Below are 66,123 nucleotides of genomic sequence, written 5' to 3' on the forward strand. Positions count from 1 at the left end.
TTCTGATACATCGTATCTGGCACGAAAGCGTCAAAATGATGCATCCATTTTTTTTTCACCACGATCCTGATTCTGTTTATGTATATATATATATATATATATATATATATATATATATATATATATAATGCCAAGCGCTATCAGAAAGACTATGCATGACGCCACTGGTGACGACGAAATTGATACACTTGTAGTTATAATTCATAGTGATAATAATGATGATTGTAGTTGACGACAATTTGGGTTTGACTTTGACCTTGACCATGAACTCTTAAACAATAGTTGAAATTATATAGCTAAGAAGTGAAAGAATAAATAAAGCTTTGATTGACTATTAACTAGCTTGGATTTATCATATTGATGATAGAATGCACGTTATACCCCAAAATATCATAAATATTTTATATCATTTACGCGTTTCATGCCGTGTAATTTATTGTGATGTTGTTTGGGGTTTTACTTCTTAGAAAAATTGAATATAGAGCGTGTTAACGAATTGCAAAAGCAGGCTATTCGCATAACTCACTTCTCATGGTCTTCTCCAGCACACTTCTATTGTCCCAAAAAAAAATGCTCATTAATGAATTTATATCTTTGGAAATTGCAAATTTCATGTTCAAATTTCGCATTTTTTTTTAAACCTAGAGTATTTAATGAGTATTTCATTTTGAATTGTTCAGTTCATAATTACAATACTAGAAACGCCCGAAATATTCATCCTGCATTTTAATCGTACTTCACTGTCACAATCTTCAATATTTGATAATGGTTCAACCTTTTGGAATAATTTGTCAAATTAATTTAAGTGTAGTATGTCTTTTTCAAATTAAGAAACTTCATCAAAAAACAATTTGGTTAATACACTCGAAGACTGAATGTAATTTTTAAGACTTGAAGAAGGTATTTCATTTTTCCTGCACCCATTTTATTTTGTATGTTTTACACGTTATTGTTTGTTTGTTTGTTTGTTTGTTTGTTTGTTCATTTCCATCTGAGAAGATGGCTGGATAGCCAATATTCAGCTATGTTAAGCTTGTCTTCCATGGGGTCCAGTTGAATGTGAGGTGGGAACACTTCACCGGGTTAAACACTTTGCTCTTTGCGATGAATGAATGAAGCGGGATCTTTTACGTGCATGAGTTGTTACTCTCTCATACTTCGACTGATGATGTTTCTTTGTAAATCAAATCCGTGTTATTCATATACAAGGGATCACTATGAGCAAACCTCTATTGTGTGCATTTTGTGATTCCTCCACTATCACCTATGTTGTTCGTTGTGTATATGACCATTTTTATGCCTAATGTGGAAATGAATTCAACTTGAACTATCTAACAATATCAATGAAAAAATGTTAGTAACACAAACACAACCAAAATGGATAAATGGGAGAAAATGCACAAATGCTTATTGAATCTGCACATGGCACCGTTACCGATCTAAATAGCTTCATTCGTTAATACACCTTTAAATCACAACAAATTAAACCTAGTCCAAATGGCATACAAAAATGGTTAATCATAAAATTATGAAGACGATGGCGGGAGTAATAACAATACTAATAGCAATAGTAATGATGATAATGGTGATAAAAATAATAATAATAATAATGATAATGATAATAATAATAATAATAATGATAATAATTATAATATTGCTGTTATTATATCATTGCTATCATTATAACAATAATCACAAGAAAATGAAGACTCATCACAGCATATTCACGACTACGAAAAGTAATCGCACGATTCAGGTAATAACAACACAATGATAACGACAAAAAAAAAATGTGCAAGTCTAGTGTAATTTTAGTGACTGTATAACTCCTGAAAGTGAAAGGGACTCGTGTTATACTCTTATGTCAGAGCTAAAAGATGCCAAGAAGGTGCGACATTTTTTAGACTTGTTGTGAAGGGAGTTTGAAAGCAGTGTTCCTTTATAACATTTACGTGTCGGGAATCCACTTCATTATCTAGAATGGGGCCTGGATCTCCGGCTCAGCCCAGGGCCTATTGTGTAAGGTGGTAGAATCGCTGGGGGCTAGCTTTAAAAGCGTGACTGAGGGGCTTCGCATGCACACACACACACAAACACACACATATATACACGCACACAAACATATACATGTACATACACGTACACACCCCATCAACTTATTTCACACGCGTAGTCTCTCTCTCTCTCTCTCTCTCTCCCTCTCTCTGTCCGATATGGGGACGGGCTGTCTCTCTTTTCAATCCTCTTCTTTTCACCGTCGTCTCATCTCAGGACTTGTCCCTCTTCGTGTGTTCCTTTTTTTTACCCCCCCCCCCATTACCCCATCTCCTCCTTTCACTTTCCCCCTCTCTTTATTCCGTCCAATCCACTTAAACCCTTTTGCGCAGAAAGAAGAGTTTTTAAATCTGGCTCTTGACTCGCCATGCTATTTAAGCCCAGACCAAACACGGCACGAACGGCATTCACCAAAGATTGAGGCCTTTTGAAGGTTACGGGCGGACGCGCCTTTTCGCAGCCAGACACATTTATGTCAGAGGAAGAAAGAATGCGTGGACTCGATCCATGCATAATCCTCACCAAAGACACCAGAGCTCCGTGTTATGAAGAGTTGAAATAGATTATAAAGTTGATTTCAACTTAAGTCTACGGCAGACTGTGTAGTAAGGAAATCTAAAATCGATTTCATCTTCTGATAAAACGGGGCCCTGGTGTGAATGAAGCATTGTTATTTTAAGTGATGACTGCCTTCTGCGAGGCGCGATTGCATTGGGGGGGGGGGGGGGGGGCTTAACAGATAGAACCACATTTAGACGGGTAGATGGACAGATATATCGGTCTACAATGGATTTGTATGTGAAATACATTTATATGTACTTATATTGCCTTGTGGGAGGTGTAATATACAACTTAACATCCCTGCGGGAAATATTCCCGAAGCGCACAGAAAAGGGAAAATATTGTGTGGAGGAAAAAACGAAACTCCCGAGGAACTGACTGTTTACGTGTTACACTCCAACAATAAAACAAAACAATACACAATGTACGTTATGGCATACATAAATACACAGCTATAATATCCAAAATTTGATACTTTCTATTCTGACTCAGAACGACATCTTGGGATCACATTAGTGGCAACTTCACTAGGGTTTCCAAACGAGTTAGAGGGAGTTCCCATCTTTTAAAGGACAAGTTCACCTTCATAAACATAAGGATTGAGAGAATGTAGCAATACTAGTAGAACACATCATTGAAAGTTTGAGGAAAATCAGACAATCCGTTCAAAAGTTATGAATTTTTGAAGTTTTTGTGCAGTAACCGCTGGATGAGAAGACTACTGTAGTGTATGAATAACTGAGATGTCACATGCGTACAACAATATAAGGAAAATATAAAGAGAATTTCACAAAATTCCATCTTTTGAAAAAAGTACACATTTCCCTAACTCGTTACCGACAAATGTTATGGGTAATATTATTCCCCCTGCCTGTAGAAAGAGACAAGTCAAGTGCTCCTTTATTACGCGAAAAAAGTGAAAATATGTTGAATTTTCTTTTACAGTTTCTTAATACTGTTGTACGCATATGACTTACAAGCTGTAGTAGTCTCCTCATCCAGCGGTTCCAACACAAAATTTTTAAAAATTCATAACTTTTGCATCGATTGTCCAATTTTCCTCAAACTTTCACTGATGTGTTCTACTAATATTGTTGCATTCTCTTAATCCTTATGTTTATGAAGGTGAACTTGTCCTTTAAATCCCACGGAAATTTTGGGAATTCTACACAAAAAATACACTTGTGGTATGAAAACGGTCCCCCCCCCCCCCCCCCCCCCCCCCAAATATTGGGCATTATGGACAGGCTGGCAGCTACAAACTTTTATTTACCAAATCACACAGCTCTATCTATGATGAACGTAGCAAGCATAATGCATACGAACAAATCTTTAGGACAATAGGTTTTAACAGACGTGTAGGACTTGTATCTCTTGCAGAGATAAATATGTGTACACACACACACACACACACACACACACACACACACACACACACACACACACACACACACACACACATTCATTCTTACCTCCAAAAATTCTTACCTATTCAGTTAAAAGGTGAAACTTATATAACTCTGGTGGAAAGATGATTAATGTGTGCAGTGAGATGGGAAACCATGGGGGTCCTATTTCCTAAAAGATGTTAGGATGGCAACTCCTGCTGGAATGGCAACTTCTCATAGCAACAGCCAATCAGGAAGCTGAAATTCTTGTTGTTACCATGACAATTGCCATTCCAGCAAGAGTTGCTATTGTATCAATTTTTTATGAAAGCACAGACACTCTGATTCTTGTTTTATCTTATCACAGTCATACTTTATTTTTTGACAGATTCATATAGAGCTCTACCAGTGTGGCTGGCACTAGGTAAATTACTGACATTGTACGTCCAATGTCATATTTCACTTCAAAAAATGGGGCATACCAGTTTAAAATACCTGTATGCTCCACCAACAATGCGGTATGCTCATATTGGTTTTGTCTCTGTACAGTATTTGCTACATGTCCTTTCTTCACCATCCCTGTGATAAATTACACGGCCCACTCCATGACAAACTTTCAATCCAACTGGAACTGCACTGTCCAATGAATTACAAATTGTGGCACGTTATATTCGACAGGCCTGCCCTGAGTTTCAAAATTGTACAAATCCTCTTTGATTTTTTTAAATGTTTTTACATGGTAGCATGGGGAAAGGACAAGAAATATTTTGTTCCATTATTGCAAACTTATTTTTTCATTTTTTTCCCCAGGTCATGAATGTAACAAAGTTATCCATTGTTTGCAACAAGGGTTAACTTCCCGTAAGCCCATTTAAAATAAATGCTACAATGTAGTTGGTACAGCCTGCAAGCACTACAAATAATCATTAGGCCTTAGATCATGCAAATGTGAACTTCATGTTAAGTTCCCCCAAATGCAAACACGGTACGACATTCTTGGACCTGCCCACAGATACGAATTAACAGATACTTCCCTTCGGGAAACATGCAGCACTTGAGGCAGAGGACATTACAAGTGGCTGTAGCATGCTCTTATTCTTAACAGATGAGAAAAACACAGAATAAAAATGCAGGCCATGATTGTTCTACAGAAAGGGCAAATTTGATGTCAGATCCTACATGGATGCACCAATGAACTTAAAATGACGACAGCATGAAAGCTTGCAATAATGTTGACCGAGAGATCGGTCTGTATCTGGTCGTCGGAGATATGTTCCACGGAGACTGTGTCTGGCTTCATGGATTCCCTCATACATGAGGAGAGTGATAACGTCAACAAAATAAAAGACTCCTCCAGACAGACGGAGCTTTCTGTCTAGCAATAATGGGAAAGCTGATGAAAGTGTAAAGGGCTTGAAATGCAACCCTGGCAACATCAAATGGCATGTGCTAAGGCTACTAAATGATAGGATTATGGAACAGGGGCATAAAGAGGAAGAAAAATGGGCAGTTCAAGGGAACCTCATTCAAAAAGGACCTCATCAAACCATGACAACTGCCTTGTTGTACAGTGGACTCCCGTTAGAACCAAGACCTCGGGGCGGCAGTTTTCTTTCGTTATATCGAAATTTTTTTATAACCGAACAAATAAACGTTAACAAAGCACAGAGTTGAAAACATTGCGGCCCAAATTTTTACCTCGTTGTAACTGGAATTTCATTATAACTGCGATCGTTGTAACGGGAGTCCACCGTATAAGGTTTCTCACTATATCGGGATATAAAAACAAAGAAATATAAACGAGTTGAGACCTGCAAAATCTCCTTGTTATAAGACTTAGAGGGTTTCTGTTATTTCTGACTTCTTTATAACAGGGTTTCTACTGTAGCAGCAAGACCAAAACAATGAAATTGCACTCAGTCAAAAGGTTGTTTAATGGGGTTGTCTGCCCATACAACTATATTCAAGCTTCAGCATCGCACTTGGCCATGTTCTTTCTTAAAACTTACTGTAACATTGTTCCCTGTGAGACTCAAGATTTCCCATAAACAAAGCAAAACACCAAGTTATCAAACTCAAAGGGTTGAAATATTTATTAATATTGAGAGTTGCACCTCGAAACGAAATTTTATCTGTTTCCTGTTATGATGCACTCATTATTGCAGACAATTTTCTGCTCAAGACGGAGACACATAAGAACAGTCATTCCCAAAAAAAAACAAAAACAAACAAAACAAAAATTCCTGACTGAAACTGTCACTGACTTAAACCATCTGCCAGTGAAGTTTCAAAATGTAACTGTGAGTGTGCACACACATGATGGTCATAACATTTGATATCATAGCCATGGACATCTTCATTTGATGGTCACTATGGCAAAGTCAATCAGATTTCATTGATGATGTCAACGAAGTACAAGCGAACACAACAGAGGGCCCTCAAAAAAGACCGTCAAAAAAAAAAGAGTTAAATTAAATCATTACTTCATTGTGTGCTTCCAACTGAAGAAATAAATAAAAGCAGATGACACAACACATACATGTGTGTTTAATTTCTAGGATATGCAATTCACAGTTCATTTTTTTCTCCTCACACCTAATTCACACTGGATTCCTGGTAGTCGCTAGTCCCTTAATCTCGCTCAAACTCTATTACCAGCGCAAATTTGGCTGTGACACATAAAGAATCCAGCCCATGACTTAACAAGTGCCACAAAATAATGAGGCCTTAACTGTGGATGAGCACGAAACACTATAATATCTCTTCTTGGACCCACAGTCTTTTGACACCTTGACACCTGGTTAATTGTGAATAACGTCGACCTTTAGCGATGGATCAAAAGTCACGAGAGGCGAAGCATAAAAGCCCCCATCTGAATAAACTTTGTTCAGTGCATACAGCCATCTGGTTTTCAAATGAAGTTAAACTTGATCACCCAACTAGGGGTGGTAAGTTGGTCCTGTTATGGACAGAACCTCAGATTTCGCATCTGAGCATTACTAATGTTTCACTCATCTCCACACAGTTCTTTTTTCCTCCTTCGAATCCACTCTCCAGGCACTGTTCCTTCTCAAACGAGTGCATACCACGGAATACAACAGTCACTCCACTTCCGATCCTCCTCTAACAGAGCTGGGGTTCCCCCAAGCACCCCTCTGCTATGCCACACCCAGATTCTTGTCCTCCTTGAGCCCATCTTTGTCCTTCCTGTCCCTGTCCTCGTTCCATCCCTCTAGCCCCGGTGGGAGGGAGGTGTCCTCCTCCAGGCTGCCAGTCCCCTCGACAAACTCCTCGTAAGTGGTCTTCTCCAAGAACGGTCGCTTGCCGAGAAGCTCCACCATGTCATCCTTGTTTAGAACCTCTCTCTCCAGGAGTCGCAGGGCAACCTGTCCAGCAAATAGGGAGGCAAGATGTGTTCCTCTTAATGATAATGTTGCATATCTCACAGGGTTTTAATTTTCACTAAATTTCGCGAGTTGGGTGCCATTCGTGAATTTAACAACACGCAAACATATTAACTCTGATTCCAGCATGAATGCAACATGTACACATACACTCTCTGTTCATTACTGTATTCCACAATCACAAATTTAAACACTCATAATATTGTCAAAAGTCCATATTTGCGTAAAAGTAGACTCGCTATCAAAATATAAGCTGTATACATTATTTGCTCTCTTCTGGTAACCTTTCAGGTAAAGTTTCTCACGCCAACTTAGTTGTTCAAACTTACGAGACGATTACTACTTTGTATCCCTTATGTGTATAGCAACCTGCGTATTGTGACAATATGTCACAAACATTTAGTTGTGGAAGTTCACCAATAAAAGTATGTTTAATCTGGTATTACAAGTTTTGACTTGAATATCACTCAAACACACCATAAAGATTCAATCAGTAGTCCTTAAATTGTATCTGAATTTTTAAAAAAAAACAAAAAAACTTTGACCTTAAGCCCGATCAGATGCATTAACTGTTTCATGAAAAACAAGTGAAAAGTAAGTTTAGAATTACATGTATTGAAGTTTTTTCTCATCACGCCAGGAGGCACTTGGAATTGAAATGATAAGAACATTACCACTCTGATAATAATTCTATGGACCTTCAGAGGACTCGCCAAAAGAGGGAAGTTACCAACTTTTATTTCGGGAGATGGAGATAGAGATGAAATGAACAGCTGAATCCTGCCACTCACCTTTTCTACGCTCTCTTTCTTGTCGGCAAGAAGGGCCATGGTCCTGTCGTAGGCTGTCCGGATGATGGCGCGCACCTCCTCGTCAATCATCTGGGCCGTCTGCTCACTGTACGGCTTCTCCAGCACCATCTCCCCCTGCTGCGGCATGTCAAACGAGACGTTGCCGACCTTATCACTCATGCCGAACTGGACCACCTGTAAGAAAAAAAATTTAAAACAAGACACATTTGTAAAGCTATTAATGTCAGTCTTGGAGAAGCTTTGTAAAGGTGGAAGAGGGGTTGCACAAGGTTCTTTTGGAAACCCTTAACAAACCTTTGGTTATCTTAGTTTATATAGACAGGTCATCTCTGAGAGTGGAAGCAAATTGTACATTTAAAGGTCATCATAAACATCCTGTAATTTCACTTGCTCAATAATACCTGGTAAATGATGAAAACTACTGTCTCTGTAAACTCGCATTACTGCACTATCACTCACTTACAATGAAATGGTACAGGGTTTTTTTTTTTTGTGTGTGTGTGTGTGTCACTTTCCTTTGAGTTTTCATAGACCTGGACATGATTAAGATTTGTGGGCACTCGTTTTAGAGTACCCAAAGTGATGATGTCAGTCTTTTGTCATAACTTGGGTTGGAACCACGAGTGCACATAAACAGTTTGGCCAGGTGAAGTTGTTTAGAACCAGATGAATGATTATGACATCCAACTTTGGTACTCTATACCAAGTACAGAATATTCTGCATGACCACTGACCTGTGCATATGCCATCTGGGTGACCTTCTTGAGGTCGTCCTGGGCCCCCGTCGTGATCTTGCCGAAGAAGATCTGCTCGGAGACACGGCCCCCGAGCGTCATGCACATCCGGTCCAGCATCTGTTCCTTGGTGAACAGGAAGTGTTCCTTCGGGAGGTACTGGGCGTAGCCCAAACCCTTGCCTCTCGGAATGATGGACACCTACAGCAAATATGACATGGGTCTTGCTATTACCAATTCTCATTAACCAAGTTTGTATTCTTCAGAAAAAAAAAAAATGTATGCCCACACACTTAAACATATCCATTAAAATGAGGGAGCATACACTACAATGATAAATGTAAAAACTACAAGATGTGACATACAGTTGTTATTAACACATACCTCTAAAATACATTTTGAAAATTATAAAAGAACTAAGAATACAAGATTAGATATTTACATCACATCAAGTGAATACATACAACAGTTTCTCATACGGAGTCAAACTGCAAGTTAAGTGCTTGACTACACTATGGCTCCATCTAATACAGATTTACTACAATAACAACTTCTGCTGCAATGGAGTGTCATGATGATGCAAGAAGCCAGCTTCCTGATTGGCTTTTAGTACAGAAAATGACAATCCAGCAAGAGTTGCCTTCCTAGCCTCTTTAATGAAATGGGCCACTGTGAGATATGAATGAATGCTTGCATGATTTCTTGGGTACCAACTGATACAGATGTGCCAAAATCTCTAAAGATGTGGCCACTAAGAGTGACTTGTGACTGAACATTTACACATTCTCATCTTATTTATGATAAGCAGCAGCCAAGTGCTCCTAGAAAAAACAAGGCAAGTGCCAAATTGTGTCTTGCCCATTCGCGTACAAGAAATTGATATTTTTCTAACTCCCAGAAGTTCATTGACCCGCCTATGACCTTTGACCTTGTGGTGACCTTCAACTCCCCAAGGGACATTTACCATCCAAGTTTGGTCACAAACAGACAAAGGGATCAAAACTTATGAGCCATAATCAAAACGCGCCAGAAAAACTTAATGGGCCCTAAAAATTTGTTGACCCTTTCTGTGACCTTTGACCTTGTGATGACCTTTAATTCCCCAAGGGACATCTACCGTCCAAGTTTGGTCACAAACGGACATAGGGAGCAAAAGTTCTGAACCACAATCGAAACGCGCCCTTAAAAACTTAACATTGGGCCCTAAAAGTTCGTTGACCACTGTATGTGACCTTTGACCTTGTGATGACCTTCATCTCCCCAAGGGACATCTACCATCCAAGTTTGGTCACAAACAGACAAAGGGATCAAAAGTTATGAGCCATAATCAAAACGCGCCATAAAAACTTAACATTGGGCCCTAAAAGTTCGTTGACCCCTGTCTGTGACATTCTTGCAAGTAAACTGTAACGTATGACCTGAAATGACCTTTGACCTTATCATGTGACCTCTTACTGCACCATAACATGAAGGTACCCCCAGTGCATCCATCACCCAAGTTTGATTGCCATTGAAGCAACATGTGTCGAGTTACGTGTGATAAGAGTCTTGCAAGTAAACTTTAACGTATGACGTCAAATTACCTTTGACCTTATCCTGTGACCTCCAACGGCAACATAACATGAAGGTACCCCCAGTGCATCTATGACCCAAGTTAGGTTGTAATCCAAGCAACTTATGTGAAGTTATTTGTCAAAAGAGAGTCTTGCAGGTAAACTTTAACATAGAAAAGAGAGTCTTGCACATACTCTTTAACATATGACCTCAAATGACCTTTGACATCATCACATGACCTCCGACAACACCATAACATGAAGATACCCCTAGTGCTTCTATCACCCAAGTGTGGCTGCCATTGCTGTAACAGTTGCCAAGTTATGCATCATAAGAGAGTCTTGCAGGTAAACTTTAACATTTGTGACGGACGACGGACGGACGCCATTTGGATCCCTTAGTCTCGCCTTCACCTCCGGTGGGCGAGACAAAAAATCACATTACCCTCTCAGCACAGAATCACAACCTGAGCATGAATAATTCTCATCGGAGTATTGCAGTCATGAATGCTGCCATCTTTGGTTCTTGTATCAGCTCTTTGTGCGCACAAATACAAATCTTATGAAGCTAAATGGCAATCAGAGTTATCACTTTGAACGTGGTAATAAGCAGTCACGATTTTCAACGACTGTATTTAGCTGGTCTATTTTGTAGTACATTTATGAGGTAACGGATATATAGACATAAATTCGCAGGTCCACATGATTTTGTTTATATGGGGTTCCCCCATACTGTTTTCACTGATCTCACCTTGAGGAGGGGATCAGCGTGTTCCAGGAACCAGCCGGACACGGCATGGCCCGCTTCGTGGTAAGCCACCGTCTTCTTCTCCTCAGGCTGCAGCACTTGGGTCTTTTTCTCCAGACCTGCATCATAGCAGAACAGAGAGTTCAAACACTGTTTGATCAGACCCTGGATTTGCCGTACAGTCAGTATGAATGATGGCATTTACTTCTTGGAAACATTCACTTTATGGAAGATTATCTCACCAACAAATTTATTCAAATGCGCGTTGGTGAAGTGGAGACATTATTTACCTTGGTGATCCTCACACATAACACCCCCATTAAACTGACATAAACGGCAAGAGAACACAAATTGGTGATGAAGGCATCACACAAAAATTTAACTTTGTCCATCCCTCTTGCTAGTCTATGGTTGGAAGGCACTCCTAATTAACTCGTGTTGTTCATGAGATGTCATGAATAGTGATTAATGATTCAAGTACATATTCACAACCTTCATGACAGCCTCACAGCAGTTTAAATAAGTACCATGATTCACTGTAATCCAATCGTTATACATATCAATGCAATACTACATTCGAAGTCTCAGAAATTAAGTAGTCCAAGGTAAATGAGGTAATTCAATGAAACATATGAATTTACAGTTCTGTGGATTTTCAATCAAGGGGGAAAAAATGCAAAGCCGAACATTTTCCTTTCTGTTAGTGAATAAGCAGGCCTTCATTCTGAAATCACACATCAACATTTCATTTGCATCAACCCAGGTGGCAAATGAAAACTTACCTGCTACTACTCTCTCTATGGCAGCCTCGAAGTGCGATGACTCAATCTTGTCGAAGCCATGCCTAGCAGCTATCAGTGCAGCCTCATTGCACACGTTGGCGATATCAGCGCCTGTCAAAGCACAGACATGGTATCTCTTTTATAGCAGGCATGTACCCAAAAGACAATAAATCTGATGACAATCTCAACTGAAATCGATACTTCATACAAGGACTCTTATACGAGGACTCTTATAATCTGACTGGACTCAGCATTCCAACAATGAAAAAGCAATAGCAAGACATTGAAACAAACAAAAACTGACCTATTCATAAAATTCTTGTATCGAGTTATTTTTATTGCAACTGATTGACAAATTGCTCTACATCAACTGAAACCAGCACTAAATTGATCAGTGTTTCAATAGTAGCCATGACACAAGAAATCATGGGCAAACATATCCCACCAGAATGTGGGGCAATTTGTCAATCAGTAGCAATGAAAACTGACCTCTAACAAATGAATTCCCTAAACTGATCATGGAACTACAGCCATAGCAGTTTTGATAGTTATAATGATGACATATCAACGAAAATTCAAAATCAACTTCAATAAAGAGCAAAAGGAAGCACAACAATAGAGATACAGGGCTGCATACTAACCCATTTTTTCCATTGGTGCGACTTGTCTGTCTGACCAGTAGGTACCCAGTTTTTCCATTTTTTACTGGTCCATTTCAGAAAAGGACAGTGATTTTTACTGGTCAGGGACCGTCGGACCACTGCCAGCGTGCAGCATTCAGATGTTAATAGATGCACATCAACAGAAATATATAGCGAGAGTGAGAGACAGAGATGTGTTCACAGTATTTTCTTCCTACCAGTAAAGCCTGGGGTGAGAGCAGCCAACTTCCTTGACATCTGTTCCATGTTAATCTCTGTCTTCAGTGGCTTCAGATGTACCTTGAAGATGGACGCCCTGAAGGGTGCACACAGACATGGCATATACTTCAAATTAATCCTTGACTGACATGTAGGCAGGTATACAGAAAGATCTGCCATCCACAAAATACCATCCAGCAAGAAACCTTTGCTCTCAGTCAAAATCTCTTTTAGCCATCCCCACAATCTCAACAATTCTTTTTTTATTTTATTTTTTTTTTAATGGAGCAAGATATTTCTAATGGCAGCCACAGACCTATGGAACAAATTACCAATGCATCTCAAGCAGGTTGAAACAGTAGATGATTTTAAGAGTCTATTGAAAATGTATTTTTAACTTGACAGTGGATTCTGAAGGTTTTGTGCTGTATGTCAACGTTTTGTCTCCTTCTCTCTTACATGTATGTCTATTTTCCTCAATTTCTAAATTTTCCTTCCTTCAAAGTGCACAGAGATATTAATTTTCTCTCTTTTTTCAATGATATGTGCTTTGTAATTACGATATATTATTTTATTACTATTATCAAAGTGACTTATAAAATACACTGCATGTTACAGTAATGTTTATATCACTCTGGTGACAGGAGACACCTAAAGTATCAATGAGATGATGGCCTTACCTGCCCTTGATGTCCGGTGCCCCTATATAGATTTGTCTGTCAAACCGCCCTGGTCTTAGCAGGGCAGGGTCTAGGATGTCTGGACGGTTTGTACCGGCAAGAACGACGACATTGGTGGTTGTGTTGAAGCCTATAGAAGTGGACATGAAAGAAGAAGAAAACCAAGTGGTGTTGAATGTAGAGGAAATTTTCTTTTTCACAGAGTGTTGTCAGTATTGATATGCTTTGTAGGATGTTTGTGGTAGTTGTCTGCCAACAGATCTGTTTTATGAAGAGTTTGGGCAATGCACTTTCGGGTGAGTTCATTGCTCCCTAAAGACATGATAAGTAGTAATGCAGCACGTTCAATTCATGACATAAGCCAAGCCCAATACAACTGCACAAGAGGAGCTCTGAAACAAGTACTCTTAACCCATTGAAGACAAGTTCCCAGTATACTTGGGAAGGTGTCTATGGGAAATGTGTGTTTGAGCAATATCAGCCCGTCCTCAGTGGGTTAAGTAATCTGCCCCAGTCCATGATGATAACACGGCATAGCAGGAAGATGGTTACGTGTAGCTGGTTAGACTACTTTTGCAAATTCAAAGTAGCTGTGCCTAACTGTGTTCGCAACCATGGTATCCATACAAAGAGTTTGGCCAACTCGGTTTCAGCTGGTCTCGACGTGACGTACATTCCTTTGTTAGATGCTTCCCTCACACAGCTTCATGCTGCCATAAAGTGCAACCCACTGAAGCAGAGCTTCAGTGGGTTGCACACATTTTCGTTAGCGGGTTGCACACATTTTCGTTTAGCTGGTAATACAACTCTGAGTAATTTCATGAGTATCCTAAAATTTTGCCCTTATGTTATATGGTTTCGATTTCAGTCGGTATTGTGTATGGACATTTATGCATGTAAAGTGCTTGGAGAACCTATTTTTTAGTTGAATTGCACTACACAAAAATGCTATATTATCATCATTATGTCCTCGCTTCAACACTCACCATCCATCTCCACCAGGAGCTGATTGAGTGTGTTCTCCTGTTCGCTCTGTCCCCCAAAGTTGCTTCGTCCCCTCTTCCGCCCCACTGCATCGATCTCATCCACAAACAGGATGCATGGAGCATTCTTCCTTGCCATGGAAAACATGTCTCTCACCTATGATTGCAAAAGAAATTGAATTTACATTAAATATATCAAGAGTCGTAGAAATGTTAGAATGTGCAGGCAACATTTTCCCCTTTCAATAGGCAATAACTGAGTAAACTAGAAATGTCGCTACAGCGACTGGTTATACCCCCGCCAAACAACATTTCATAAGCTTTGGTCAAAACAACATTTCATAAGCTTTGGTCAAAAAACTGAGGAAGTAGTTAAATCCGCAAGATCTTTCCTTGATCATCTGCCATTAATATGCCGTTACCATGGCAACGTACTTTCGGGTACTGTCGAAAAATGCGTCTTGCACATCTACAACCAAAGGCACACATCTGTACCAAGTTTCATGGAAATTGGGCAAAAACTGAGGAAGTAGTTTGCAACACAAAATTTTCCATCATTTTGGCTCATAATATGTGAGCTGTTACCATGGCAACATACTTTTGTCACTGTCAAGAAATGTGTCATGCTGACCTATATCCTAAGACAAACATTCAATATGAATTCCATGAGAATTGGAAGAACACTGATGAAGCAGTTTTGCCATGAAGCATTTTGCCCTATATTTTACCAATAACATGCCGTTACCATGGCAACGCACTTTTTGCCACTGCGGAAATATGTGTCTTGCACATTAACATATTCAGATGAACATCTGTACCTAATTTCTTAAAATTGATTAAAAACTGTGGGAGGAGTTCGCGACGCAAGATTTGTACCCATTTTTGCCCATAATATGCCGTTACTATGGCAACGTACTTTTGGGTACTGTCAAAAAATACGTCTTGCACATCTACAACCCAAGGCACACATCTGTGCCATGTTTTATGGGAATCGGTTGAAAACTGAGGAAGTAGTTCGCGATGCAAGATTTGCAACGGACCGACCGCCCGACCGCCCGACCGTCCGCTGATTCCTATATACCCCCTTCAAACTTCGTTTGGCGGGGGTATAATTATTGGCAGAATGTATAAATGATAAAGATATATTACTTTTAGATATTGCATCCTGTAAAAAAAAAAAAAAAAATTGTTCTTAAACAAAACATTTGTCAAATTTTCATTTTAATAACATGATAGGCTTCCTGATGTCATATTGTGACAATGAAAATCTAATTCTTGATGAATTGACTAGCACAATATCAAGGAAAATGATAACACAGAAAGGATAAAGACAATGAAATGATTTCAACAGGGATGAACAAAAAAGTTGATAGCAAAATGATTAAAAACTTCCTAATTATATAAGGAGAAATCACACATGGCAAAATCAAATTAGCTGAAGCTGCCATTCCAATGCAGACAAGAGCACGAATGCTGATACTGACGATGAGTAAATATCTTCCCCACTAGCATGTGACTTGTGCATTAATTATTGGCACCACAGTAAACTGAGTATTTATTTGAACTCTATCATGGCACAAATACATTTGTTCACTTTGAACACACGAGTGCATAAGGACTGTTTTTCTTACATTTCCTGGATGTTACAGAATCATGATTTTCACTTAATAATAATGTGTTGGCACATCACAATACCAGGTACCTGAATATGCCTGGCAAATTTCTTGTGTTTTACTTGTTTGGCATAGCCATGTGACAGCATTGGTTTTTACATCATCGCATCATGTAATTTGGGGGAAATTTGCTACCCACACAATTGGAAAAACATCCCGCAATGCCTGCAGTACTGGTGTACACAAGAGAACATGAATTGCATATCTACTTTATAAAACATTGTCTGCCTACCAAGTATAGCCACAGCTGGGTAGTACGACTGCATTGCATGACGACAAGTTTTTCTTACCCTCGATGGGCCCACGCCAACAAACATCTCCAAGAACTCTGAGCCATTGACGGTGATGAATGGGACGTTGGCTTCTCCCGCCGTGGCTTTGGCGAGTAATGTCTTTCCTGTGCCTGGTGGGCCTGACAAGATGGCTCCCTATTCCAAAACAAAAATGATGAAATGTTTGTGATGATGGCAGTATCATTTAGCAAACATCCTCACTTTGCAGATCAATGGTACCACACTTTCCGAAGACAGCATTGCTCTTAAAAGTTACATGAACTTTCCATAAGACTTGACTTACCGGGGGCAATCATGGCTACATGGACCTGATACGTGTGTTACGGTGATGTGCACATGACCAAGACCAACATATGTAAGTCATGTCGAAAAATAAGGCAGCTAATTAGATGGTCTGCTTAAAGTCAGAACAAAGCTGCAGTAAAACATGGAATTTTTCAAAAGAGGAAATAAAAATAATGACTGTCATCCTGCAGTGCAGTGCAGTCATTGGAAACAAACACAATATCATAGACCCTCACCAAGGTCTTATATAATAGATGAGATATCTATTCTACTTTCTAACTGGAAGTCTCATCAAAACTAATAAACCACTTGAAAGATCACAACTGCTAGCTAAATTTGTTGTTGCCAGACTGAGGATTAACATACGCACATGGTACTTAAAACATTTGCTCATTGAACTACAGTTGTATACACCAAGTTTCACTTCCCAAACTCTAACATATATCTACAACAGACACCCAGCTCAAATGGCACTCAACACTGTAAGAGTAAGGCAGGCAAAGTTTACAGTGAAATGGTCTGATGTATCGAAGGTGGTTTTGTATCCATGACTCAGTACAACGGCATACAACTTCTTCATCAATGTAGAATATTAAACGACAATAACCATATGATTGTCTGTGACACTGTTACTGATATTTGAATAAATCTCATACACTGAGCTCACAAATATAACTAGCCTTTTACACATAACCTACCACATACAACGAAGGTCACAATGCAGCTACCAGCTTACCTTGGGAATCTTGGCTCCCAAATCTGCATACTTCTGTGGGTTCTTGAGGAAGTTGACAAACTCCATGATTTCCAGTTTGGCTTCTTCGCAACCAGCCACGTCTCTGTGGTGAGAACATGACAGAAGTTTACCAATAAACCTCATACTCATATTTTTGTATGCGCTGGGAAATCAGGGTCTCCTCTGATGGGTGATAAAATTCTACTTTACATAGTATCTCTCTCCTCGGCCTCCTTATGATTATAAACCAGTTCACAGTTGCAATCTGACCATGTGCAAATAACAGTCATTGCAGACCTTCTCTTGATATTGTCTAGTAACTGAGGTGATTGAAAAATTGGATAGGTCTTTATGAAAATCATGTTATAAATATAGTGTTTGATCTAGGTGCATATTGAAATGTACAAGTGAATGTGTACTCTTTTCAACCAAATGAAAAAAAAAAAATTCTGTTCATGCCATTCCTACATGTAAGTTACTACTTTCCGCTTGGCTGTTTTTGACTGGTCCTATAACTAAAAGATTACCATACTCTATGTTTAGATTAGTCTGTAGGGGTCATTGCAGATCATTGCTAACTGAAAACTGGTACAATATCATCCTGCAGATAATTGCCTTCCACTGTCAATGATTTCATGTAACACCACATCATGTCTCAAGCTGCCATACAGACAAAAAGTGGACAGTACAAACTTGCAGATCAAACTTTATAAAATTACAGCAACAAGAAACGGACATATTATCAGAATTTATTTAAGCGTCCATTTCTTTACATCTTACATGCCTCTCATGAGTGAGGGCAAAAAAGAGTATTCACCTTCACAGTGGGCTTTTGAAAAGAATATTACAACATGTCTTGGAACATGAAGCTGTCATCAATCAGCTTCAATAAACCCTTCTCTGCTTGGAACCCTGCAATGACAGGCAAATGAGAGCTGCTACCCCTAACAGATTGTACATGTTGTAGACTAGTCACGAGTATACTTGGGCAGGTGTCTGTGGAAAATGCCTGTTATAGCAAAATCAGCTTGTCCTCAGTGGGTTCAAAGAGAGGATGCAGATCTTACGAAAAGGAATGACGTTCTCTCTGTAAGTAATTTCCCCCTTCAAAACAAGCCAATGTGACTGACCTGAATCTCACACCGACGTCCTCCTTCAAGATCTTGGCCGTGGACTCGCCGAAACCAAAGATGCCGCCCTTGCCCCGCCCGGCCCGCCCACCGGTGGCAGGGTTGTTGCGGAAGAGGTATAGGAAGAAGCCAATCATGAGTGCTGTGGGAATGAGACTCATCAGGAATGACCTGCAAAGGGGGGGGGGGGGGATGAAGAACAAGTTTAAAGTACTAGCAACTTGTGCCTTTTTTGTGTCTTGGTTATCTTCAATGCACTTTGCACATTACCTGAGAACCCTCCATCCCTTTTGAAAGCATTAACTCAACTCATAAGTGCCAGTCATAAGTTTTTAAATTGGCAGCCAGTCAACAACCATCAAGAATCTTGGTTGCTGCTACAGTAATTGTAATTAGTAAAAATGTAGACTTTAAATGCTATTGGCCATGCAAGACAGAGTCATGCCCCTATTGCATAAAGTTATCAAACATGCAGTTGATATCAAGCATAAACCTATATATCGACTTTCCTTTCATCCACTCAAGGTGTAGGATTCCCAATTCTTCTTTTCACACTTTTACTCTACTGCAGAGTCAAATCCAATCAGTGGTTAAGTAGGTCCATGACTGTGTGTACAAAGTGACAGCATTTCTCTTTATCAGCCACTTCATTATGCAACTTAATTTCAAACTGACAGATCAACATGAAACAGTTACCAAATGGGTAAAAGTAAAACAGATTAAGTGAGATCAGGTAAGGTGCAATTTCTTCATATAACAAGTCATTTTTCAGTAGAATCCAAGACTTTCATTTTACATGTATATTAAAAGTATATCAAAAGAGAGTAACAAGTAGAAAGAAACACTGACCAAATTTTTAACTCAGTACAATACTCATATTATGGTAAGCATTTATCCTTTCTTTTCAGTGCTGTTCATCACTATACACTAAGCCCAGTACAGCTACTCACCCATCGCTCTCCGAGCTGTATACTACGGACAAGTAGTTCGGTGGTTCAATGCCCAGGTTAGCCTGCGCTCCCTCCAGGTTCCTCTCGAAGGTGTCTACACTTCCAATGTTAAACCACACGTAGCGCTGTGAGCCATGAACATTTTGAAAGAGTTATTAAAGTCAAAGGCAGCCATCAAATGACAGAGTATGACGCAAGGTGGCTGGGGTGTTGACATACAAGTTGGGAATAGGCATGTTGTGGCACTGATGATGACTCATCCAAATAATACGTCCTTACACAAAAGGTCATAGCATGTTTTTAATACTCGCATCCTTTACTGCATTGCAAGTGAGTAAGAGATACTATGAGCACTCTTACAATGTGGAAGGGAATTCAAGTAGACTTCTATGCAGCTAACTGCAAGATGAAGATGAAGGCTTCCTTTTGATGTTTCTTGTTTTTTATGTGATCATATGCTATTACCTAATTTTAGTGCAATTATTATCTATGGCAATCAATAACAGAAGACAAGAAAAGCTGCTTAAAGACAACTTGCACAAAAGCCATATAGCCCTTTTCATCACACAGTATAATAACCTCTCTTTGGAAAAGAGGTCTGTTTCTTTATATCATGGTATATAGAGTAAAAACATCACCGATCATAAGATTATTGTAAAGTTTCATTTTTCATCCACTGTGAAAAAAAAGAAGGTAAACATATGCAAATGGATTGTTTTGGTTTTTTTTACTTTTATTACACTGAATTATGGTACATCCTAATTGATCACTGTGACCCATCTTAGAATTCATATGGAAAAGATGGTCGACAAAAGACATGAATGCTTGGTGCAAAGAGTGACAGAGGCATACAGCATGGAATATCTTACCCCTTTAGAGTGACCGGTCTTCAGCCAAACTCTCACAAACTTCTTGTTCACAACTTCCACTCTTTCAACCTGCACAGAGCAAATGTGAAAGCAAAGTGTAACGATGATAAATATAATAAAAAAATGCTCACATTTCTTGAATACACTGCATAATAAGGATCAGCAAATCATATCTACATAGCACATATCACAAAATATAATTCACGTCTCTATGCATGTGCGTAATCTATGCATAATCACAATAACACACTTCAGCATTGGACAATCATTAAAGTATATTTTCACTGACGGTTTGAAAATATCACATGGTCAATAAATTTTGTTATTTAGGAAAGAGGCCCTCAACAGTCTCTTCATAACAGCCCTACTAAACAGAATAAATAGAATCACTATCATTCAAGAAGTGGTTGAGAAGAAGCATTTTAAGATACAGACACAGTGATGGACACAACACAATGCAAAATAAACTACTATGGCATATGGCCTTTTTTACGATCAGTGGTGTAACTTTTGTACTCAGAGGGTCAAAATTTCAAACAAAATATTTTTTCATTATTCTGTTTGATTCCTGTTGGAAAGTATTCAAATTTTTGAAAAAATAACATTTCAGACCTTAAAGCTGAAGAGTTATTGGTGTAATTTAAGGAAAACCCTGGCACCTGAAGTAAATTTAAGCAAAATTTTGTTTTCATGAACTGCACCATAATGACAAAACTCTGTAGTCAAACTTCACCATGCAAAGTTTATATGGTTAACAACAATATATAGTTTGTGAATCAAAACTATTTGGGGGTTGAATATAAAGTGATTTAAAAAAAAAAATACATGAGATTTATAAATTTTTGGTAAAAATACCAATTGACATGCAATTTTTAAGATTTTAACTATTTATTGGAGGGCAATCCAGGTCAAAATCTATACTATAACAAGTCTTTAAGAAGGGCTACCTTCCTATGTAGGTTAAATGAAATTCCAATCATTTCTTTAAATCTTGGATTTTTCACACATGGATGTTTCGGAGGTGACAGTTAACATAATAGAATGTTTCGGAGGTGACATTGATATTAACACTCAGTTTTTTTGAGAATAAGTGACAATAACACAAAACTTCTTCGTTTTATCAATGTTTTTAATAATTATAACTCGAGAACAAGAAATTAACTCCTGTTTCAAGCAGATAAACCACACAGAACAAGTGTTTTTTTACACTTCATTAATTAGCATGGGTACCGGTAGTTTGCCTTCCATTTGGACGAAGGTTTTAAGCTAAATATTGTAATCTGAAGAAACATGGCATTCCATTTTCTACCTTAAATTGAGATGAGGGTGTGAGATTATTTTAGTAATGTTTCTTTGCTCTCAGAACGTTTTATTCCACAACACCAGGGAAGAATCACTTCGTTTCGGAGGTGACATTCAATGTTAACATTGTGTTGAAATATTCATTTACAGTAAGAATATGACGGACATAAGCTAGATATTGTAACCTGAAGAAACATGGCATTCCATTTTCTACCTTATATTGAAATGAGGGTGTAAGATCATTTTAGTAATGTTTCTTTGCTCTCAGAACATTTTATTCCACAACACCAGGGAAGAATAACTTTGTTTCGGAGGTGACATTCAATGTTAACATCGTGTTCAAGTATTCATATAGTGTATGTCCCCCCCCCCCCCCCCCCCCCAAATTTACAATTAGACTTTGGCATTGATAGCACCCAACATGATTAAATCAGCTAAAATCTCCTTTGGGGTCTTAAATTATAACATCTTAGCTCTATTTTGCAGAAAGCCCCAGTCAATTTGGTTAAGTGGTCTCAAAGAAATGTGGATTGTTATAAAGGATGTCAGGAGTCTGATTCTTCCAAGTTTAGCACTTGGATGCTCTTGGAACTGCATATTAATGTGTAAACACAATATACAGAAGTTGGAGGGAAGGGATTCCTGACATGCTCTACAAAAATTTTCATTTCTCTTTGACCTCTGAAGCAAATTGAATGGGGTTTTCTGTAAGGTGTGGGAAATGAGTTATATTTTCAATCCCTCAAATTGTATTTTAGATTGATTCACTATCTTTAAAGTTATCGTTGCGGAGGGTACCATTGTAATTTTTTGGTGGGGACATAGGTTATGAATGCCAACAGCAAAAATTCTTATTTGACTTGTATTATGTTTTTGTTTGCACATAGTATTATAAATAGATTAATTCAAGGATGTTCATGAATTCTTCATCATTCTTGATAGCCACCATACAAATGTTATAATATTGGTGAAAGGTGTTTGGTTCATCTGGGATAAATTTTCTATAATACCAGATGCATTTAAACTATTGACATTACTAAAATGTATTTTATGTATCTTTCTGAATTGCTTGAAAATTACCAGCAAATCATATATATATTAGTCACTTTTGAGAGTAAAAAGTACAAGATAAGAAAAAATCATTTCATTGTTTTGGAGGTGACACAACACAGAGACAACCCAACATCTCAGGTGCTAACTAATATATTGTGAACATTCATGTCTTTCCTCATGGCTTTAATTTTCAAATATAAGATCTTTCTTACAGTTCTTACTTGTTATTTTGTTTAGTTATGGGCAATTCCATGAGAAATGTTCACTTTGGTGAAAAAATGAAGTTTTGAGTTTCACTTAAGTTCTCAAATATTCTGAGAAAGTAACATATATATTTTCATTTTTCACTAGTCGCATCTTTGTCATTACAAAATTTTGTATTTTTCTCAGTCAATGAAAATACTGTATGATGTGTTGCAATGATGCAAAAATTTGGCTATTTTTAAAGAGTTTAGTGTTCCTGTCTCTAAAGAAGGCCAGATATGTCCTAGAGGCCTTGTTCAGCTTTTAAATTATAGTCCAATGTATATATCAACGGAAAATCACAACCAACTTCCTTAGCATTCATCAGTTTTTGACCCATTGATCCTCAAAGTTGTGTGATTTCTATAACATTTGAAGCGTCATGTCCGTTACGTTTTTTACTACAAGTTTTCATAGCCAAGAGGAAATTAGTGTAAAGTTGCTGCAAATTCATTTTCTATGTTAGGATTGAATCCCCTTGCATGTGTGAAAACCACTTTTCTATACCACTTCTAGTTTTCCTGTAAATGGCGTAACGGACATGACACTTTGCGTAACGGACATGACACCTCATATTAGACAAGTGGCAGAAATAACACTGTGGCCCAGTGAAACAGGGTGGTGATTAGTTTTAATTGCTTGAGCATAGTAGGACATTTTTATACTTGAGTAAATAATTAAGTCTGCACATCACTCAATAAAACAAAAACAAGCAGACTATGCTTTCTGCCACTGGAAGACTGTTGATTTCAGATGATCTTGCTACTGTACCCTGTTACACCGGTTTGATCCATTCCCACCTCTTGTAATCCTGACTGATAAACAGCAGCTGTCATTCCAAGGAGTATTTAGACAATGGAGTTTCCACTGCTGGCCTTCCCTTCAATACTTTAAATGAGCACTTTCTACATATAAGTACATTGTAGACCACATTTAACACATATCCGCCATGGAGTCAACACAACAGCCAGGAACTCCTGCACAAATGGATCCTCGTGCATCCAATGAACATGATCACTGATGACACAACAACAAAGAATCCAGCATCACTGTCTTCAATGATGGTGTTGCCTCATAATTTTTTTTTTTTTAAAGTTTGTGCTACATCTCTCATCTCTATGACTCTATAAATCCACACCTTCAGTGGCACGTTTAATGAGATATCACTTGCCAAGAGGGCTGAGAATGGAATTGTTTGCTTTGTTGTTGACAGTACATGTAGCTCTATCGTCAGAGAAAGTCAGTCTGAATGCTGCCTATCCATTTCATCAATACAACTAAACTAGATGTACCTCTATGCCAAGGGATATACCGGTATATATGACAGTGCACAGAATCGTACAAAAAGCACAATTTTGAGATGCAATGAGAAGATGTTTATCCACTTAAAGGTACACTGTATAATCATAATTCATATACAACCAGTTGGTACGGAAAGCATCCAGTATTTCAAAAAGTCCTACTCACAAGCTTGTGAGAATAATGTAACCAGTACACCACTCTTGCAAGCCTAAGAAGTGCCTAGGCAAGCAATAAGTTGATTATACAATTTGAACAAGCTGAATTTGCCGTGAAGAAAACAAGAAATACTTTGTTGCCCAGGTGACCACTCTACATGGAAATGGATTATATGTCGTGAAAATTCTCAGAAAAAAGAGGGGCTTGATCATTCACTTCTAGCCAAGAAAAGAAAGCATTTGTTGACAATGATAAAGTACTGGTACTAGCAGTGGAAGTTTTTACAATAGTCTATCCAAGATTGGATAACAAAGGATGATTCTACTCCAAGGATGACATTAATGCCAAATGAAAGAACTTTGCAGAAATGAAATTTACATACCTTATTTCTTTCAGATGATAACACTATTTTGATAATGGTACCAAACAGTTTTGTGGTCCTGTTTCATTGCATAAAAGTTGATGCAATCCTGAGTGCATTTTAATGATGTTGTATTCAAACTTTTTATTTCATACAGATCTGGTTCGTTCTGTTTTCTTTGCCTATCCGCAGATATGGAGACATGGTCTTCTGTGTTGTACATGTATGCCATTGTGGTACTCTGGGCATTGTACTCCATGTGCTTTAGAGTAGCTGTTAGATCACTGAAATCTGCAATAAAAGGACTTTTTGATGTTTTGTTCAAGAACATAATGTAGTTAGCAGTGTGCATTTATTTTAATCTTTTTATTTTGAAACAAAGAAGTGAAAATATGGTTCACCTTACAAGGGTGTCATGTCCGTTACGCTAGTGTATAATACTAAGTATCAAATATTAGGCCACTAAGAAAAAAATAACCATAGTATAAGATAGTAATATGTCCTATTTTGCTATGGTGGGTGGTAGTAACTGGAAATTTGTCACTAATTGTAGCTAGCTGGTGCAGGAGCGAATTTGTTTTATATTTCTTTGTTTTGTAAATATATACAAAGACTAACCCCCCTAAAATGATATAAATATAAGAAATATTACATGATTGCCGTTATGATGTGCGTCCCTATGTTCTAACCTTACTATGCCAACAATTGAATATCTGCTATATCTTGTAATAACAAAATTCTCTTAGCTTACAAAAAGTGGACAAAACTGTCATGTCCGTTACACTCGAAGTGTCATGTCCGTTACACAATATTTTAAACTATTAAAAAAGAATGAACAGTAAAACTACTCTAAATTAGGACTTTATGAGTAAAGCATGACCTCAAGGTTTAATCAAGACCAAAACCAGCTGCATCTTATCCAAAAATTCACAGGAATTTTCATAATGGTAAGTAGATCAAAATGCCTTGTCCATTTAGTGTCATGTCCGTTACGCTCGCTAAAAATGCAATTTCTCAACAACCACTTGATAAATTTCCATGAAATTTTCTGTGTACATTACATATACTTAAATGTGTCTGATAAACTCAATTAGAATCTTTTGGAGACTCCCAATTTTACTGTGTGATGGTTTGAATCACAAAAAAGTGGTCTGAATGTCATGTCCGTTACGCTGGAATTGACCTTATTCTCTTTCATGATAGTGGATACCAGCTCATATTTTGTTTTAGATTGTAATTCATACTAATCTTTAGCAAGTTTTTACAGTTTGGTTAAGACAACAGTTTGTGTTTCCCAGATGAAGAGAGCAGCATAATGCTTTTGTGTGAACTTATGGGGAAATTTTTTTTTTTTTTGTTAAGTAATTTTACCCATCAACTTCTCAGAAGGTCCCGGACACAAACTGGTCTCAAATAACCCTATAAGGGACCGAAAAAGGACAAGTTCACCTCAATAGACACGAGGGTTGAGTAAATACAGCAATATTAGTAAAACACATCAGTGAGAGTTTGAGGAAAATAAGGCAATCTGTTCCAGAGTTATGAATTTTTGAAGTTTCTGCTCAGTCAAAGCTGAATGAGAAGACTTCTATAGCTTGTGATGTCACACGTGTACAAGGATATAGAGAAAGTATCAAGAAAATTCAACATATTTTCACTCTTCTTGCATAACAAAAGAACACTTGACTTCTCTCTTTTGGAAGGCAGGGTGAATAATATTGCCCTAACATACATCAGCAGCAAGTTGAAGAAATGTGCACTTTTTTCAAAAAGTAAAGTTTTGTGAAATTCACTTATATTTTCTTTATATCGTTGTATGCATGTGACATCATACACTGTCGTAGTCGTCTCATCCAGCAGTGATTGCATAGATACTTTAAAAAAAACATAACTTTTGAATGGATTGTCCAATTTCCCAAACTTTCAATGATGTGTTCTACTAATGTTGTTGCATTCACTCAATCCACATGTATATGAAGGTGGACTTGTCCTTTAAGAAACCATTTTCTTTTCCTTGAAATTCCAGTACTTAAAGCCAAATTCTAAGATAAAACATATAACAAAACAAGGTAAACACGTCCTCACAATTATATTGAGATAGAACTACAAATCTTTTTTTTTTTTTTTTGATCTTTCCCTTTCCAGTCCTGGGGACTTGTTCCTCTGTTCACTTTAGTTGTCAGATAACTTCAATAATCTTAAAAATACAATGTCATAAACAGTTGGTTCAACTTGGAAAATGTAATAATTATTGTCATATGTAAAAAAAAAAATCACATAATTTTGTTTATGATTACCACGTTGTACATGGAAAAACAACAACTAAGAATTCAAGAACAAGTTGTGCACCAGCTATAGGCATGTGGCCTTTTTGTGGAGTTTGATTATTTTATGATTTTTTTAAGATTGTGGCCTAGGGCATGCATGAACTGCCTCATGTATCACTTTGGTATCAAGGGAATTCTGGTGAGCTAGGTATATCTACAAAAGTCACTTCTATTGTGATGATTTTGTAGATATTAAATGTATATGAAAATGTTAATAGATAGTGAAAAGGAACTGAAGTCTTGCCTTTCACTATCACATAACAATATGGTGTTAACAAACAATGTCACCTCCGAAACACAAGAAAAAGCAACCTACGTGGAAAGCTGTGATTGGTAAATCTTCACAACTAAATTGCTTAAATTGGAAATCAAGCTTCTAAGATGAAAGCATCTATATGTTTACTTAACTAAAGCAGGAGAATTGATCTTGATTACAATATTATATATACAACAGATGGGTGTATTTTGTGCATTCTCTTTGTTAAAAAAGTGAAAAAATGTAGATTTGCCCTAAAACGTACAGTATAGTAATAAAGATAAAAGTGAGAGTGTGTTAGTTGATTTCTCCACTTTGAGACTTATGTTACTAAAATAAATGAAACCATTGGTGTACATGATATGGTTTCTCTTCAATAGAAATGAGCAAAAACTCTTGTTAACAGTGTTTTGTCACCTCCGAAACAGTAATTCTTAGTTTTTATTAGATCTTTTATTAATCTCTAGAAAATTCTCACTTCCTGTTGCCATATTACTATTTTCATCCAAAAGAGATTCCTGTCAATTGGACAGAATCAAACAAAATTGCTTTGTCTTCGAGAAATTATCAAATATAATACGCTTGTTGTTTCGGAGGTGACGATTGTTTCGGAGGTGACAAGTGTTAACGGAAAATTGTAAATTGCTCCGAAATGAAAACAACAGGCTATATTTCTACTACCTTCCTTCAGAGATAATGTGAGGGGATATGTTACATTTTTGTAAATGTAATGTATAACTGATGTCAAGAATAAAAAAATCAAATACATAAATCTGTTGTCTCGGAGGTGACAGAAAAGTTAACGGAAAAGTTGCATAAATTTATAAACACTCACCAAAAAATAATAAGCTATTTGAATCAAATAATCTTTGGATCGAAGTTAAGTCAGATTGATTACTATTCTGTTTTGATGGAAATTAGCAAAGTTGAATTTTATAATTGTGAGCAAGAGCTAACTCAAAAGAGGTGCTAATTGTTAACGGAAAATGTCACCTCCGAAACATAAAGTTTGGACAATTTCAGTCTTTTAAGAAGACAAAGCAGAACCTGGTAGACATAATAGTTCTTAATGTTGGATACCTGTCTATCACCACAACAACAAAAATAATGAAAAGGAATAAACAATTTAATATGCTAGGTCTGACAAAAAAAACCATGTCAGAGTGCATACACCAAAAGTGTTGGATTTCAAGCATGTAAGTGTATGCCACATCTGAAAGAAAAAGAGAGGAAAGTTCATTAAGGTACCCAAGGTAGACACTGTGGGTGGTAAGTTTATGAGAAAAAATAATGCATATCTGTCAGTGTATAAGAAAGTTATACACCAATTAGTGCCAAAACCGTGTTTTACACCACTGATTGTAAAAATGGCCATATATTAATGGGCTAGTTAGCTTGAAAAGTATTAATCAACTTCACATTATCATGTGATTTAATGAGGACTGACTCAATAATTCTAGCTTTACCTGTCCAGCTGTGAGGTAGTCATTGACAAAGTCCTTCCAAGTGATCTCCACAGCCGAGCCCCCCATCATCAGGTAACCCACGGCGACAGCGCCAGCTATCGTCACGGCCACGCTGAACATGAGCTGCTGCCGATTCTTCTCGTCTATGGGGGGTCTGTTGCCCCCCGCCCCGCCCCCTCCTTTGCTCTGCGACAGGAGGCTCTTCCAGAGGTCCTCACCGAACCCTTTGTTGCCATCCCGACTCCCGCTCTCGGCCTCCTGCTTGCCATTGCTCCTGCTAGGGGGTGGTCTGGAAGACTCCGCTAATCATTTTTAACAATGGGAACAAGGTTTCAATCAATGTTTTGATAAAATCATGATGACAGGTCATGGTAATGTGGATTATGATGCTCTTAACTAGATAATTTCTATATATTGCAATCGAATACCGACAATTGACGGTGAAAATGGGGGGGGGGGGACACTTATATAAGATCCTTTGAAATATCTAGGGGAAGAGTCATGGCAATGGGGGTCTCTATAACTGCAAGTGAGGTATCATTAGGGGTTGATGAAATACCCATAACACTATTGCATCATACAGCCTTATTATATGCATGTAAATGGCAAGGTTTATGATTAGGAATCATATTCAAAGCTGTTCCTCTCTCACCAATGACTTAAGGCCAGAGTATCCTTTTGGAGAAACTAGTAATGTTCATTGCTTGGCAATTCATACATTTATGTGCCCCCCCCCCCACCCTTCTCCCCAAGCAGGAATCACCTCACGAATGTTTAATTTTTTTTTTAAAGAGATGGAATAGCCAGGGCAGTATTCCTCAGTGGTCTTAAAGGAACACTGAGGATGCTGTAACCAAAATGATAGTGGCTGAAAAGTAGCTAAATCTTTCCAAGATATAACACTAAAGCAAAAGTGACCTTTACAGCACACAGCTTTGCTTCAGGAGCCTAGATTGATAAACCAACACACCTCCAAAGAGGATTTGAATGAACTCTATCTTGAAAAAGAAAGAAAGAAAAAGATAAACTGCCATGGTGAGGACTTTTACAACAATTTGGTTGGAGTGACCTTTAACGCTGTATGGGAATTTATGTAATTTGATAAAGCACATGTAATAGATGCTTTGTCATGTAAAAGCTTTCAGTACTATGAACCAAACTCAGCTGTATTTGACTATTGGTAGTAAAGTAAAATTGGATGGATGACAAGTGATGTTTTTTTAAGTGCATCACCTCTTGTAACCTTTTTCTACATTTTTGCACACATTTTTGCAGACAGGTACATTATGAAAGGTTACACATGTGCAACAAACTCAGCACTTAGAACAGAAGCTTATTGCTGTTCTTTCACCACACACACGCACACAGAGACATACAATTGTACATATACACAGGGAAATAAAAATCACTAAACACAAAGTTCTGATGATGATTGATATACAATGTAACTATAATGGCTTGATATTTACATGCTTCTTTGGCTGTCTTGGGCTTCTTGGCTGCCTGCTTGGCATCTGGGAAGAACTTCTCAAAGCCTTTAGGTGGTTTGGCGGCCAACCTCAGCCTGGTTATAAGACTTGATAACTTCCATACACTGCTGTTGACATCTGAGCTGCTGCTTAATAATCTCAGCTGCAAAGAAGAAGCAGTGCATCATACATGTGAAACACACTGTACTGAACAACTGAAAAATGGTCACAAGTTTTCTGGAGTGTTTGCAGCCATCAACTCAGGGTATAACTCACGATCGTTAATAGTCAAGAATATTCTTAGGATGATTTAACAAATGAGAAACTGCAAAAAAGCAAATTGTATAAAAAGCAATTACGAATAGAGGAAAGCCACCTCTAGGAATGAAAGGACTGTACTCATTTGCACATGTTTAGTCAGCTTTTCGAAGACAGTGCAAAATCAACATTGGTTTAATATTAACACTAACAGTGAAATTATTGTCTTAAATATTGCCTGATGTCTACGGAAGTCACATATTATTGATTTGCTACACATTCACACATGACTCCCCATGCCTACATGTGAATGAGCATATGAATAGCATTCACGCATCATCTGCAGAAATTAGCCAACCACGGCCACTCTGATGTATTGCCATGACTGGTATACAGCGTGCCCTCCTGATCTGTGTGTTAGACAAATGCTGTAAATTAAATCCTTGGTGAGTTGTTATTGTTTGTTCTTTCTTCTCTCTCGGTTGGAGCAATAAGAGGGCGAGAGAGAGAGAAAACAAGCTACAAAAAAAAAAATAAATAAATAACTTGCAGATTCTACAGATGTACAACAACTGCTGAGGGGAAATATCAACATTTTTTGTTTCACAACTCAATCAGGCCAGGAGCATCTAGGGTCTAAACATTATAGAAAGTTTTCTGGCTAATTTCAGCAGAACGTGTTTCCACAACAGGCAGGTATGTACCAAGGTATGTAATGTACACGTGCATATGATGAGCTGTGAGGAAATCTCAGACTGGTAAATTTATTCACTCTCTCTGCTTGCACTAGCTCTACAAATTGTTTATTGCAATTATTCATGGGCGTAACTGCATTATAAATTCTTTGTAATGACATTGTCATTGTAGAGAAGCTGAAACAGGCGAGAATATAATTTTGTAACTTAATATATCAAAATTTACATAAAGTTTAAGTTTTAGGTCAAAACTGTGCATGGCTTCTTCCGTTAAATTCGAACTCCTAACTGTTAGACTGCCAAACTTTCTAATGTTATTAATATGAACATAAACATTTTCAATGGCATCCTAATCTCAGTGACAGATTGATGGGTTATCATTTCACAGAAATCATCTCAGCTCATGTAATTAATGTAACAGGCGTCTAACAACTGTTAACACTCATAGGGAATCTACAGTCTTGTACGTGGCCAATGATACATTGTAGAACTATTTCTTACTTGCAACTAAATTTACCTTTTTGTTTTGAGGCAACGCCAACCAGACAAGTACAAAACTACACAGTACAACTACCGTAGAGCTACAACAAGTGCGATTAACTTCACCGGTTACATCATCATGCATGAACATTGAAAGGCGTCGAAACTGTTCCCTAACTTACCTGCTTCACTTTGACACTTTGTCCCAGACTTCTGCTCAAAAGTCGCTCTACTGTGCCATGCAGTCGAATACAATTATGCGCCATTATTAAAGATTTTGCAGCAGCAAACTGCTAGGTATGCATGTATCACAGCACAGCCAGCAACTTCTTCTTATCCAGGTATATACGTGTATAAACGTTCATGCACCTGCAGCGCAGCGTTGTTTCTGTATCTTATGTCATTCAACCCCTCTAGCTCTCGTACGATTGTGTACGTGTGCGCTGCGGCGCTTGTACATAACAGCAGAATCATGATCGTCTAAATTGCGCGATTACGAAATACCCGTACTTCTATGGTGTCTTCAAAGCGGAACTGTGCCAGTCCAAGCGGTCATGGATCAGTCACACTAGCATACAAATTGCGAGTGAGATTGTTTCGCAGAAGTGTCAACTAAGAGGGTTTAATGTCATACCTATGACCAGAAGCGGATCTAGGGGGGTGGGGGGGGGGGGGGGGTTGGTGGGGTTGCAACCCCCCCCCCAAAAAAAAAAAAAAAAAAACTTAATTTTACAAATTTTCATGGGGGGGGGGGTTAATTTGGCAATGACCTCTATACCAAAAATAGTGGTGTTTTAGATGCAAGAAAACGCCATTTTCACACACAGATTTTCAAAAATTCTCCCTACTGTGGGAGGGGGGACACCCCCCTCCCACACCCTCCCCCCCCCCCCTTTATAAAAAGCTAGATCCACCCCTGATGACCTACTCACTTCACCCACGTGTGAGTATGGATGTAAGTCTGAATTAGTGTATGTCTCTCTCTTTTCTCTCTCTCTCTCTTTTATGCATGTTTCGACAGATAAAAGAGAAAGGGGAAGTGGTGGAGGAGATAGATATACACAAGTAGATAGATAGATGGACAGGCAGATAGATGGATTGATGGACTACATAGATGGAGATAGGTCAAGATTGGGATAGATAGATAGATAGATAGATAGATAGATAGATAGATAGATACATACATACATACATACATACATACATACATACATAGGTAGGTAGGTAGATTCTTGATGGAGTACACCCTATAGCAGCTGCAAACACAACTAGACTGGGATGAGTTGGTGCAGTGTGGCAGTATGAGATGGTGCACATGATTACACCAGGATATGTACGATCAAAAACGTGATGCAAGTAAAAGATGCTCTTGAATTACAGCATCCTGTCACCAATGGGAGGCTTCATCCTTCTAATAGCTGGAAGGGCAGCCTCTTGGAAAGCAGCAAGGGTTTGTGCTGTTACTGCTTGAGGCGGTAGACAGTTCCATATACGGATGGATAGATCCTTATAGATGGGTTTTGGGAGGCAGGTAAATGAATTTCCCATGAATATTCCGATCCGTATGGATGGATAGATCTGTACAAATAGATAGATAGATAGATAGATAGACAGACAGACAGATAGAGATATAGATTTAAGACGGATAGATATAAATGAATTATTTGGACAGAGCCTTGACAGCATGACTGAATGAAAGTCTGGCATTATATGAATGTAAATCACAAGGGGCCCCGAGAATAATACAGTGCACTCCCATTATAACAAACGTTTCATTGTAATAATTAAACTCTGGTCACAACGAAGTAAAAATTCATGCCACAACATCATCCGCTCTGTTTTTATTGTCTATTTGTTCGGCTATAACACAATTTCAATTTAAAGAAAGAAAACTGCTGGTCCCAAAGATTTCGTTATTACTGCAGTTCACTGTAATTTGTGAGGAAGTGCTATGTCTGCTGCATAACATTCATGGGAAAATTCTTATACCTGCCTCCCAAAATGTTCTTTAATCTGACACAGTAAAATATTCTGGATAAAATGATTTCCTGCAAGGAGCTCAACTTCATATTTCTTTAGGCCCTTGAATACAGAGCTAAAGTATCATTTGATAATAAAATCAATACCTTAATTGAAAACACACACACAAAAAAAAACACACACACACACACGGACACACACAAACTCAAAATTTTAACAGCGATCATAACACTTCTTTGTTCGAATATAAAAGACTCATACACGTATATCAAAGCAAACAAAACCTAAGACATGACAATTTTCAAATTTCTCAGTTCTTTTTAATACCAATGCTCCATCTCCTGGATTAGCACTGAATAGTATAATTCCCTAGATGTTGTATAATTCCCTTTGTACAATTTCATCATTTTTACATAAATCGCAAGATGGAAAGATGAGTGTTAAAACTACAGCACTGTACTTCAACATCATAATCGCACAGAACTTTCACAGTGGTATGGATGAATCATTACAGCTGTACACAAATCATTTACAGGCACAAATTCATGAACAACTGCAGTAAGTACATGAAGCATGTAACTCTCTGACATGTTGGCTCTCTGTCATTTGGTAACGCATTGTGATCTTCAGTCATAATGGGATGATATGAATAAACCTCTGAGGACAGTAATAGGTTATTTAAGAAGTGATATATTCCCCCCCCCCCCCGACTTGATCTAGTGAATTTAAATAAATTTCAAATAGTGCGTCGCTGAACTACAAATCAGTGTGTCCATTTCCATTAGAATTGTACTGCATAATGATGATAATACTCATGGCAATGGGAATGACAACAATAACAATAATCATAATAACCAACATTATAATTGACAGCAACCCATAGGGTAATGAAAGCATTATAAATGTGAAGAAAGTAGGACAAACAATACTTAAAATAATGTAATGACAACAGACAATCTTTGCGTAGTAAAAATTCCCACATTTTTCTCTACACACCAAAAGCAATGAGAAAAAGTAGACCCATCGGTGAGATGTAAATATTCTTCCAGACACATAAAATACATGTCAACTTGTGCTGCCTAGCACCAGCTATTGTATAATCACATGTTATCCAAACATCAGAGACAAGATAGTCATGGTAGAGAGAATAATTGTACATGTATAATCATTCACACCTGCTATAAAAGTACTGTTGGATACAAAAATTACAATAATGTTGACTTATTCCTGCTGGAAATATTGCAAACATGATCCCAAACATTATTTACTGTATTAAGCACCACCTCTTCTCAGCAATGCAATGAAAGGTATGTGTTTTTGTTGTTGTTGCTGATGTTTGTTTGTTTTCTAGCACAATAAGATACAAATCAAAGCTCTGAGAATATCATACTGTATGCAAGAGGAGGAATCCTAGCAACAGGGCAGATTTCAAACACTAGCACGCACTACACATCCATTCATAACAAACACACACACACACAAATAAAAAAAAAAAAAACACTGAAAAACATTGCCTAAGATGGCTCTGGTTGAGGCTCTGCATATCACTGCCACACACGTACAAGAGAAAAGTTCAAAAATACAAAATACATTATTTCTCGATGGCATTCTTTTGGGATGTACAAACAGACTTTCCTCGAATGTTTTATATTCAAACTATTATATGGGTCTTGTGGTAATAGAAGCCTAGCCTAGGTTTCTGTAACCACAAGACTGATTGTGCCATCAATATTCACTATCATGAGCAAATATATGCAGATTAAAATCAGCACGCAATGACAGGATAGTATGCATTTTGACCCGTTGAGGACAGGCTGATTTTGCTACAACACACATTTCCCATAGACCCCTGCCCAAGTATACTCAGGACTCTCAACCTCAATGGGTTAAAAGAAACAAAAACAAAATTTCTAGAGCGTTTAGAAGTGCAAAAGAACACTTAATATGGCATGTTGTTAAATTTGATCTGCCTCATACAAATAAATGGCCAGAATAGCACTTACAATGATAGCATAAGGAGACAGTATAATTTGAATATATATGACCAGCAAGCCGCAGCTATGGTACTGAAGACGATGCAGATGACACACAACTGATACCTAAGAGAATCATACATTCTTATGGCTGTTTCCTCACATACACTAAGAGAAATGGGAATATATGGCAGTATACATTCTTGTTTGACATCATCAACTGCTATACATGTGAAATAATCATCTATTGCGAAAGTAAAGAATCAGAAACAGATATAATTAGTATCGATAACATGAAATGAGATTAATGATGTCTGATGCACATTTATACTGTTCTCACACCCTGTGTACATAGTTTTGTGAAAATACTGTGTAAAAAATGAACAGCACAAAGCTTTCCTTCTCCTTCTCTGTCTTTTTTTTTTTCAATGAACATTTCTCTTTTCTAGGTTAACATCAAACAATGTGCTGATACAGATATTTTGTTGGGGATGAATTGCATACTTTGTTAATGGTAACATCTCAAAAAGAATACAAAATCAGGACTCAACTTCTAGGAACTTTCACTCACTGATACCTTGAGCACACTGTATATTAAAGTGAGAACATACTCTGGATACTCTACATGAAAACTCTTTCTTAACTTGGGGAAAATTGCAACACTGTCGAAACAATATGACAGTGATAAGAATGGATCATCATTAAGACTGGGGGGAGGAATAAAGAAAAAAATCCTGACACATTCAAAGCAAGCAATCACTGGCTCCTTATCGACTACGATTCAGCAAATTATCAACCCATTCCATACTGAATTCTGAAATCCCTATAGACTTAATACACAGGCCATACGGTACCTGCAGGGAATGGGTTAAATTACTCAGTTATTCATGTGTCAGTGGTACATGATTACTCCAATTCCTATCGGGCAATCAGAACTATTCTGAAGAAAAAAAAGGGAGAAGAAAATAGATGGCTTGAGGTCTTAGAGAGAATACCGACAACTACAAACATTTGACAAGATAGGACTACTATTAACAATGAAGGTGCTCATATATATTACGAATATCTCTTAAATTACACTGAGCAAATATCAGGAGCTTAACACACACAGATTGACTTATCCAAACAGGCTCGTTACTCGTAAGATTTTGGCTCTTGGCCTCTCTCTCTTGCATACACACAAACATACACACAAATTGCTCTCCCTTACACGGCAAGTTGAGGATCAGAACAATTGCTCCATGGAAGATAAAAAGAGGGTTGGCCCGTTGATTACATGTCAAAATGCCTCCAATCACAGCTTACTGGGGATGACATCTGGGGTCGAACCCTTCAGAGTGGGGAATCCCCCTTCGAATGCATTCTGCAATACATCCTCCAGTCTGTTCACCAGGGAGAACTTTAGGTCATTCTGAAGTTTGACCAAGAAAATCAAATCAAAGAAAAAAATGCAACTATTCTCAGAAAACAACATATATAGTACACAACAGTACAGAAAGGAATGGAATTTTATAACTTACAATGAAAGAGCAATACAAGAGAAACATCTTGTTTTATTTAAACAGTTTAATGCAGAATTTCACATGTAGACTGTAAAACATGCACGAGTGAAATAATCAAACACATAAAATTGTACTGCAGAGTAACTCAACTGTAAACTGTTAACATGAACGTGAGTAGGTATGACCAAGCAATACAAATGTGATATGTGTTGTAAATATGAGGCATCAAGATGTAATCTGAATATATACATTATTTTGTGTCTCTATACACATTGTACAACATACAAACTTTGCAACATTTCACATGATTTTTTTATATCATTCTTGAACTTAATAAAGATTCTAGACATGTTCTATTTGAAGTTAATCTTCTAGGTAAGAGAAAAAGAATATTTCATATGTGCATACAAAGTTTTTCAACGTGTGAGAGAACATGAGAGATTGACTTCCTGGAGAAATCCCAGTGTTATCTGTTCCTAAAGGACACTATCTGATGCATGAAGAGCTTACCCTGATGTTCTGTGGTATTTCTTCCAGGTCCTTCTCATTCCTCTTGGGCAGGATGATGTGCCGTATGCCAGCCCTGTGAGCTGCCAGAACCTTGGACTTGATGCCACCGACCTATGTACCAAACGAGACAAGACTTGGCTTGGTCACCACACTGTGCCACAATACTTTCAGGTTCTCAAACTGTTTTTGCATGAACAAAAGGGGATCTGAAACAGAATGCATCCGCAAATAATACTTCACCTTAACAGAATGATATTCGATAGTAAGGGTTTATGGTGGTGAAGTCACGCAACTTAAATTTTTTATGAAGTTCTTAATGTTGAACAAGAATCATGAAATAGTAAATACTTCATTTTCATTCGAAAACACATTTTCATCTTTAAATGAAATAAACAAAGAGATGAACAACATTTCCTCCAGATTTTACTGATTAGAAAAACACACTAAGAAGCAAAACAAAATAGTTTTGAGGGGAAATCAATCAAATGAAATTACTTACCGGAAGGACAAGTCCTCTTAGAGTGATCTCCCCAGTCATGGCTGTGTCCGACCTCACACAACGACCACTAGAAAGCAAGAAGTGATAACAACCACAATGTCAGTCTCTTTCACTTGTTATTCCTTTGCAAAGACACACACATACTGAATAGCTGTTATTTCCAATACAGACATTTTCACGAATGAAGGGATCACAGACATTTTTGCGAGATGTTGTTTTCGCAATCTGACGCTGAGGCTATCGGTTGAAGGGGAGGTCAAGGGTCAATGAACCCCTTCCCCATGGGTTTGGTTTAATTTTTCTATCATTTTTCCATTTATTTTTTTTTTGGTGTGTTTTTTTTTTAAAGGAGCAAGGGGGGGGGGGGGGGGGGGTCTGCAGCATCCCTAGCCTCCTCGGTTCCTTGGCCTACTGGTTATGGCAAGCACTTGGACATTACATCACATGATTTGATGTACACAAACTCCCACATCAAGCTTATGGCTTTGTGAGTTCAATATTTGGCGAGAGCAGTACCTCAAAGAGTGCAGAACAATGGCAACACCAATTCCTCATAAAATCTTACAAAATAGTCTCGAAAGGAATCATTGAGTCAGATATTGTAGCTTCAAGGACCATACGCTTTTTACTTAATGTAGAGCAATGCTCACCTGAAGAGGGACACCAGGACAGAGATGACCGTGACACCAGCCGAGGGTCCGTCCTTGCCCACTGCACCGGCCGGGAAGTGGATGTGGACGTCGGTGCTCTCCATTAGGTCTACTCCAGGCTTGCTGTCAACACCCAGCTGAAGAATCAAAGGGAGATTGTTTAGTTTGACTCTATCACTTCATGGATCGCATGTTACAAAATGAATGAAAATTCACAAACATGGCGAAAACAGAATTCACTTGCTGATTTGTGCAAGGCAATCTGAAAGAGAAAACTACCAATGCACATCAAACTTACCGAATCATAACACTACAAATTGTCCTACAATGGACAATGGACAGTTCAACATTATTCAAGACAATTATACATATAATGATAAAATTGTCTTGGATCTCAAATGCATTGTAGTTTATGTGACACTCAAAACAACAATGGCCTGAATTCACAGAGGTAATATATATCAAATCCATGTTTGAATTTAGTCCATGGACTAAAACAAGCAAAAAATAGGGATACCTTGCATATGCACCTGTCAGGGAACACTCATAATTTGAAGTCTGTTAGTGTATAAATGTCATGCCCATTTATGAAGCCAAAATTGCATAATCCATGAACTTGATTTAAACTACTCTCAAATTCCAGCCAATGTGTCTAAAGCCATATGTATTTTCACATCCAATGATCATTTATATCAGAATGGTGTATTATTTGTATCTCAATATTAGCACATCTTAGAACCACCACAAAAAGTTTGCACAAAAGGGGGGGGGGGGGGGCACTGCCCACATCACAGAGGCTAGACACTCACCCTGGAGGCATGGCTGCGCACCCAGTTGAGGGCGATCTGAGCGGATTCCTTCATGACGTCCCCTAGCTGACCAGTGAGGGTTAGCTCTCCGTCACCGTCCATCTTGGTGGCCTCCACATACATGATCTCACCTCCCATTGCTGTCCAGGCAAGACCTGCAGAGTCCAGGAAAATGACAAGTGAAGAACAGACGAAGCAAAATACAGGTGTAAGAATTCCAAACCCGCATCTTGCTGAAAAATTTCCTCAGCCTCACCTCGAGGGTGTGGGCTTTACCTCCCCTGTTATATACACATAACATATACCTGTATAATTTTGCATTTGCATCAGACTTGAGCGTAGACTAGTCCTCCAAAGTCGGGTATTCTAGGTGTAAATATTCACAACAGGATGATACATACCTTACAAATCAAAGTGACAACAACAACAATGGTATGTCCATCCATTGTAACATGCATATAATGTATGCTGGTGGGACCAAGTCAGAAAAGATGCATCCACTGAGGACACAGTACATACCCGTAGAGACACTATGGCCTGCCTCAGAGACTATGGGATAATGTTACCCCATAACAGATACCAGCATTCTAACTTATACTTATCAGGGAGGGGAGGAATTCACCACCTTCACATAAAATAGCCCAGTATGTTCAAACTAATCATACCAGGCAAGTATAAAGGTGAGATACAAATGCATATCTTACCTACTGCAACTCCAGGCTGAGACAGCCTTTCTGATGTCTCACTTTCAAAAATCGGGGCCTGTAAGAGAGAACATACAAAACAGCTACCTACCAATTTTTTTTTTATGATTGTATACTAACGTTCGGTGGAGAAGTATTGTAAAACTAGAAATATTCACGGCATAAAACTTTTGCGAAATGGAGCCAACAGCCTTTTTCATGGCATGAAATCTTTCACCAATTGTCACTGGCAGTGACTGCATTGTGTAGACCAGGAAGAACTTTCGTAAGCATTCTACTTTTGCGAATCTTGGCTCCTCGCAAAATCTGCAAAAGTTTCATGCACACGAAAATTATCTAGTTTTACAGTAGGCCTATTCAAGTTTCATTATGTATCTTTATCATACCATCAACAATATGTTGAATCTGTATACGCTTATTGTTTACTTGAGACTGTTCAGCTCTTACTTTACTGGATACATCTGATCTCTGTGAAGTGACAACAGCATCAAAAGAAAAAAGTTAATTGCATGTACAAACTGAGATACAGAGGCATACTATTCACGGAGTGGGGCATTACAATGATAGCTGATTATCTTGGGCCAATGGTGATATACAAGACAGAAGAATCATTCCAGACCCATCCATATTGTCTACAGCTACATGTAGTACACTATACGACTTGAGGTAGAACATATCTGTGGCCCGTGGCTCACCCCGAGGATATCTTTGACGGCCATGACGTCGATGACGATCGGCATTTCTGGCGGCTGGGCGATGGCCGCCTCCGTGGTCAGCTCGATGGGCGACTTCTCGCTCGGGGCTGTCTTGGGCTCCCTCTCCTCTGCGAGGTCCACGTTTGTCTCTGCTGCTCCGGCCTTGGTGCTGTCCGACGTTTCGCTCTTGGGCACCTGTGTCTCGGCCACCCGCACGGCCACTGCACGACAGACGGCCCCCAACTTGCGCTCCAGCTGACGGACTCCTGCTTCTCTAGTGTGCTTCGAGACTGCATGAAAATAGTGATAAATCATATCCAAATGATGAGGGAAAACGTTCGAAGTATTCAAAGGCAACACAAATTTAGCAGTCTACATACACACAAAATTAATCAAACACTCTTTCAACACTAAGGAGGTGATCATCTTGGATAGAGAATCCAAATGGTTAAAAAGGACCATTGAAGAAGCCATCTGGGAACAAGTGGAGAGATCGGCACTCAACAAGAAAGGAGGTCTCTGCTTCAAATGACTGATTTCGTAACCAAATAGGCCATGCGACACTTGGTGCCCCATACAAAACTACGGTCTTTGTCAATCGTTTAAACCATGGACAAAGATTGTACCACCTTTGTGAATTCGGGCCTACATCTGTTTGCTTTTCCCTTTTTAAACTGTCATATCAACCAATTAAATGCCAATTGATTTTTCACTTGTGTAATTGGAAGTATTCTACAGTGAAGGGAGTCAAGCATTCTCACTGATGTATTTAATGGCATCCTCAGCAAACTGGAGCTGCTCATGAGTCAGGCCATGCTCCTTGAGTTGTTTGGGCACTAGGTGGCGCTGTGCAATGTGGAACTTCTCTTCCTGGGTGTAGCCAGATACCTGTCAAATCCAAGACGTGAGACAAAATGAGTGGGTGAGTACATCTAAAGCGAATGCACTGAAGGGATTATAGCTTCAGGCAAGTTCAATTTTCGATATGCTACAGTGGACCATCTATTACCCTTAATACAAGTTTAAAAAATTAAAACCTACAAAAACGGAAATAAACATGATAAAGGCCAGAAATTATTTCACAATATATCATATCAAAAACATCAATCTCTGGTGTACAACAGTTTTATCATGCCTTTAGAATTAGGCCCTGAGAGACTAAAGGTTGCATCTCGCATTGTAAACTTACTGCAAAATTTACTTTTGCATGTAGCCTGACCTTAAGAGTATAAATTAACAAGCACACAAAACCATTCAACTTTCCACAAATAATGACAAAAGCATCACTCTGAAAAGACAACAATATATCTAATGGAATATTCCAAGGCCTAAAACCCAGATTATGACGGAGTAAATTGACGATGAGACAGAATTGCATGAGCACTTCATATTTTGATACCAACTGCCAATTTGAATTACAGACATCTGAAAACTAGAAGAGGTTATGAAGAAACATTTATACCTTAAAAACAAAGTAGATTGTTGCGTTTTCTTTTCTAGTGGAAGGCAACGTAACCCCCTCCCCTCCCCCCCCCAAAAAAAAAAAGGTTTGTCAAGCCTGGGCAGATTCTATCAGATACTGAGGGAATTCAGGGACTGTGCAAACAGAGTGGGAGTAGCCAAGCTGTAAAGTCCAAGGGCAGTTTTCCAGGAACACAGACAGTAATATCTCTTCTCCTTTCTCATTGCAAATGAAACAACAAAGGGGTGATAACGGCAAGAATGCCCTTGAAGACAACAGACAAGGATTAAATAGCAAATAATCACAAAAGGCATCTATGACCAGACTGCCCACTAGTACCTACTTTGAGTGTCTGATGTGACAACAGTTGGACTATTGATAAGTTACAGCAAATGTTCATATGTTTACTATCAAGGGGCCACAACATAGCACAGTATGTCAACTAACTTTGCACTGTTTTGTTTCATCACCATCACTAATGAAGCTTATGGGGGAAATGGCACACAAGGTGCACCCTACATGCCACAATGTGCTTCTATGCTTCATTTAAAAGCACATGGAAACACTCGATCCACAGACTAAAAAGAAAACCATCAGCAAAGGGGCAAGATATCTAAAATAACAAACATAATATCATCTGAATGAAGATAGCATATAGTATTCAGCATGGCATTCATCACATTTTAGATTAACATCTATATACCTCAAGATCTTGCGATGTGATATCATAATATTTCTTTTAATTCCAGAGCGCCAATGCTTTAGACCAAACCTAAACAAGAAAGCAGTCTTGATTTCAAAAACAAATGGCATATAAATACCTCAAATAAAAACCTTTAAATGTGTGTCCAGTTAGCGCACAAGGAATCACATAGAGCCTGAAGTACCAGTGTTTAATCACAGATTGCAGAAATGATCAGAAATATGCACAAGATCGAGAATGGGCCTACAGTGGGCCAAAATGAGACAGTGCTCCTAAAATATTACAAACCTGGCTGATATCACTAAGCCAAAGGGACAACCATCCTAACGGCTTGATGGATCCTAATAGAATGGAGGCTACAAGTTTAGTACAGGGATTCTTTTTGTGCTCCCTCCCCTGGGTCTCACCTCGATGACCTCCATTCTGTCCAGGAGTGCTGGTGGGATGGTCTGCACTGAGTTGGCTGTGGCAATGAACAGGATTTGGGAGAGGTCAAAGGGCACGTTCAGGTAGCTTTTTGGCAAAAAAAGGTGAGCAAAGTTAAGGGAAAAGATCCTTCGAAAACACTTTTTTAAGTCTCAAGCATACACGACCTCTATTCCATGAACTTAACATTGGACCTTGCCAGCAGTAAGTTATAAAAGGGGTTTGGCTATCTATACACATTTAAATAATTCACACAACTCACTGACATTATACTGTAATTCAAATGTCACAAGGTAATGGGAAAACACTGTAAGAGGACACTGAGGTCAAAAAGCACATTGAAGTAGATACTAATGCATTGAAAGAAGGGAAATCTGAGATATAGATCAAAGCAGTAATATCATGAGAATGCACAGGAAGTATTGATCAGTGTATACGCTAAATCAGAGACACACAAGTCATAAATCATAGAGCTTTCCAAAGTTTCAACACATTAGCATGCACTCATCAACGAGTAAGAGAGAGAGAGGGAGTTTTGTTGTTCATTGTTGTTGTTGTTGTGGTTGTGGTTGTTGTTGTTGTTGTGGCTGCTGTTGTTGTTGCTGTTTCTGTTGTCGTACTTATTTTTAGGTCAGTCAATGAGCAGATGACACCACCCAACATACCACCATCATATTACAGTTCAGAGAAAAAAAAAAGGAAAAAGAAAAGGATACTGGTCAGTGAAGCTGTTGTTCTGCTCTGGGTCCAGCACCTCCAGCAGAGCAGCAGCTGGGTCTCCCTGTAGACTCTTGGACTGTAATGAGTAACAGAACACATTGTACATGAGACCACAGCTTTTTGCAGACTAGATCATATCAGAATGATTCCCTTGAAAGTCATCTCAGTTTTCTATTCCTGCACAGATTTCTCCCTCAATTTGGGGTTTTTTAAAGTTGCTATAAATGATTGTAGCCTGGCATACAGGTAATTTCCAGTCAACAAGGGTAACATTTCTCACATGAACCATATTACATAACTATCATACTGCTTTTGTTTACTGGTTGTTGTTGTTATTGTTTTTGTTTTTTGTTTTTTTTTAAAATTATCAGAACATCTCCTAACATTTACGGACCAGCTCCATAAGAGGAGTAACAAGACCATCAAATGAACGCACTTTCTAAAGGTCTCGGCTTGGATGGGGGAAGGGGGGGGGGGGGGGGGGGAGGAGGCATTGTGTCTCATAATACATGGAAGGGGAAAGTCATGAAAGAACTACACAGTGTGTTGGGTTGCAACATAGACTCAGACGCCCGAAATTCACGAAGGTGGTTTAAACTTAGACCATGGAACAAATGTACACCATGGTCTAAAACAAGTGTGGAATAGACGTACCTTTGAGATATGTGTATCACATGCATTTGTAACTGGACGTCTATTGGCATATGCAATTTGTCAATCGTATTCATCCAGAAGAAATTTGCATAAACCATGGTTTAAATCTAAACCACCTTTGTGAGTTCGGGCCATATTCTTCCTGGTGGAAGCAGTGTAGTCATGGTGACGGATATATCGTAACAAAGAGGAATTGAGCCCTCACCAGTTTGTCTATCTCATCAAGAAGGAAGACGGGATTATTGACACCGACATTCTTCAGGCCATGGATGATTCTGCCCGGCATGGAACCAATGTAGGTCCGGCGATGGCCCCGGATGTCCGACTGGTCGCAGCATCCGCCCAGTGAAATCCTGGAGCAAAGCAAGCAACACCAAATTGGTAGGTAAAGACTTCTGCAAGACGTGGGGAGGAAAACCCTCCTGACAGGAGGTGTCATTTCAAACACACTATTCAAACAAAGGATGAAATAAACAACAATTGCTTAAAAATTGAGCAATTTGCGACATCTTTATGTTACGATCCCACCATTGAAATGTAAGGGGCTTTATCAAATGTGGCATAATGTGAGAACATAAAAATAGCTGCCACTATCATAAGAGAGAGTGCAGTGACTACTGCATTTGTACATTCCTTTTGCCCCCCCCCCCCAAAAAAAAAAAAAAAAAAAAAAAATCAATTTTACATATTTTGTGACCAAGAGCTAGAACTGATCCAATGTCTTGTCTACTCAAGAAATAATCTACTGTATACGTCGAATATTTCGCAAGGTATTTATTTTCGGGAATTTCGCGAGTCAGGTGCTATTTGCAAAATTAAAGACACACGAAAATATTGACTCTGATCCCGACGTGAATGTGACGTACACATGTACACTTCTCCGTTCAGTATAGGACTCCACGATCGCAAATTTAACCACTCGCGAAATATATGGCGTATACAGTATGTGGTGCATCAAAAACTCAAAAACTAAGAGAGGCAAGTCCTTTAACCATGCAAACCTTCAGAGAATTGCTCTATCATTTCAGTGCACGACCATCTTCATTACCTGTGGAATGCCCTCCCCAGGGTATGGGCAATCGATCTCCCCACACTGGTCTTCCCCACTCCTGGCGGCCCGACGAAGCACAGGATGGGCCCCTTCAGGGAATTCTTCAGTTGCCGGACAGCCAGGTATTCGACCACCCTCTTTTTGAGCTTCTCCAGACCATAGTGGTCAGCGTCCAGATCCAATCTGCATCAAGGCAGGGCAAGAAATGGACAATGACATGGTCATTAACCCTTAATAACCAAAAGGTCTCTTGCCAAGTCAGCCGCCACTCAGTGAAACAAGCAGCCAGTTTCAAACTATTATCTGAGATTCAAGTGCACGGTAGGGTGATAGTGGATTCATATGAAACACACATGCACACATTCACACAGAAACAAACAGCTTATACTCACAGAGAGATGCATGTACCCACACACAGACAAACTTCATGTTGGGGCAGCCATTGGAGGTTTCAAGTACTAAAGGACTAAAGATGCTATCTCTTCTACATGGTTGAAGGGTATTGATTATCAAACCCAGTACTTATTAAAAATTGGTATACCATAATCAAGAATTGTGACATTTCCAAGGCAATTTGTTAGTTGGAGTTGTGGCCCTCTCTTGTAAGCCCTCTCGATGTCCATCAGATCGAGATGTCCCTATGTAACCACAAGCATCCAAACAGATGCAATGTTTTGATTAAACAGCCCATAAGTAAGGCATCTAAGAATTTGACACCAAGTTTCACATACCCACTGATTGCCACTGTGTGCCACAAAGCACCCTGAGGATATGCACATTTCCTAACGTGAATCCATCAAACAAACCCTTTTCCTCCATCAGGCCTTGATAATCATCATCATCAACAACAACAACATCATCATCAACAACAACAACAACATCATCATCATCAACAACAACAACAACAACAACATCATCATCATCAACAACAACAGCAGCAACAGCATCAACAACAAAAACAACAACTAAACAACAACAAAAATGCATTGTTCTTTCCACCGCCTTTTCCATGAAAGACAGAACCAAATGGCAGCAAACAAAGCAAACATATTGCAAACATAAAGCAAAGGTATCTAACCAAAGTAAGACAAAAACGAAAAAAAAAATGAGACTTTGATGGGTAACAGGCTGGCAGTACCTGGCCTGTTTGATGTCCAGCATGTCCTTGGACTGCTTGGACCAGGGCAGCTCGGCCATCAGCTCTAGGTAGTTCCTGGTCATGGCATACTCTGGCATAGCACTGGGCATCTTCTTCAGTCTTTTTAGCTCCTTCTGACAGGCCTTGAGGGCATGCTTTGGCATGTTAGCATCACTGAATAGGAAAATGGACAATTTCTACATCAATTAGAACGAAAACTCAAATACAAGAATAGTATAATGATAATGACACAAATGTGACAATTACATAATTGAATTATGCATAAAATGATTAAGTACTTAGATGAATAGAAAAATACACAGTTACAGAAAATAGAAAGCAAAAAATAAATACGAATGAAATAAGTTGATTACAGAACTCACTAATGTAATGGTACATTTTTTTTTGATGTAATTATTCATCTAAATTTCAAACAGCCAGTATGAAACCTGAAGATGACGATATGCACTTGCAGTAAATGCTGTCCCCAGACAGACTGCAAGTAAGTATTCTACAGCTTCAGTCACTTAAGAAATCAAACACCCTTTTACAAAACCTTCTTGAAAATTGAATGGGATCTTACACTAAAGAGCTCTGCCAGACAATAATGCTTGCATTATTAGAGTCTTGTACTAGTACAGAAATAACATAATACACAAGAAAGAGATTATGCAATTGACAATCTACAGAGATCAGTCTTTTCTTTGCCCCTCACCGGATCTTACGATCCAACTCTGAGATCTCATCCCCTTCGGTATCCCTCTCATCATCGCGGTCATCGCGCTCGACGAAGGCGCCACGCTTCGCGGGGTTGTTTTTAATCACCACCACCGAGTTCTTGTCCCTGAGGGCAGGGGGCACCCGCACATCGTCAGACGTCCTGTCGCTGCCTCGTTTGGCGTGCCGCAGGAGGCGGAGCCCCTCGATCTGACGTATGAGCAAGGGCAGCGTCTTCTGGAAGCGGGTCTCAAGGTCAACAGCATCCAGGACCTGCAATTGGCCATGGAGGATCATATCAAATCCAACTTTTAATGCAGAGACCTTCATATGAAACAACTAACTTTTTTTTTTTTTGGGGGGGGGGGGGGGAATCACATATCAATGGCTAGAAACATCAATAGAATATACACAAAAAGATTATATTGTGCCCATCCCAGCATATGATTAATTAAGAATTAAGTACTCCTTCATATCTATGGTCATAACATTTTTCATGTCATCACAATATCGACACACAAATATGCACATTAAAATCAAGTGAAATCCATTTACAAGAAGTAAGTTTGTCCTCATATCACTCATATCTGGCAAACCTATCATTCTGGGAGTGGTAGTCCCTGACACACAATGTAAAATTTCACACTCAGTTATCCTAACAAGGCTAGTGCCGTAATGTGTCTTGTCCACAAACGTACAACACCCTTTTTTTTATTCTGTTCACAAATGGACCTATGGATCAAAAGTTAGGAGTCATAGTTAAATGCACAGTACATTGGGCCCTAAAAGTTCATCGACCCCTGCCTGTGACCTTTGACCTTGTGGTGACCATCAACTCCCCAAGTTACATCTACCATCCAAGTTTGGTCACAAATAGACTTACGGATCAAAAGTTATGGTCCATAATCGAAACGCGCCCTAAAAACTTAACATTGGGCCCTAAAAGTTCATTGACCCCTGCCTGTGACCTTCGACCTTGTGGTGACCATCAACTCCCCGAGGGACATCTACCACCTAAGTTTAATCACAAACGGACTTATGGATCAAAAGTTATGACCCATAATCGAAACGTGCCCTAAAAACTTAACATTGGGCCCTAAAAGTTCATTGACCCCTGCCTGTGACCTTTGACCTTGTGGTGACCATCAACTCCCCAAGGGACATTTACCACCCAAGTTTAGTTACAAACGGACTTATGGATCAAAAGTTATGGCCCATAATCAAAATGGGCCCTAAAAACTTAACATTGGGCCCTAAAAGTTCATTGACCCCTGCCTGTGGCCTTTAACCTTGAGGTGACCTTCATACTTGGTAACAGGTAAAACTTTGTATGACCACTCTTCCCTCCAAGTTTGAGTCAAATTAAAGCCCAGAGTACAGAGTTATTCAAGTTTTTATAGCGTTACGGACAGATGACGGACGGACGACGGACGGACGGACGGACGACGGATGGACAGACGCCGCAGGCGATCCCTTAGTCTCCCCTCACCTCCGGTGGGCTCGACAAAAATGACATGTTCAAACATTGAAATAAACTTTACAAATCCAACATTACATGATCGAAGGTGGGTAGAATGCTGTAAAATTACCTCCAGCTTTTCGTTGTAGGAAGCCTGCACAATGGAAGCAACGATGTCTGGCAGTCTTGCAATGGGTAGACTCTCAAGGAGCCGCTGAAGGAGAGAATCGTTTTTACCAGAGAAAAATCGGATATTGTCAGCCATGATCTCCAGTAGAACAGAGAAAACAATGCATACATAGATCATACAACACCAACAGTTCTGTAGCTCATAAATGTTCCAAATTTAAAACTGTAGGAACACTCTTTAGTATAATGGTGCCACATACTTGGCATCTATTACTTGACACTGCAAGAGACAGAAATTCTTTATCAAAAAATTGATAGATAGATAAACAGCAAATGGAGTTTCCACGAGCACAATAGCCAGTGTACTATCTCTGAAAGAACAATGCAAACAGTAAGCGTAAAGCTCATGGATAATCAGCTTCTATTATATCAATGTATTGTTCCCATTCATAAGCATACCACTACCACATTGTTTGATGTCAATTACTGAATAGAGCACACTGATTTCAATAGAGGAGCACTATCTCAAATCAAAGTTCTGATAAGAATAGGGAATGTATAGAATGTAAATGATGTGCAAATGATTACTTTGATGAGTCCACTTGTTCATAATCATGGATGCAGTACAATCATCTTAATCACATTGGTCATTGGTTTGATAATCTTATTATTTTGCCCCACTTGCCAAACATGGAAGATAAAACTTTCCTCACTATGCTGTGGTGCCTGACTGTAAACCCAATCCTTCTCTAAACTTGCTAAATAGGATTTCTATTTTGCTTTATTTTCTTCTTTTTTACACCAGCTCATATGGCATGCTATTTATTTTGTTGTTTTTTTCTTTGTCATTCACTACGATGTAGGTACCTGGTAGTCCATCAACAACAACAACAACAACAACAACCAACAACCTGCAATCAAATGCCCTTTACGAATTGCAGCCATAAAAGCTGCAGTTACTGGAATAATCTTTGGTACCCAAGGTCAGCAGCACTGTTTATAAATCCCATAGGACAAAGTTCTAGCTAAAATAAACATGTTGTTTATCCCCCATGGCCCTTTTGATTTGATCTTCGGACCCTGGTGATGTGCAACAAAGCCTGCCTTCACTTGGACAGACACGTGAGATGTTGTTCATTGAACCACCACAAACAGCCAGTGATTATAAATCTTTTTGCTTGCATCACATCGGTGTGGCACATTGTTTTTGTAATGCTATGATTTGATGTAACTGAACCCAAAATGAAAGACATTTTGCATATATCTTGTCGAGGTATTAGACTACTGGAATTCTCTACCATGAAAGACAGGAATGAAATCAAAATAAAAATCGGTAAATAAATGACACAAATGGGTAGGGAAACAGAACGGTCATAATTCCAAAAGGTAGTTTGACTTTAGTCGATGGATTATGCCAATGTTGATTGCATAAAAACATGAGACACATTGCATATATGCCAACACACACACCCAATGATGAATGCAGGCTAACACATGTGTGCAAGGTATGTCTACTTTGCACTTGTTTTATAGTCCATGGACTAACTTTTAAATTATGAGTCTGATCTAAACCACAAACTTAATCACAGAAAGCCCAGAATTACACAACTTTAATCACAGGAAGCACTGTAAAAAGTGTCCTTCACAAACACATAAACACCAACACCCTATGATGAAATGAATATATCCACAATAATGTAGATTGTACACCCTGAAAGCAAATGTCCATCTGCTTGAAGATGTGGGTTTGGTTTTTATTCTAAACATCTGGTAATATTTTTTTAAATACTAGTATGCATTCAAAATATCCACAAATTATGTTTATTTACCAGAATATTTTCTTTATAGTCATACTTACAATTAAACTGTGCATAAAGTCAAAGTTGCATAAGTCAAACTTGACCCAAGCCAAATCAATTTTTTTTTTTTCAAAACAATGCACTAACTTGTACCATTCACATTTGCAAAGTCAAATTTTGCATTTATAAGGCGAAGTATTTTTGTATTTATAAGGCGAAGTATTTTTTGTGGTCTTAACAGAGTTGACTTATGCCTGTACTCTATCAAAACTTAGAATGAGAACCAAGGGAAGCCACCTGGCAGGTGCTATTCCTACTCATGAACACAGTGAATATATATGTAATGACATTACATTTATGCAATTGCGAAAGGCATCTGATGTGTCCACAGTATGCCACTTTCACCAGCATGCTGACATTCAAAACTTAATTAAATCTAATATTTTTAGCTCACACATTCCATAAAATTTTCAGATACCAGAATCTCTTTCACAGCACAAAACTATCTGGAGTGACTCCTACCACAGGTCTATAAAGTGATGAATTAAAGCATTTAAGGCAAGTTTCTATACAATACCCGGAGCTTGGCCACTACAGGGGTAGAGACATCCAACAGTTTCAGCAGTCTCTCAGCCTGTTCCCGAAAGTTGTCGGCAACGGGCAATGCCTCTATGTCTGCTACGAGCGCTGGCAACAAAAGGAAAAGAAACTCTGTTTCACCTTGAGGTGTAAGACTCATCAAAAGGACATGCAGCAAGGGCAAATGTCAAGAGGAAATGTGGCAGATGGAACAAGACTACTTGTTATTAAAACTGTGGTTTGAACATTGCAGTGGCCACCTCATAACTAGTGTCCTTTCAAAGAAATTTGACTTAGACACAAACTCACCAAGACTGAAATACAAATCAACACATCCGAAGAGACTTTGACCACGCAGATTTTATCCCTTTCTTCCACATCAGAACATTCACATCCTAAATGCAGCAAAAATGACTCAGACATTGACAATTGGGGAAAACTGGCAAGGTTCATGCTAATGGCATAACTACTAGTACTACTAATTCACGGGCATGTCTTAGCTTTTGTGTGTGCGTGTCATGACACAAATCCCTCTCAACTGCATCTCATAAGAGTTGCTATTATAGTATATACTCACTTCTTCCTGAAATGTAAAGCCACTGTTCTTTAACAGAAAGATATTTGAGGCATTTTATCAAATCCTACCAGTAACCAACAACACACTAGCAGGTGATTATCATACAAAGGGGCCGCGGTCTCCCATTAGCACTATGTGAACACTATGAATGCTGGGATAGGCATGTGACCTCCGACCTACCAGCTTCATCGCCAGGGAGCTTGTCCAGCTGTTTGACCTGGGCCACAGGGTAGGGCTCTTCCTGGATGAGGCGGTCAAGACTGAAGCGGCACAAGCCGGTCACAAGCAGGGTGTAGGCCGGACGGGGCCAGTTGGTACCCGTCACTTGGACAACCGCTCCCGCTGTGCCAATAGTGTGCATGCTCTCAAGCGCATCCTGGAAAGTAGAGGAACAAACAATATTACGTTGCCTCAAATATATGTAGCAAAGTGAAAAAAAAGAAAGAGAGGGGTTCCAGATAGGTTGGGCGTTATAAAGGGAATAATAAGAATATAGAGGGTCAGGGAGTAGATAGGGCAAGGCATAGGGTGAATGAATTAAGGGAATAAAAGGGAAGAATATGGTTCAGACAGAGGGCTTAGGGCATGGTAAGACATTGTAGGGAATCAGACAAAGGGAACAAAGAAAAAGGACATTTGAGAGACAGCAGGTGATTTTTAAGGGAATAAAGATATAGATAGAGCAGAGAGGATGTTAGGAGTACATGTTTGACAAGGAGTTGAGTTGTTTAACAAGAATATTGTGGTAGTGTGAGTTAATTCAGGAATCCTGTTGAAGGAGAAAGTTAAAGGGCTCGTAGCGAAGCCAGGCTTTGTTTTATAAATAATAGCAGGAAGGGAGAGTGTCAGATCGGGTTCAAGGTGTAGGTAGGTTACACAGGTGAGAGCAGAGGGTCAAGTTGGGGACAGGTAAGCGGATTGGTCGAAAGGGGGTTGTCAGTAATTCAGGTGGGAGAAATTAATTGTGATGATTGGATGATAGAAAGGTAGGAGGGATTTAGGACATTAGTTTAAAAAGGGTAGTCATTGTTGGGAAGAAAGGTTCTTTTATGAGATTCGCCCATTCATTGCGCACGCGATTTCGGGAAAAGATTCTGCCAGAAAGTTTAGTGAGATTTTGCAGAGATCTTTAAGGAGTTGGGAGAAGATTCGAAGAGATTTTCAAAGATGTAGGACAGTTAAAGAATTCTTTCCAAAATTTGGAAAGGGAAGGATGTCGGGGACGGCAACGATTTTGTGAATTAAGCAGGAATGGACTCTTTCGAGATGTTCGTTGGGGAGTAATGCCTGGCTCGGCCGATTAATAGTAGCACGTCATAACTCGCTTAGGCGAGCGAACAAGAATTACTTTTTCTTATAGTGCCATAGGTGAAGATGTGAATGCAAGCATGGTAGGGACCAGCTTGGAGAATTTGAATTGAAAATCAAACCGACAGAATCGGAACTGATTTGAACTAAATTGCCTTTTGCCACTGTCCAAAATGACTTTATCCTGTTCATGGGTCACGTATCACCCATGTGGACTGTGAATGTTGTACACCCCACCCCGAGGCCCACTAATACCGCTGATGAGTTGGTGAGGAAGTGACGAGGAGCCAAGACAGCCGGAAGCCACAGTGTACCTGCCGCGAAGCCTTGAGATGCTGCGGGAAGCCACCAGCAGGAGCAGGACGAGCTGACGGCGAGGACGGCAACCACCAGTATGAAAGCCCCAGCAACAGAGACTATTTCCTCCTTTTCCTATTAACCACCCCCCCCCCCTTTTGCACCTTGCACTGAAGCTGTATGTGAGTACCATATTTAAACTGAACTATAAGAAGTTGCATGCTACGCTGAAACTACAAGTATGTATGATCATTGTACTTTCAGTGCCAAGTAACAATTACCTGAATTACCTGGACAAGAGGAGAGTTTTCTCTTGGAATAAAAGTAATTAACCTTATGAATTTGGTGTGATATCTGTTTAATTGCTTTTCTTAATTTCGTTAATTGGTGACTATGAGGCAGGTGAGTCTGCGAGTGCACTAACCAATCCCCTCGCGTCTTTACAGACCAGGCGCAAGCCCAGCCTATAACTGTACCCCCTGTTGCTGGTAGCCCCTACCCAGGACTGTGGGCTGGGTCGGGAGTGTGAAGGTTAGATATACTACATATATACAGTATGTCCCAAAAAAAGTTACAATGGAGCCCTCCGCAATGATATCTTTAAAAATGTTGCATCAATCTGAATAAAAAATCAGGGTATGAAACTGTAACTCATTGCCCACATCTTACAGAAAACCCCATTCGATTTGCTTCAGTGGTCAAAGAGAAACATGGAATTTTGTAGAGGATGTCGGGAATCCCTTCCCTCCAAGTTCTGTTGATTATTCACACACAAGATCATTGAAGTGCTAAACTTGGAAAAATCAGACTCATGACATACTTTACAACAATCCACATTTTTCTGTGACCACTTGACCAAATTGAATGGGGATTTCTTCAAAACAGCACTAAAATGTTATATCTTAAGACCCTGAAATAGCATTTAAAAGATTTAATCATAGTGGGTGTTATCAATGCAAAAATCTGATTGTATTCTTTTTTTAGTACATACTGCAGTATGTCCCCAAAAAATTACAGCCAGATTGATTCACTATTTTTAAAGATATCATTGCGGAGGGTTCCGTTGTAATTATTTTTGGGACGAACTGTATACATTTTTTATATATATCTTTTTATTAATCACCATGCTTTTACAAGAAAGTTGAATTTATCAGGGCATATCAAACCAAAAGTAAAACACACATAAACAGCAAATACAAAAAAACGGAATAGTGTATATACCACATCGTGAAATATGACATTAACTTTGCAGTTTCTATCAGGAAATACTTCAGAATTTTATCAAGACTATCTTTTTATAACTTACTTCCAAGGAAGAAATCAAAATGGGAGGCAATTTATGTGAGAAGTTACATACAATGTATTCTAGCGAGCAAATGAAAATCAATGAGAAATATGGTATCAGTAAAGTGTGAGGAACAACTTGTGTGCTACCCTTTTCCATATTGGACCCTTTGCTCAAATGCCTATAGGACAAGTGGAAAAGATATTGTCCTACTGCCGCAGATACCACACATATTTTAACACCTTAACAAATTCAAGAAATAGATCTGTGAACAAGGGATCAAAGATCTTGATCTCCATCACCTCTTTTTCTGGATCCTTTGGGATAACTCCAATGATGGTGCTGGTCAGTGTGTTGTGGCGGAGGATGCGACTCTTCACCATGTTCATGCTGATAAGACATTGAGACAAAGATGAAAACTTTACTACGTAATATCTAAAAATGTTTTCTTCAAGAAAAAGACAATTATAAGTGCTGTTCAATTAATGCCTTTGCTAACTGCTTTTACTCAACAGTCGTTGCATATTTTACAGCCTCTTTTTCCATGATGACCTAAATTCAGAATGTAACAAAACCATTTGCCTGAGGCAAATAGAAACTCAGTGATATCATCAATATTCAATGTATTATCTCCAAATCATCCTAATGCACTGCATACCTTTGTTTCCTTTCTCTCATTCTAAAATAGTTTCTCCACGAACATTGACAAACATTCAACAATAAAGCCAAAGCAAAGTTCTTGGAGGGGCTAAAAATTAATCTTTGATCATTTGAAATTTTCTTCCAATACACTGAAAGGGGATACCAAGAAACTTTTCTGGCTAACACAATTTGCCAGGATGATGAATGTTTTGAGATCAAAAGTGTAACTTTTATTCCAGGAGAGCCCTCCCCGTTAACCCCACATTCAGCATTGTTGGAGGATAGAATGGGGCATGATGATCTGTCGTGCCCTTGCATCATATATTTTTTTCCCAACAATCTAGATATGATTCATTCTAGTGGAGAGGATCATCATCAATGGATATCTCTGTGGCCCGATTTGTTGATTAGTGATAATCGAGTGATTATACATTATAATATCGTATTCGTAGCAACCACAATGGGGTAAGCTCCGAGATTGTGGACTTCTAAGGAACGTTCTGGCTAGTAATAGTTGCATTTTTGTTGTTACCAACTTAAATCATGTCATTACATAATCTCACACATTTTTTTAAACATATGCAAGAGTAAATTTTAGAGCAATGATTGACAATTCTGCAGGTATACGAGAACTTCATTTTGGCTTTTTAATAATTTCAGAAAGGGGAGAAAGTCATTTGAGAATTTTTCCAGTACGGTATTCCATTCTGCCCATGGCATCACCCCATTCTGCAGCATCCATACTGGCAAAGCTTACCTTCTATCATTTGCCAACCAACCATTTGCACAATCAGCAAAAAAAAACAATACAATACACAACAATAACACATACAATAGGTTAACGGCCCAAGAAAAGTCAGACCAGAGCAGAATTTGCTTTAATACTTAAATACTAATAGCATGCTTTGTGTGAAGTGTGTGCTACCAAGAAAAATGAAATGGTTCAAATGGTGATATTTGTCATCCAATTTCTTTTTAATTAAAAACAGTTTCCATCATTCTTCATTCATTCAATGCAAAGACTAAAGAGGGTGCAAAACCTTAATGTAGTCAAATGCACCCCCACCCCCTTAATACACATAATTGTCATTGACAAGCTGACACATCATTTTAGAAATGATGCCCATAATTTTCTTCTATTGTAACCTATAAATTTACTTCTGTCACGGAGGATTTTAACAGAGCCTATTAAAAGTCTAAAGAAGCAAACGAGCAAGCAAAGCATGAAGAGCCACAATGTCACTGGACACCAACTCCCGGTTTTACTAAAATATTTACTTGTTCGGAGCTGAAAAACTGCGGCAAACTGCACCACATTAAGTTACTCAATATCGCAACAGTACTAAAATGTTACAAGAGAGAGATATCTTGTCAGTTCTCAGACTTGCGTAGCTGAACCTACATGCTGAAAGTGGCATCGTAGCCCTGCCCGACCAGTCAGACAAGACGGGGTCGTGCGAAACTACGAGCGCTTGTGTACAGCGCAGCGTCAGGCAGACCAAGGCGGCTCACTACATACACCGCTGTTCACATCATGAGCAGCATGATACAGTAGTTGTAGTTGCCTTTCTTTTCTTTCTCAGCACGGGAAAATCCTTCATACTTACTTCCGAGGGTTGTTTACAGGTATTCTCATCGATGCTCCAGGTAAGAGCACAGCGTCCGCCACAAGTAAAAGTGGCAATCGCCGTGGAATACTCAGTCCCTTTCTGTCCGACATTATTGTATTGGCGGACCTTGACGTTGTGACGCAATACTGCATTCTGCGCTATGAATTATTACATTGCCTATCTTCATGCAGCAAAACCGCCCGGTTGTGTAACATGGTCCACAGCATGAATCTAGTCGACTTGGCGATTGTGAAGATTCTGCAGATAACGATTTCTATGGTGGCTGTAAAAATCCAAGTACATGTAACAACAACAAAATCTTCTGAGCAGATGATTGCTGGGGATGCAAGGTCGTCCACTGGAAGTTTGTTTTTGTGTTTTTTAAATTGTTGAAGAGAGGAAAATATTCCCACAGTCTCCAATCACAAATAAAAGCCTCATTTATGTCCCTTTTCCTAAAACCATAGCAATAAAACTTGAAAGCACCCTATCGTGATCTTCTCCCACCCTCTATAGGAAAAGAGAATCCCATGCATATTGCATCAGCATGGTGTTACGTTTGGGATCGACTTCATGGAAACAGGGACCTTGATAAGCAAAAACAAAAACAAACAAACCAAACAAAAACAAACAAACAAATACACAAAAACAAATAAATAAACAAAACAAAGCACAGCTAAAAAAAAAATGATCCCACTTGTCTATCGGCCTTATAAAGGAAAAGAAAAAAGAAAAGGCCTTCACACTTCATTTGGCTGCCCACTTCTCTACCAAAATCCGCCGAAGAATTAAACAAGAGACCCGCGGGTCTAGCGCTCACCTGAGTATCGCAAGTTCACCTTTCACGCAGTCACTAATCTAAATTATTTACAGCTCCACCAAAATTTGACCAGGCATTCTCAAGTAGAAGATGAAAATGTACAATAAAGGCCCAATTTTTTTAAGATTCCTTAATTTGGGGGGGATTGGGGCCCCCTGGGGCCCCCTGGGGCCCTCTGGGTGGGGCATGGTGCCCATTTTGATAAATTGAGATCCTGACCCCCTAGGGATGCTACGTGCCAAGTTTGACAAAAATCCATCATGAGGTTTTCAGGAAGAAGATGAAAATGTACAATTCAGGCCCCCATTTGGACCCTTCCAACCACCCCCCCCCCAACCCAAGAGGGGCACCCCTGGATCTCCTATGAACAAACTTGAAACTACAGTCATTAATGTACTCACTCATAGTATTATCTCAGCTCTATAACTTCTGATTCTAGAGAAGATTTATAAAGATTCCTTCATTTGGGGGGTTTGGGACCCCTGGGGGCCCCCTGGGTGGGGCATGGTGCCCATTTTAACAAATTGAGATCCTAACCCCCTAGGGATGCTACCTGCCAAGTTTGGTGAAAATGGGTCATGGGGTTCTCAAGACGACGATAAAAATGTACAATTTAGGCCCCATTAGGACCCCTCCTCACCCCCTCCCCTGGGTCCCAAGGGGGGCACCCCTGATTCTGCCATGAACAAACTTGAAACTACAGTCATCAATGTACTAACTCATAGTATTAACTAAGCACTATCACTTCTGGTTCTAGAGAAGAAGATTTTTGCAGAATCCTTAATTTTGGGGGGCTTGGGCCCCCTGAGGGCCCCCTGGGTGGGGCATGGTGCCCATTTTAACAAATTGAGTTCCTAACCCCCTAGGGATGCTACCTGCCAAGTTTGGTGAAAATGGGTCATGGGGTTCTCAAGAAGAAGATGAAAATGTACAATTTAGGCCCCATTAGAACCCTTCCCCACCCCCCTCCCCTGGGTCCCAAGGGGGGCATCCCTGATTCTGCCATGAACAAACTTGAAACTACAGTCATCAATGTACTAACTCATAGTATTAACTTAGCTCTATCACTTCTGGTTCTAGAGAAGAAGATTTTTACAGATTCCTTAATTTTGGGGGGTTGGGGCCCCCCTGGGGGCCCCCTGGGCGGGGCATGGTGCCCATTTTAACAAATTGAGTTCCTAACCCCCTAGGGATGCTACCTGCCAAGTTTGATGAAAATCGGTCTTGGGGTTTTCAAGAAGAAGATGAAAATGTAAAAAGTTTACGCACGACGCACGACGGACGACGGACGACGGACGACGGACGACGCACGACGCACGACGCACGACGCACGACGGACGCCGGACGAAGGGCGATCGCAATAGCTCACTTGAGCCTTTGGCTCAGGTGAGCTAAAAACGACAACAACAACAACAACAATTCTACATTCCTTGCAGATACTTCCATCCAAAAATCGTCTGCCATTCACAAGCAAACAAAACAAAACAGAACTTTAAAAAGAAATGGGGGGCAGCATCCCCCGCCCGGCCCTGATTAGGCCTTTAGTTTGCTCGTTTAGCAAAATTTTACTGTCTCAATATGTCTAAAATAATCATTTTGTGGCGTCTGTGAACTTTTGATAAGAGTATCAAACTCATAGTATGTCTATTTTTGAGCGACTATATAATTCGCGACCTTCGGGCGTGCCGTCAAGTATATGGACTCGTGATCAAACTCTTTGCAACGCACTTTCACTCTACAATTAAAAGATTCAATAAAAATCCAGCAAAATGAATTACTTTCCGCGAAAGCATGGTCATTCAGAGTTAAAACATTGAATACAAACAAACAAACAAACGCATCAATAGTAAACAACACATTTCACCTCACGCTTTCACACATAATATCAATCCATGACCATTAATACAGGTTTAAAAAAAAAGCTAATTGAAAGATTATCAGGTTTCTTGTTATTGCTGTTGTTATATCTTGTATATTTGAAGTCATTGTTCTTAAATCTTTCACTATTTCTACTCGTCATTATTTATTTATTCATTTCTTTCTTTCTTTCTTTATTTATTTCTTTATTTATTCATTTATTTATTCATTTATTTATTCATTCATTCATTCATTCATTTATCTATTCGTTCATTCATATATCATTTTTTTTTCTTTTTGGTGTGGAGGAAATGATAAAAATATTGGGTACTGTTTTATGCGCTCCTTGATTACACTATAATGAATGCACACCACTGACTTGCTCATATTCTTAAAGTGTGCCAATGATAGGGGTGACCGTGTACAAAACTGATTTAGTGAAAAGACATTGATGATTGTATGATAGACCTTCTGTTTTTAATTTTTATTCAGCTTTACGTGTCAAAGGACATTCAGATTGTTAGAAGTGCCACCATAATCAAGGTAGGCCCTATATAACGCATGACTAACAAGAAAATATATAATTTTTAGTTATCTCATCATTCACGCTTAGATTTTGATCAAACACAAAGGTAAAAACGACAAAACAAAAATACTTTATGTGAAAAGCTGGTTTTAATAATTTGGCTTGACACTCGCACATAGGCACAAACAAAAAGTGAAGCTAGTCATTCAAGACAGAAATAGACCTATAGTTAAATACGTGACCTTTAGTGTAACCTTTTGTTTTATGAATATAGTTTTTTGATGCTTGAATTGAAGTGATATGTTTTTTTGTAAACTAAGATAAACTATGTACCAATATACGCATCTACGTAATGTGCATTTTGAGGCCTAATAAGTGTTGTGTAAACTTAAACTTTGTGATGTCTTCATAAGACTGGAGTTAATCAAATTTGATGGACTATAATTTAATGGAACAGGTAAATCTGATTTATACTGCTTGTCTGTTCCTGCGTGCTTATACCACGTTCTTCTGCTCTATCAAGCCTATACACGCCATCACCCGAAGACATAAACATGTTGCTCCATGGTATGATATACCTACTGGTATAAAATATATACAGTAGTACTGACAGACTTTGATTTTATTTTTAAAAAAGACAATAAAAAGCTACACAGCAGCAGAACATGTAGGCTTGCAGGTTCTATTTATAGCGCTTACATCTCTCCGAGGCATATGTAGAGATGCATACTGTACTGTGTAGTACAGCAATAGTATCTGTGACTGTGTGTATCGAAATGTATTTAAACAACAACAAAAAAGCAAATAAAAAACAGAACACAGTTGAAAAATCGCCAAGAATCACCAAATGTCAAATAGGATCCATGGTCAAATAAAGTGAGCACTTTGCTCAGTGTACAAGTCATTTATAGCCCTTAGGTAGGGGAGGGGATGGGGGGGGGGGGGGGGGGGCTCTACGAATACGTTCCGGAAGCCTCCACCTTCGATCGATCCCGATCCCTAGCTAGCTAGTCCGGGCTCCGTCCCCTTTTCCTTGGTGCGATAAACCAAGAGAGGGCGCAAATTTTCTGATAGCGATAATCGAGAGACTGCGCACAGTGCGGTATGGTATGTAATCCCGTAGGATTTTTTTGCCGGTCCGGATGCCCTCTCCCCTGGCGTGTCACCCCGTGCACACGACACCAGGGGGATTAGCGCGTCCTGGGCCCTTTTCACCGGAGTGTCGGTCGAGGAGATTCAGAAGGCGGCCTATTTTCTATTATATCCCTATATTAATTGCCCATACATTGAACTAAATTTTTACACTGATGGCCTACCATACACCGCCTGTGTCGTCCGGCGTGTTTTTTTTTTGGTAAGCACTATCTGGGCACCCGTCCCACTTCATCATGAATATTCATCATCTACATGTATTCGTAATACCGTGAAAATACATAATTTTTTCATTTCCCGGCAGCGTTTTTACATTTCTCAGCAAAACTGAACATTTTTTTCATCTCCAGGCGAGACGTTTTAACATTCCCCGTTGATGCAATTTTTCGAGATTTTTACATTTCCCGGCCATATGTTTTGCACGTATCCAGTGTTCCGCCATTTACTAGTACAGTATCTTACTGCCTTATGAATATTAATCATGAAGCGGGACGGGTGCCCAAATAGTGCTTACCGTTTTTTTTAGACGGCAATGTTGTGTATGGAAACTAAGACTATTTTGACACACACTCACTGTAAGCTGCGCATGCGCTCTGCGCAATAAAAGTTGCTTTGGAATCGCACTTGATAGGAGCACACGTGTTTTCTTTGGTGTCCTGATTGTTGTTACATTGTACCTTAATTACTCGTACATCACAACAAATTTTGGCGACGAGGATTAACCTTGATTACATTTAATTGCCTGGTAACGTCTGGATGTCGAATGATGGCGACTTTTGGAGCTATAGGAGAGTTTCGGGAAGATGACGGGAGCTGGTCCCAATACATCGAACGCATGGGGCATTACTTTGATGCGAATGGCATCACGGAGGCCACAAAAAAGCGCTCCATCTTGCTGAGTGTGTGCGGTGCGTCAACGTACAAGTTAATGTCGAGTTTGCTTGCGCCCAAGAAGCCAGGAGAGGTTGTCTTTTCGGAACTGGTAGCTGTTGTGACGGAGCACCGAGACCCAAAGCCCTCGGTGATCGTCCAGCGCTACAAATTCAACAGTCGAGCTCGCCAGGAAGGCGAATCGATTTCGGCTTACATAGCGGAGCTGCGACGTCTAGCTGATCACTGTGAGTACAGGTCAATTTTAGATGAGATGTTGAGAGATCGGTTGGTATGTGGAGTGGCTGACGATAGAATCCAACGACGATTACTCTCAGAGCCCACATTGACTTTCGAAAAAGCGAGAAATATCGCTGTGGCAATGGAGCTGGCAGACAGAAATACTGCGGATCTCCGTGGGGAGAGAGTGTCGAACGGGGCGGTAAACAAAATCGAATCTCCGAGTGGCCGTCGCTATCACGCTCATCGCCCACCCTCCCAGCGACCTTCGAAATGTGATCGGTGTGGTCAAGTCCCACACAAACAAGGGAAGGACTGTCCGGCGAAGAGCGCGGTATGTTTCTCGTGTGGAAAAAAGGGACATTACGCAGCCGCATGTCGCTCAACAGCCAAGAACAGCTCATCGAAGAAAGCGAATTTCCAGACGCAAAAACAAACGACGCAGAACAAATCGCGCACCTATCAGATGTCGGAAGATAAAGCCGATGCTAGCGAGACGTACGGCTTGTTCCACAAAACTGCGGACAATGCAAAATCTCCGCCAGTGATGACCGAACTCTGTGTTCACGGAAAAGCGCTGCAATTTCAGGTCGACACAGGCTCGTCGGTGAGCCTGATCAGCGAGACTACGTGGGAGAAGCAGTGGGAAATGCACGAAAGACCCGCTCTTCGGAATTCCAGCACTGTCCTCCGCACGTATACTGGTGACAGCGTGGAAATTGTAGGCGAGTGTGACGTCATGGTCCAGCATGGCAACCAGACGGAGAAGCTGGGTCTCATCGTTGCTAAGGGGTCAGGACCGAATCTCATGGGACGAGACTGGCTGCGCCTTATCAGACTGGACTGGAGGGAGATAAATCTCCTCACGGGCAGTGATCGAGTGAAGCAGCTGCTCGCTGGCTACGAGGGCCTGTTCACACCTGAGCTGGGAACGCTCCGTGGTGTTGAAGTGGAGCTTGATATCGACCAGGATGCTACACCGAAATTTGTCAAAGCGCGCCCTGTACCGTTTGCTCTTCGAGACCGGCTGGATCGTGAGATCGATCGACTTCTGGCGGAAGACATCATTGAACCGGTGCAGTACTCGAAGTGGGCGGCTCCCATAGTTCCAGTTGTGAAAGGAGATGGGTCTATCCGTGTTTGTGGTGATTACAAAACCACAATCAACTCAGCCGCGCGTTCTGACACATACCCGATTCCCCGGGTGGAGGAGTTGTTTGCACGACTTGCCAATGGACGGCTTTTCACAAAATTGGATCTCAGTCATGCCTACCAGCAACTGGTCCTAGCAGAGAAATCCAGGGAGCTGGTCACGATAAACACTCACAGGGGACTTTTCCGCTACAAGCGTCTACCGTTTGGCGTATCGACAGCGCCATCAGTGTTTCAGCGAACGATGGAATCGTTGCTAGCGGGAATTTCCGGAGTGGCCGTGTATCTGGATGACCTGCTCATCACGGGACAGACAGTAGAGGAACATTTGAGAAATCTCGAGCGTGTTCTGTCTACTCTCCAAAGCGCAGGACTGCGCCTGAAAAGAGAAAAATGTGTGTTTCTCGTTGACCAGGTGGATTACTTGGGTCATACAATCACGGCTGACGGTCTGCGCCCTACAGATGACAAAGTAAGGGCTATCAACCAGGCACCGTCACCTCGCAATGTGAAAGAACTCAAATCCTTTCTGGGCATGCTGAACTATTATGGGAAGTTCTTGCCTGACCTCGCATCGACATTGGAACCCCTACATCAGTTGTTGCGAAAGGATGCGAGATGGCAGTGGAATGAGGAGCAAGAAGCTGCGTTCACACGTGCTAAAGAGCTGCTGAAATCAACAGAGGTCCTAACGCACTACCACCCAAGTGAGAAATTGGTGCTGGCGTGTGATGCCAGCCCATACGGCGTCGGCGCCGTGCTCGCGCACAAGATGGCTGATGGTTCTGAGAAGCCAATCGGATTTGCATCGCGCACTCTCAGCCAAGCGGAACGCCGTTATTCTCAATTGGATAAAGAGGGGTTAGCTGTGGTTTTTGGAGTGAAGCGGTTTCATCAATATTTGTACGGCCGACAGTTCGACATTGTCACAGATCACAAGCCCCTACTGGGGTTGTTTGGGGAGAGGAGAGCGATTCCCCATATGGCTTCCCCTAGAGTGCAGCGTTGGGCCATCACACTAGCGGCTTACGACTATCGCATATCCTACAAAGCGGGAGATCAGAACGCGAACGCCGACGCCCTCAGTCGACTACCGCTGAATGAGACCATCGCAGACCCACCCGTCCCAGGCGACGTCATATTTCTCATGAATGCGTTGGAGAAATCACCGGTGACGCCGTCACGCGTACGCCTGATGACCGATAAGGATGCGGTCCTATCGAAATTTCATTTTGCATGGATGGCCGAATGATCGTGAATTGAGCGATGTAGAGTACGCCCCCTATTTGAATAGAAAAGATGAGCTAAGCGTACATGAAGGAGTCGTGTTGTGGGGAGCTAGAGTCGTGCTACCCCCAAAGTGTCGCGCCCAAATGATGGATGAGCTCCACGATGCCCACCCTGGGATCGTTCGCATGAAAGCGAGTGCGCGAAGTTACGTGTGGTGGCCGCGAATCGATAAGGATTTGGAGCGCAAAGTCCAATCATGTGTGGAATGCCAGGCACACCAACGTCAACCTCCAAAATCACCTCCACTCCAGTGGGAGTACCCGAGCAAACCGTGGTCGCGAATACACGTGGATTACGCGGGTCCGGTACAAGGAAGGATGCTTCTCGTGATCGTTGATGCATATTCGAAATGGATAGATGTCCAAATCACAACAACGGCGACGAGCGAAGCTACAATCGAAAGGTTGAGACAAGTGTTCGCGACACATGGTCTCCCCCACACACTTGTCTCAGACAACGGGCCCTGTTTCGCGA

The 66,123-nt window shown here is 39.6% G+C and overlaps 2 protein-coding genes across 2 annotated transcripts; both read right to left on the minus strand.

Annotated features, from left to right (window-relative positions):
- Positions 1 to 6,240: 6,240 nt before the first annotated feature.
- LOC139728961 (mitochondrial inner membrane m-AAA protease component AFG3L2-like) lies at positions 6,241 to 32,166 on the minus strand. The gene is made up of 16 exons (XM_071639888.1): positions 32,047 to 32,166; positions 30,432 to 30,594; positions 28,963 to 29,264; positions 20,497 to 20,565; positions 19,628 to 19,752; positions 18,678 to 18,848; positions 17,548 to 17,650; positions 16,524 to 16,661; positions 14,564 to 14,717; positions 13,578 to 13,707; positions 12,897 to 12,994; positions 12,038 to 12,148; positions 11,259 to 11,374; positions 8,955 to 9,155; positions 8,200 to 8,394; positions 6,241 to 7,390 (listed from the first exon to the last, which is right to left on the minus strand). The coding sequence occupies exons 1-16, from the start codon at positions 32,128 to 32,130 to the stop codon at positions 7,163 to 7,165; spliced, it is 2,388 nt and encodes a 795-aa protein (XP_071495989.1). The 5' UTR covers positions 32,131 to 32,166; the 3' UTR covers positions 6,241 to 7,162.
- A 4,725-nt stretch (positions 32,167 to 36,891) lies between these two features.
- On the minus strand, positions 36,892 to 57,852 carry LOC139728962 (lon protease homolog 2, peroxisomal-like). The gene is made up of 19 exons (XM_071639889.1): positions 57,740 to 57,852; positions 55,793 to 55,880; positions 52,781 to 52,976; positions 52,022 to 52,131; positions 49,647 to 49,730; positions 48,056 to 48,330; positions 47,341 to 47,514; positions 46,200 to 46,385; positions 45,357 to 45,504; positions 44,494 to 44,573; positions 43,759 to 43,864; positions 41,948 to 42,074; positions 41,187 to 41,476; positions 40,492 to 40,549; positions 39,788 to 39,942; positions 38,979 to 39,115; positions 38,329 to 38,395; positions 37,830 to 37,940; positions 36,892 to 37,228 (listed from the first exon to the last, which is right to left on the minus strand). The coding sequence occupies exons 1-19, from the start codon at positions 57,850 to 57,852 to the stop codon at positions 37,112 to 37,114; spliced, it is 2,622 nt and encodes an 873-aa protein (XP_071495990.1). The 3' UTR covers positions 36,892 to 37,111.
- Positions 57,853 to 66,123: the final 8,271 nt, after the last annotated feature.

The sequence above is a fragment of the Diadema antillarum genome, unplaced genomic scaffold, assembly GCF_040938485.1.
Source record: "Diadema antillarum isolate AM-2024a unplaced genomic scaffold, OU_Dant_1.0 seq00000207_RagTag, whole genome shotgun sequence".
Lineage (NCBI taxonomy): Eukaryota > Metazoa > Echinodermata > Echinoidea > Diadematoida > Diadematidae > Diadema > Diadema antillarum.

What these genes read in the sequence shown, in the direction of transcription:
- LOC139728961 (XM_071639888.1), bottom strand. Translation starts at nt 32,130, where the DNA reads ATGGCGCATAATTGTATTCGACTGCATGGCACAGTAGAGCGACTTTTG. An exon ending in CAAGACAGCCAAAGAAGCAT is followed by an intron (nt 29,265 to 30,431) that starts GTAAATATCAAG and finishes AAAAATGATTAG; the next exon opens with CGGAGTCTTCCAGACCACCC. An exon ending in GCTCCTGGTGGAGATGGATG is followed by an intron (nt 13,708 to 14,563) that starts GTGAGTGTTGAA and finishes CCACTTCTATAG; the next exon opens with GCTTCAACACAACCACCAAT.
- LOC139728962 (XM_071639889.1), bottom strand. Translation starts at nt 57,852, where the DNA reads ATGTCGGACAGAAAGGGACTGAGTATTCCACGGCGATTGCCACTTTTA. An exon ending in CTGTAGTGGCCAAGCTCCGG is followed by an intron (nt 49,731 to 52,021) that starts GTATTGTATAGA and finishes TCTCTCCTTCAG; the next exon opens with CGGCTCCTTGAGAGTCTACC. An exon ending in CCTACAACGAAAAGCTGGAG is followed by an intron (nt 48,331 to 49,646) that starts GTAATTTTACAG and finishes GGCCAATTGCAG; the next exon opens with GTCCTGGATGCTGTTGACCT.